The 67,391-nt window shown below is 34.7% G+C and overlaps 5 protein-coding genes across 9 annotated transcripts; 4 read left to right on the top strand and 1 right to left on the bottom strand.

Annotated features, from left to right (window-relative positions):
- The first annotated feature begins 5,272 nt into the window (after positions 1-5,272).
- On the top strand, positions 5,273-11,978 carry LOC126732662 (nuclear pore complex protein NUP58). The gene is made up of 6 exons (XM_050435632.1): positions 5,273-5,822; positions 6,243-6,357; positions 7,913-8,386; positions 9,186-9,723; positions 11,119-11,159; positions 11,449-11,978. The coding sequence occupies exons 1-6, from the start codon at positions 5,476-5,478 to the stop codon at positions 11,485-11,487; spliced, it is 1,554 nt and encodes a 517-aa protein (XP_050291589.1). The 5' UTR covers positions 5,273-5,475; the 3' UTR covers positions 11,488-11,978.
- A 485-nt stretch (positions 11,979-12,463) lies between these two features.
- On the bottom strand, positions 12,464-14,907 carry LOC126732661 (pentatricopeptide repeat-containing protein At3g50420). The gene has a single exon (XM_050435631.1). The coding sequence runs from the start codon at positions 14,891-14,893 to the stop codon at positions 12,773-12,775; it is 2,121 nt and encodes a 706-aa protein (XP_050291588.1). The 5' UTR covers positions 14,894-14,907; the 3' UTR covers positions 12,464-12,772.
- A 1,258-nt stretch (positions 14,908-16,165) lies between these two features.
- On the top strand, positions 16,166-23,375 carry LOC126732663 (uncharacterized). Of its 5 annotated transcripts, none has more exons than XR_007659518.1 (12): positions 16,166-16,423; positions 16,527-16,679; positions 17,169-17,255; positions 17,340-17,948; positions 18,255-18,734; positions 20,464-20,525; positions 20,608-20,713; positions 20,856-20,935; positions 21,269-21,598; positions 22,312-22,396; positions 22,574-22,920; positions 23,027-23,375. XR_007659518.1 is itself a non-coding variant. In XM_050435633.1 (11 exons), the coding sequence occupies exons 1-10, from the start codon at positions 16,250-16,252 to the stop codon at positions 22,355-22,357; spliced, it is 2,127 nt and encodes a 708-aa protein (XP_050291590.1). In that variant the 5' UTR covers positions 16,166-16,249; the 3' UTR covers positions 22,358-22,396; positions 22,574-23,375. The 5 variants fall into 5 exon arrangements, 3 of the variants coding, with proteins under 3 accessions (XP_050291590.1, XP_050291591.1, XP_050291592.1); XR_007659519.1 differs by having other exon boundaries at positions 23,153-23,375; XM_050435633.1 differs by having other exon boundaries at positions 22,574-23,375.
- A 1,033-nt stretch (positions 23,376-24,408) lies between these two features.
- LOC126732664 (methyl jasmonate esterase 1-like) lies at positions 24,409-30,948 on the top strand. Its single transcript, XM_050435636.1, has 3 exons — positions 24,409-24,938; positions 30,137-30,268; positions 30,485-30,948. Exons 1-3 carry the CDS (start codon positions 24,567-24,569, stop codon positions 30,770-30,772), a joined length of 792 nt encoding a protein of 263 aa, XP_050291593.1. The 5' UTR covers positions 24,409-24,566; the 3' UTR covers positions 30,773-30,948.
- A 22,181-nt stretch (positions 30,949-53,129) lies between these two features.
- Positions 53,130-58,329, top strand: LOC126732667 (methyl jasmonate esterase 1-like). Its single transcript, XM_050435639.1, has 3 exons — positions 53,130-53,578; positions 57,321-57,452; positions 57,848-58,329. Exons 1-3 carry the CDS (start codon positions 53,213-53,215, stop codon positions 58,133-58,135), a joined length of 786 nt encoding a protein of 261 aa, XP_050291596.1. The 5' UTR covers positions 53,130-53,212; the 3' UTR covers positions 58,136-58,329.
- Positions 58,330-67,391: the final 9,062 nt, after the last annotated feature.

The raw sequence follows: 67,391 nt of genomic DNA on the forward strand, positions 1-67,391 counted from the left end.
ACAACAATCATTGAAGTTGCTAAAGTTAGTCATGTACTAGGATTCGTGTAAAGGAGTTAGTCACAGAAGGCTACTACAAGATTAAGTCCAATTGGGTATTAGAGCGATGGTTCAATTGTAGATTGGTATTTTGGGATAGGTTAGGGTAGTAGCAAGATTCCTTATACTTGTTACCGCTTGATTATTGATTAGTGGATTCTTGAGAATAGTGACCTTAAATTCATTTGGTGGGGTTTTTGCCCTGTGAGAGGTTTTCCCCATTTGTCAACAAATCATCGTGTTAATTTATTTTCTGTAGCATATTAGTTTATTTGGTGATTTGTTGGTGCCTCCACGATTTGCATATAATTTGATCTAATTAATCAACTTGAGTAATTGAATCAATTAACCAGGTTCAAGCTATCTTAACCCAACAATATAGACTCGAGATTAGTTTGTATAAGTTTGTAACTAGGTGCATAAGATATAAAATTATTATTTGAAAATTTGTTGATATTACAAAAATAGTCCACACTTGTAGTATAAATTTTAATAATACAAAGTTGGTGAACCTATCACGTATATTATATTAAGCCAAAGCATAATTAGAATCCAAATTGAATATAAATTAGTTTTCAATTATAGTTTACTTTTGAGCTCTATGTCCACTTTAATTTTCTTAATTTATTTGCTAAATGATTCATTCATAATACGATCTACGAGAAAGTCAAGATGACCACCTTACTTAGGTAAGACCATCTCATCACTGTTATAAAATGTTTCTGCGCATAAGCACAAGTTACAATCTAGTTCATTATAAATTAATAAACAACAATTGTTTTATCTAATTAACTGAAGTAACTTGAAAATAAGCTTGACCTTGTTTGATAAGAAAATAAACAAAACTTGAGCATGTAATATAGTTCTCGATTGCTAATTATTACTTACTTTTGTCTGAGGCAAAAATGTAGAAATGATTTTCTTCTGGTCAAGAATGATGGGAAAAGAGAGTAAACAATAAACTAGAGATGATTTTGCTTATTTACAAGGGAGGATTTTGATACTTACCAGTTCAATGGAAATAACCATCATATATTGAGAGGGAAAGCATAACATGATTCAATGATGTATTCCACCTCCTGCACACCAATCAGTGGCTGAGCCTCTGCTCCAGTGTGCAAGAGATGGAATATATCATAAACCTATGTGAGTCGAGATTTGGATATAACCACCACCATGCTAGAAATTAAGACAAAGATTTTCTAAAACCTTATTAGAGAGGGACTCTCTTATTTGACCTGGTTTAGATGTTTAACGTCTCAGCTTGTATACATGGGGATGGAAAAGCCAAGAGATACTGCCAATACTTAGAGGTATATAAGATGGGATTTGAGTCATTTGACCTTTGAGAGGGCTAGCTAGGTTCCTTTTAAATAAGTGAGGGAAGGTACTATAATGTTGTTTTCTGAATTGACTTGTTCAATTTTTTTTTTTTTTTTGGGTATATGAAAACAATATCCTAGCATTATGGTTGTAGACTGAGGTCTCGATCATGCCTTTCTTTTAGGAATCGCACATATTGAAGAAGAATATGGAGAATAATCAGACTAATTGTAGTGCTGCCTGACGTGGATTTCACCAACAATATTGGGCAACTGACATCAAAGGACGACTTAGAGGGTTAAATAATAAATATTCAGTGTATCTTGCGCATATTTTTCATTTTGAGAGAGTTTTAACTTATGATATCCAATCTTAATGATATTTTTTATCAATAAACTAAAACACCAATTGGTTTTTGGTGTTGACAGGGATTGAATATTAGATTTTTTATTCAACTGTCAGAAACTTTATCAGTTGAACTAATTAAAACTCATTGTATCTTATGTTTATTAGTGGCCGTTGAAGTTAAGAAAACTTTTTTATAGAATTTTTAAGGGCCAAACAACTCTTTAAAGGGGTATAGTACAATACATTAGGTTTCTTAATTGAATTCAAATATTTGATTATTTTAAATTTAATTATCAATGAAAACATAACATTATTTATTTTTTATTGGTAAATGGAATTAAATGTTTGAATTTAATCAATTAACCTAATGTACTGGACTGAAAATATTGTTGTACCTAAGTTTTATCTTTTTGAAAAACTCAAATTTTGAAACTTTTGTCCTAAAGCTAAATTTATATAAATTTTTTTGATAGGTAGCACATATTTGAATATATGACGTCCGTTTTATAGTTGCTGTTTTTTATTATGAGGTCAAAGCATTAATTAGCTTCTGAAGTATGCGAAATTCGAATCCAAGTCCCTTGTTTGAGGCATCTCTAAAAAAAGTCCCTTGTTTGAGGATAATGAATTTTAAAGATTGATATTACTAAATCTATATTGTTTTTTTCCTCCTAAATAGTGTAAAATATCATGAACCACTATGATTTATTTAAAAAAGATACTCAATCCTTAAAAAAAAAAAAACTAAAGTATTAATTAAACACACTAATAATTAATAATTGAATAATTTAAATTTAAATATGAAATAATTACTTCCAGAATAATAACAACAACAATGACAACTGACTTCTTTTTTAAAAAAAATAGCAAAACATTTTTTTTTTTTTGATAATCTTTTAAATAGTAAAACATGAATCATACCTTCCTCTTTTTTTTTTTTTTTTTTTTTGGACATGTGAGTCATACCTTCCTAATCAACGTTCATGCTTACGCCATCATTCTTTCTTTAATTTCATTTCATAGATATGTATATTATTCAATTGCTTTTTATTCATTTAAAAAGCTATTGTGTGATCTTTCAGGGTATTGTGCTGAAAATATTCTACCTGTCGGCCTCAAATCCTGAGCGATCAAAGTGAACTATAGATAGACACTGCACAAAACGGGAGTTTCGTGTGTGCATGAGAATTACAATAATTTTAATCACAAAATTTTTTACAATTATTGATGTAGGCATGTAGCAAGTTATTTGTTAATAATAAACAATATGGGAAGCTAGTGATAAAGTGACGTCAACAATACGCTTGTATAACCTCATTGTGCTAACATAGTATTTTTTAAAACCTCATGATATCTACAATATTTTGGATTTGAAACCTCTTACCCTTATATTGAGGTTACCTCTAAGGGATTCATTCTTATAATAACTCAATGTGTGTTTGGCGTAGGGATTGTAAATGCTCAGGTGAATAATTTGATACTTGAAAAGATCTGGATACATTATTTGTCAAAAAGAGCGCCAATATAAGAATTAATAAAAATCTATCAACTTAACTGTTACAAAAAAAAATAAATAAATAAATGAAAATTATTGTGTTTATCACCAAGTGGTCAAAGTTTGGCTACAAACTTGATTGGAGGTTAAGACTATAACTTCTTTTAAAAAAATTAATATGGCTATATATTTTGAAAATTTAACTGTTAGATTACATGTTCTTTATGCTCTTAATACACATGTCAAATTTTGTGTCAATTGGATGCTATTTGCTATATGATCAATAAACTTATATTTTATGTATAATTTTAGGTTACAAAAATTTGTAATTTAAACAATTGGTTGATGGCATAGCTATTGATTTTTAATATTTTTAAAATTTTGTAAGCATGAAAGATATAAAAGAAAATGCAATCTAATAGTAGATTTCTCAAAATTCATATCTAATAAAAAGATATTAAGTGATGTTGTAGCCTTTAGCTTACAACCAAGTTTGTAGTAAAATTTTGTCCTTAGCATTGATCTTATGATTAAGTTATATATATATATATATATATATATATATATCTCTTATGATTAAGTAGTAGGTGCTGTCTTGCCATTCCAATTTATGTAGAGTCATCGATGACGTGATTAAAAAAACAAAAAAAAGCTAGATCCAAAATTCTCAAATCATGATATACTAATTTACTTAAATTACGTTTATATGGTGGTAGGTGGCTAGATTTTTTACTAAGGCAATGCAATTCATGCCCGTTAATTAGTTGAAGTTGGAAGAGAAGAAGACGCCAACAATTAAAAATTGACTAATTACGTTAGCAAGGAATGGTATATATTGTCTTATTATTGTAGGAGAGGAGCAAATTTTCTTTTTTAAGAGATAGTTTTAACCTACTATGTTTATTTTTTATGATAATTTTTTATCATCAGATCAATGAGTAATTTTTTTTTTAAAACAGTTTTAACCGATGACATCCACTTCTGATAATAACTCTTTATTATTAGACCTAGACATTAATACGTTTTTGGTGTAAGCAAAAATTGAACTCCAAATCTTTTATACAATCATTAAAAACTTTACTAATTGAACTAACTGGAATCGAACAGAGATAAGGAAATTGAAATTGTTGAAAGGACATATAATAATAGTTGTTGACCCATTTTCTTATTATCATATGTTGTTATTATTTGTATTTTGGGCTTTAAAGTGTGCATGTTAGTAGTGGCAGAGTAGGAGCTAAGGCTCATTATGTAAGAGTGCTAACTCAGGCGCCCAACTCTAACTTTTCGCAAAAGCCCAAACCAGCAGTTGTCCACACTTGTTGTGACACATTTCTTATGTCAAGGCCCTCCTAGTCTAGGGCAGTGTCCGAGGGAAAGAAAAGGATTCCACATTATTTTAAATTTTTTCTTGATTTTCTAAGAAGAGTCCGGTTGGTTAGCAGGTGCATTACGACATTTTTTTTTTAATGGACAATTTTAATTTTTAAGAAAGTTTTAATACTATACTTCATGAAAAAAATAAAAAATTATAAAAAAAGTAGTTGTTTTTTCTTGAGAAAATTATACTTTAAATTACACTTTACACCATAAAATTTTTGAAAGCACATTTTGTACAATAAATTATGACCCTTATTACACTTTGCATTCTAACATCAAGTTTGTTGTTAATTTAGATAGAAAAATATAACATCACGTGAAAAGACTTACTTGTCCCTCTTCTCAATCTCTTAAAAAAAATTAAGAGGTATAATTTACCCTTTTTTATTTTACCATAAAAAATTTCTACAAATATTTTTTAAACCAGTACATATCAAAGAAAAAGAGAGTAAATGGGGCTACAATTGTTATACGGGCCAACGCAATACACAGTTGGATCAACGAATCAGGCCAGCCCAAAGTTCTCAGCCCGGCAACATATAGAGGCTCGAGCTAGCTAAACCCGTGAGGCCCAAAACTTTAAAAAAAAAAAACTGGGGACTAATCAGCAAATAAAAGAGTTCCTAAACCGAAAAATAAAAATAGCTCACAACTCCGAGGCTCTGAATTAAAAATTCCCAAACAAAAAACCAAAGCCCAAAGGCGGGTCTTTCTCTATCACACTTTCACTTCACTCCCCCTCCTTCCCTCTCAGCCTAGGGTTTTAAAGACTGGGGGTTTAGTATTTTTTTTTTTTTTTTTTTCTTTCAATTCCATCCCCCAATTCCCAAATCAAAACCCAGAAAACACTTTCTCATTCAAAACCCAAAAAAAAAAAAAAAAAACACAACATGGCGTTTTCAATGTTTTCTACTCCACAGCAACCACAACAACAACAATCGCTGTTTCAACCTCAAACTCAGTCTTTTCAACAAAGTAGTCCATTCTTTCCTCAACAACAACAACAACAGCAACAACAACAGCTACAACTGTTTCAACCACAACAGCAGCAGCAACAACAACAGCAACTGTTTCAACCACAGCAGCAACAACAACAACAACAGCAGCAGCAGCAGCAGCAACAGCAACAACAGCAGCGGCATTTGTTTCTCTTCACTAACGATAAAACTCCGGCGAATTATAGTACCAAGTGGTCGGATCTCCATCCTGAGTCCCAGAAAATTCTCCTCCAGATCGAGTATGATTTTTTTCTTGTTTCCTAGTTCTAGATTTTTTTTCTTTTTTGCTGTGATTTCTGTTTGGTTGCCGAGAGAATGTGGGAAAATTAACAGAAACAATGCAAAGATTGAGTCTTTTCTTTTTCCCACTTGTTAAAGTCTCTTGGGTTTCTAAATGGAGAAACCTTAAAAATTCAAGTTCTTGATTTTTTTCTAGGTACTACGATAATGTCAATTATTAAAAGGAGCTTAGGGTCTTTTTTTTTTTTTTTTTTTTTTAAATATTTTTTTATACAAATTTCATTAACTAAATGTGGCATTAATTTTGGGTTTTACTTATAGTTCTTATTATATTTTTATAATATATTGTTGTGGATTGAGTTTTGACATGATAATTGTTGTATGAGCTTTTTGAGTTGCTGAAGTATTTTTGTCGATAGGGAGCGGATATTGGGGTATAGAGATGAGAGCCAGAGGCTAGATCAATGTAATCGTCTTTATGATTCTTCGGTTTCCAATGATGGGTTTGAACTTGATGCAAGCCATATTGTTCAGGTTTACTCTTCAGTTTTATCAAATTTCTTTTCTTCTCTCTTCATTGAATTAGGACTGATAGGTTTGAATATTTTCTATATATGTGTATTGTCTAACAATTCTTTGTTATTAGGAGTCCTAGTTTTTCTAGGAAAGGGTTTTGCAATAGCCTATATAAAGATTTTTTACATAGAATCATATAGACACAGAGATGGAATTCAATAAAATTCCTGCAACATATTTTAGGCTTTGGGGTGTGATTGCTTTCTCCTACCTAAGTGTGATTGCTTAGGAAATCTAGGTTATGGGGAAAAAAATGTTCGGGGATTCCAATACAACAATTACCACGTTTAGCGTATGGGTTTGTAGATCTCATTGCCATTAATTTGGTTGAAGAAAGGTTTATGGGTTTGTGTAAAGAATTGCAAGGTGGTTTGATGAGTTATTTGATGACTATGTGATAGAAGAAAGTATGTGGGGTTTTTGGGTTTTGATAGGTAAAAGAAAGGGCTTGATTTGAGGTTGTAAGGAGGAGGAAAATGATAGAATTTTATGGTGTTTAGGGGCTGAATGAACAGCACACGTGAACAACACCAAAAATTAAAAAAAAATAGAAAGAAAAAAAGAGAGAAGAGGAAGGGAGGAAAGCGCACACAAAGGCCCAATATTTATATTAATCAGCTCCATCGATTCTTTGAGTGCATTGAGCAAAGTATTAGGACTTCTAGCTTGACTAATAAACTAAAAACCTAATAAAATATAAGATACTTAGGATCCCTAGAAAATTCTAGATTCAATTAAACAAAATACCCTTAATTTGCAGGAATCATAGAAGTTATAGATTTTCCCGACTACAAAATTGACCATAATTAAAAAAATAAAAAGCCCGACAAAAAACTGTTTTTACACTAGGACACATATCTAGAAATTTTAAACCACACAAAATTGAACTTCACATGTGAACCCATAAAATAAATCTTGAGTGGGCGAATTTGTGAAGTAGTAACAATTAGTAGTCCCATGGCTGCATCAAAGTGGTGGTGGGAGCTATAGGGTGGAAGCCAGGCTCATTCCTTGAGTGATGCAAACATGGAAATGGAAGTATAATGGGTTTTTGATCGCATGAAAACACCATAATGGTCATTGGCACCTTGGAAGGAAAACAGCTGCAATAGGAAATTTATTCCCATTCTGCTCATTGCAGGCAAGCAAATGTGGCCTTAGCAGGAGTGACTTTCAATGCTACCATGTAAGACATTGAAGTTCAACAAGTGGAAGCTTATAACCAAGTCTTCGAGTTTGTTATGAGAGGAGAGTTTTAGGTGCTTTGGTAATATAACACACATACCTCAGTCTTGTTGAATTTCACACAAATAATTTTAATTGAATTTATCTATAGCAAAAGTGACAATGAAATCAGTTGAAAAAAGATTTTAAGAAAAGAAACTCCTTTTTATATTATAGTATTATGAAAATCTTATCGTTAAGACCTTTATTCTTAGTCTACTGCAGTACTTATTGGTTTTCTGCAGTGTTTTACGTGCATGAAAATGGATATCTTTTATGTATTTGTCAGGAACTGGGGGGAATTAGTACTGCCATGGAACGACAGAAAGCTCTGCTGCAGGAGCTGATGTCTGTTGTGAAAGATATGTTACGGAACACGGAGGTTGCTGTTCGTTCTTTCATGATGCTACGCCCAAGGTTCCTTCATCCAAATTCTGGAGGTGCTTCAAATGCCACTGTACCATCACAAGCTCCAGGAGCAACAGGACCATCTGGTTCAAGTAGTCAAATGGCAGCAAACTCTATAGTGCCAGTTTTTGATTTCTACAGCGGGGTTCCAAGAAAACCATCTCCTTTTTTACAGCAGACAGTTTCTAGATTTGAGAAGTATCTTGGTGAGTGCCGCCAGTGGGTTGAAGAGTTAGAGCAGCTTCTTCTCTTAGATTCTGATAGAAACTCTTCCAATTTTCGATCCTCCTTGATACTGTCTCTTCCAAAAGTCATGTCAAATGTGCATGACTTTTTTGTTCATGTGGCTGCTAAGGTAAAATAACAAATTTTTTGTGTTCAACAAGCATTATTGCTGTTAATTTTCTGGTGAAATATTGTCAGTTATAATATGTATTGATAAATTGCTGATTGTCCCAAAAGTTTAAGTTGTTAGTAAATGCTGAATTCAATAATTTAGTCATAATTCTAACATGCCCTTTCACATGTGGGTCTAAACTCCCCCTTAATAAGTGGGGCCGAACATGTGGGATTTTTAACATTTTGAATGGGAGGTTGGAGTGGAGATAGGGATTGAACTCAAGATCCCCTGCTCTGATACTATAGGGAATTTAATCATTTAACCATAATTCTAACATGTATCTTTTTTTGGCTTTGTTTGTATAACATATAGATGATGAACTAACCCTTCGTTTTCCCCCCATATTTGTCTTCTGACAGATTTTGTGAATTTTTTAAAAGAAGAAAACGATTTCTTTTTACAAATCTGCCTTTTGGGATAAAAGCTCTTTTGACTTGAGTTGAGTTGAAAAAAAAGTCCATAATGCTGGAACATTTCCCTTTATTTATCCAGAGTACTTTTAGAAATAGAGGCTGGTTAGGTGCCTTCATTTATGAGTACGCATCAGTGGTTGACTTGAAAGCAACTGGGGTTTCCTAGAACCAAAGCAAATGCCAAAAAGTACATTATGACTCATTTATATAATCTATAAAAAATTCGTTACCTAGCGCAATACTTTATGTAATTGGAGTTGATCACACTCAAAATGGTTTGGTATGCTGTTTCCTGATATTTCTTATGATTAATAGCAGATGCATTAAAATGTGTTCCTTAGGTGGAGAGTATTCATCAGTACATTGAATCCATGAAAGCAGCTTATCTTGCTGACCAGCGCCGTCGAGGGGATGGGAATGATCCGTTCCTTGAGGCTGATCGGCGTGAAACAGCAAGACAAGAAGCTGCTGCTAAAAGGGTACATCCAACTTTGAATTTGCCTGCAAATTCACAACCATCGACACAAGTTGCAGGGTTGCTTACAAACTCAGGAACTCAGGGGACATCATCAACTGCACAACAGACATCTGCAGCCACAACATTTGCTTCTTCTGGGAGTGGGTTGTCACTTTTCGGTACACCTGCTTCTGCCCCTTCTTCTGTGCCATCTTCTCTGTTTGCAACACCAAGCACTTCTGCTCCGGTATCCTCTCTATTTGGAGCATCTGGTGCTACACCACAGTCATCACTTTTTGGATCCTCATCAGCTTCTTTGTTTGGGTCTGCTTCAACTCCCTCATTGTTTGGGACTGCTGTTCCATCCTTTGGTTCAACTCCTCCTCCTGGAGGTTCACTATTTTCAACACCATTTGCTTCAGGTATCCTCCCTTTTTTAGTTCTACAAAAGAATGGTCACACTGTAAATTTAGTTTTGGGCTGAGAGGTTGTGACATTATGTTTTTATTTATTTATTTTTATAATTTTACTTGCTCATTTTTTTTCTTGTTCTCTACAATTTTGTGACTCCAATCATTTTTGTACATGGGCTTGGCCTACTTTATAATATGAGCCCCTTTGTGACATATTGAATGCTCCCATAAATACTTAAGTATAGTTGAGCATTTGAAGCTGTAACTTTTGACCTGGGACTTAGAGAATGATGAAACTTAGGGTTGTTCATCTGTAGTTGTAGTAGGATTTTAGAGAGATTTTCTCAGCACACTGATCTCATCAGTTTCCTAAACTGCCAAACTGTGTAGAGGTTTGGAAAGTGACACTTTGGGTAGTGGTTTCTGTTGGGGGAAAAGGGGGGTTTGGGGGGGGGGGGGGGGACATATTTACACAGTTGGCAGTGGGGATGTATATTTCGGTGGTGGTTGGTATTGATTGGTGGCTGCATGTGGAGGTTTGTCTTGACAGCTCATTACATGGGATCAGGCTTGGGTTGTTGGCAGTGTGGCATGGTATATTGAGGCGGGGTTGAGCAATTTGGCTAGAGTAGGGCTTTATAATTGGTGTCCACAAGGCCAATCTGAGTGGGGCGAAGGTGCAACGGTGTTGGAGAGGGGTGAGAAGAAACCCGGGGGTGGGGATTTTATGAGAAAATGGGGAGGGTCAATCGTTTTAGGTGGTATTTAAAACCTTCTGCTGATCACCACACTAACCTTGTTGGTTTTGAAGATTTTGGTACAGACCACTGTCACTAACTTTGTTGGAGCCTCTGTGGACGGTCAGTTTGGCTCAGCTTGGTTGTTGCTTGGAGCTTCAAAGTTTGAACAGCCCCTGATAGTGGATTATTGTAGCGATAGAAAGTTTAGTTTAAAGAAGAAAAAAAGTCCATATTATTTCTGATTATTCTGTCTTTATTTTATTGAATAGATCAAATTCTGAATCCATTTATTTTCCCAGTACGTAATCAGATTAGAATATTTAGCATAATAATAATATGGAAATTGATTAAATTTTATTATAATATTCTATGAAAAAAATGGGTTTCATTAAATGTAGTTCTGAATAATGCTATAACTTTTTCATCACGGAATCAGCCTTTGATGGTACTTGTTGAACTCAATTTATGTTGGATTACCAGAAAAAAGGAAGATAAATCTTGATGATTTGCAACTAATTTACAGATCATAACTTTAATTTTGTTAGTGATTTGAACTTTTGCATTTACATTTTTTGATTTGTTGATTTTTTTTTTTTTTTTTTTATATAAAAAAACTAGGCTCTTATGTAATATTATTTGCTTAATAAATTTTCCTACTTCCCAGGTGCTGCAACAGGCTCTGGGGCTAGCTTTGGGGCTGCGACGGTGAGCAGATTTTCTCACTTTTGACTTTGTGTACAAGTTTATTCAATCTTGTACTTTCTTGCTTAAAGAACCATAGGAACACTAGTCCTTAATAAAATTGCCATTTTTCTTTTTGGTTGGTATAAATTGATCATTCAACGTGGCAAGAAGAGTAATAAACACAATTATCTTTGCTGCAGAGCTCCTTCCATTCATCATCTGCTATACTTTTATATGATTTCCTTACAAGTTACATGGTATGCATCTGTATATAACTATTTTTTTCCCATATATCTATTGTCTTTTGCAGAAATCATCAAAGACAAAATCTCGAACTAATCGACGGTAGCCACAGTGGCTTTGGGTTATGAAATCTGGAGGAAACCTCTTGTATTTCTGAAGATATTAGCATATTTTTATGTTCAGAAGCCTTTTCTTAGCTCTCCACTTTTCGTAAATGTGGTTTATTATGCTGTGGAGTTTGTGTTTCTACAAAGATTTCTCACTCAGTTGAGGATCGCATATTGAATGCTTCTGTATCATGACATCCCAATGCTGTGCTAATCCCTTGTGTTTCTAATATTGTCAGTGAGATGCTGGGAGATCCATGTTACTGTAACATTGTAGGGTACAATCTTAGATAAAATGTCTGGATGTGGACTCTCATGAAAAAGATGTAGTTCATTTGTTGAGATATTAGAATGTGTCGAATAAACTATTCATCTGTTGTCTTGCTTTGACTTTGCTGGATGAGTCCTGTCAATGCCAATCATGTACTTTAAACAGTTTCAGTTGATAGAACCTCTATTTGACATGTATTCAACACTCACAACTTGTGTATTTCATTTTTTTTTTTTTTTTTTTTGTTATTATATGTTATTTGATTAAATGTTTTGGAGTGATAGAACAGATGGTACACAATTGGTCTGAATCCCAGAATTGAAAGATATATGCTTTAGCCACTGATAGTCTTGCTTGCTTGTATAAATCGTGGTCAGATGGTTTAATAAGTTCAATTCTGGGTGGTGCTCCAGTTGAAATAGGGTTTCTCAGAATAATATGGAAGTATTTATTTCAATGGAAAAATACTGACTGTATTTGCTAAGGCCTGGAATATTTTTCTGAAGAATGCGATATATATAGAGTTTCCTTACTGTGTTTATGAGGTGACAAATCTTACCATTTTGGGAAAATTAACCCGTACAAGAACTTTGAAGAAGGTCCAGACATTTTTGGACTGAAATATTGTAAGTGAAGGAAAATGTATTGCTTCGAGGTTTATGAATATGCCGATTTATTTACCCAAAAAAAGAAAAGAAAAGAGAATATGACAACTCGTTAATATATTGTCAGGTTTCCAAGACTGAAATATTGTTACAAAAAAAGATTTTGAAGTTCCGCTTTCTTCTCGTGCAAAACTTGGCTGGAGGGCACAGATATTGGACACTTATGGCTCAAGAATTTTGTAGAACACAGAACTGTTAGTCGTGTTGCCTGATCAACCATGTCTAAGCCAAGCCTGAATTGAACACCTTGGAGTGAAGGTGAAATTAAAACCCGTCTGAAGGCATGGTCATATGGTTGGTTGGGCTGCAGGTATATTTGCTATTGCTTTGTTTCCCAGTTTGTATATCCTATGTAGAATAAACCCTCGCATCAAATTCATCTGTTTCTGATCTCATCATGTTTGGTCGTAGCCTCTTTAGTTCGTCTTGGGCTTTTTCAACCTTGGGGTGTATTTGGTCGCCGGAGGCAAATACGTGAATATTATTCTCGGCCTCAAACCAGCTTAGTCCAGGATCCTTTTCCAACATCAATCCCCTTATCTTCTGTCTCATTTCTGCAACATCATCCCATCTCCCTGCAGCAGCATAAAGATTTGAAAGCAAGATATGGGTAGCACTGTCTTCAGCATCCAACCTTAGAACTTGCTCTGCTGCACGAACTCCTACTCTCAAATTTCCTCTGATTACACATGAGCTTAGCAAAATTCTCCATAGCTCAAGTTTATCTTCGCTAAAAGGTGATTCGATTATCATTTCCTCTGCCTCATCCAATAATCCAGCTCGACTTAGCAAGCTTACCATGCAAGAGTAGTGTTTAGGCCCAGGTGATAAACCATTTTCCTTCATATAATTCCACAAGAACTTTCCCTTTTCTACTAATCCACTGTAGTTACAAGCAGAGAGTACAGACAAAAATGTTATTTGATTTGGTCTTAGACCGGAATTTATTATCTCTTCGAAGAGCTGCAATGCCTCCATCACCATTCCATGATGACCGTATCCTCCGAGCATTGAGTTCCAGCACTTTAAATCAGGGTTTGAAACTTGGGAAAATATTAATTGAGCTGAGTGAAGGTCACCATTTTTTACATACATATCTATCAAACTCCCAGTGACGGACATTTCAGCATCATATCCCCTTTTTACCACCTGAGAATGAATCATTTCCCCGGGTTTCAATATTACAAGGTCAGCGCATGCACTCAACGCTCCACTGAGAGCAAAACTATCAATCTTATGGCCTTCCCTACACATTCCATTGAAGAATTTAATTGCACTCTCCCCATCAGTCATTCTAGTATGGCCTAAGATCATTTCAGTCCAGAGAACAATATCCTTCTCTGAAATCAAATTAAAGATCTTCTTGGCAGATTCAGCTTCAGCATTTTTGAAATACATGGACACTAGTGTACTTCCTACAAAGACACTCCTCTCAAATCCTGCTTTTGTAACTTGGGCATGGAGAGGTTTCCCATAATTAGAGGCAAGGAATGCACAAGTCGCAGATATGATGGCTGCATAAGTATACTCATCTGGTTTAAGAAGAGACATACCTTGCAACTGGACAAATAGAGCCATGGCTTCCTCTCCTTCCTCATTCTCTGAATACCCAGAAATCATTGAGTTCCATGAAACTAAATCTGGATTTTCAATTCTACAAAAAACACTAAATGCTATCTGGGTATCACCACAACTACAATACATGTCAAGCAGGGCATTTTGCAAAGGCAAATCAGCAAGCGCATCTGAAACAATAACTTGGGCATGGATAAGTTGCCCAGATTGAAAATCTCCCAATCTGCTGCACGCATTTAAAACCATTGAATACGTAAACTCGGTTGGAATAACACCTGTCCTTACCATCCTACCAAAGACATCAAGCCCTTCCTTGAGCTTATCATTCTTGAAATTCCCAAGTATTATAGAATTCCAAGCCATGACATCTTTATCATCTATAGACTCAAAAACTCTTTTTGCAGATTCCAAATCCCCACAATTTGAGTACATCCCAAGTAAAGAGGTTTGAACACAAACATCATTCAAGAACCCAAATTTCACAACTTGGGCATGAAGCAAAGAACCAACCAACCAATCCCCATACAAAGAGGACGCTTGTAGCAAGCTGGTGAAAGTAGAACCATTTGGCCTCAAGTATTCAATTCCCATTTGAGCAAGCAATTCAAAGGCCAAGATTGCATGGTCCGGGACTCGAGAATATGCTGTAATAAGCGCATTGAAGGAAACAAGATTTCTCTGAGGCATTTTGTCGAACACCAAGTGGGAATCGCGGAGGGAGCCAGAGCGTGCATACATTGAGAGGAGATTGTTGTTCAGATAGGGAGTTCGTGCATTGACAGTTGTGGTAGTTAGGAGGAGAGCGTGAAGTTGGCGCGCTTTTCTCAGTGAGGTTATAGTGGTGCATTTTTGTATAAGGCTTGCCAAGCAAGATGTCTCATGCAATGGTGGCATATAAAGGTTAGTACTTACTACTTTGTAACACTTCACTTCTTACTTCTAAGTTCTTCTTACCTTCAAAAACTGCAGAGAATTTGTATTTATTTTGAGTAGGCGCGTGCGTAACTATCATTTACTATATTGTTTATACATTAAAAAAAAAAATCAGTTATATTTATGGAAATTTAGATTTTAAGCCTATATTCTTAAAAATAACAAATTAAATCTCATTAAACCTTAAAAAAAACAAATTAAACTTCATACCATTTAAATGAATCAGAATCATATTTAAAATTTAAGAACCACCGCACACTCTTGGTGCGATAGTCACTCCACAAGTATAAGTGCTTGTGGAATGTGAGGAGTAAGGATCGGGGTTCAAGTTTTTAAGAAAGCTTCACATATATATATATACTTAGATTAGACTAAAGTATAATTTCTATCTTGTATTAAAAAAAAAATTTATCTTAATTTTTTTTTTGAGAAACAAAATTTAACATAAATTGAGTAGAATTTAATTTTTTTATTGATAAGCAAATTAGAATTTAATTTGACATTGTTACTTTTTATACTTTCTATAGAATTTATAATATATATATATATATATATATATATATTATTTTATGATTTAATTTATTATTATTTTTGATAGAGTTTAATTATATGATTTAAATAGAATTTTAAACCATATATTTATATTTCAGTGCTCCTTATCAAATTTTTTTTTTCCTTTTGAAATAGAGAGATGCTATGTCTACAACATTTTTACAACAAATCACAAGTAGTTAATTGTTATTGGTTCAAATTTCAAACTAACGCTAAGATTACTTTTTTGCCCCAACATATCATTTCTCTTTGAAATAAATTGATGCTGGGGAATGAATAATTGAAGTGAAGTTTGGTTTTTTATTTTTAATAATTATTTTGAAATCAAAGACATAAATGAGTAAAATACTATAAAAGAGTTCTCAAAAAAAAAAAAAAAAAAAAAAACCTATAAAAGATGCCATTTCTTGAAAGCTGAAATCTTAAACCAAAGAATTGCAAATAAAATAAACTAATAATAATAAAAAAACTCTCCCATAATAAGATATACACATTATACATACAAACAATAGGTTCTAGTATCTAATGGTTGAATAAAAGATTTTGAATTCAATTTCTATTTATACCAAAAAATCGATTGGTGATTTGGTTCGATAATAAAGAGTTATCTTCAACAATAACGGATGCCACAAGTTAAAATTCTAAAAACAAAAAAAAAAAAAAAAAAACATTACACAAACACACGAGCAGAGCTAGGCGCGGAAAATGCATCGTTTTGAGTCTGAAGTCTGAAGTCTGAGTCTGAACCGAAAGGCAAAATTAAACATGTCATCCGCTTCTTCTTCTTCTTCTTCAAATTGTTCACGTCTCTGCCTTCTGATCGACAACTCTCTCCATCAATTCACGTTTCATCATACATACCACCCTCACTTCACTTCTGTTTCTTCTTTAACCAAAGACAAAGACAAAGAGAAACAGATTCTGATTGCTCTTTCTGAGGTTCGCTTCTCAATCTCAATCTCAAACTGCTTCTCCATTTGGACCCTAAATTAAAAAATGATCTCAATCATAATTCTAATAATCTTTCTTTTTGGTATTTCAGGTCTTGAAACAAATTCAGCTTTGGACTTCAAAACTCAATGCCTACTACTCTCAGTCTCACAATGTTAAGGACTTGGAATCGGCTTCGTGCTCAGGTGGATGTGCATCACATTCTGACGACAATCACTGTTTGGCTAACATTGTAGCTCACTTGGTATTCTTTCTTTATTTCACTTTTATTTGTTCTTTTAAAATATCAACCTTTCTATTGCAATTTATCAAAATCTCTCTAGGGTTTCTGATTTTTTTGTGAGCCATTTTTTTTTTTATTTTTTAATTTTATGATTCTTCTTTTTCTTTGTTTTGCTTAAGTTTCATTTTCATCTCCCAAATTTCAAAAGTTACAATTTTTTCACTATATAATTTAAAGGGGACTAGTTTATGCACAAGGATGAAATTGCAGCTTTTAAAATTTAGGAGGCAAATATTGAATTTTGACTAAATTCAAGGGCACAAAGTAGATTAATGGCTCTTTATTTAATTTTTAAGAGTTGAGCCTGTTTTAGCAATGCTCTTGTTTTCATTATTCTTGAATATATATTTTTTTCACTTTCTGTGTTCTCTAAATTTGAAGTGCGTAGTTGGCGATGCTATCATTTCAGTTTCTGCAACCCTTAGGTTTGATTTTGCTTTTTCATGGCAGATAGTTTTGCTTACTTTGGAGAATCAATATATTCAACATCTGGCAGGCAATGTCCTTAGTTTCATTTCCGAGTTTGTTGCAACATCCGTATGTTACAATATCCTTTTTTGAAAGCTCAATTTATAAACCTTGTAGTCTGCGTTATATTCATGACTATGAATGTTTTTGCAGAAAACCAACTGGGATGGATTCATTCATTTGGTGTGTGTTTGCTTGGAATTGGCTATCAATAACACACTTTCATATCCTTCTGCACCATCAAGTAGTGAAGCTGAAGATTTTAATTCCGATTCATCGAAGTTTGATGATGTCATAAGACCAAGACTGACAAATTCTAACTGGTGCACAGTGGCTGGCATTATCCGAGTTTTACGTAATATATTGAAATATTTGAAGCGAGAAGACGACGATCAACTTCTTGAAGTGTATTTAAATTCTGTAGATTCTTGTCTTTCAAATGTGCATTGGGATTTATTTGAAGAGGTTCATGTTGGTCAGAACAGTGTCACTCAGAAGAATTTTTGTGCGGATGCCTTATTTTTCAGAAACATCAGTGGGTGTCATGAGCCAAGCATCATTTTTCTTGGAAATTTTCTTCAGCTACTTTGTTCATTGGTTGATGAAAGTGATTTTGTGGAAGCTGCAGGTGGTTGCATAGATAAGCACCCAATTCGTTATAAAATCGTTAACCTTGTGCCTAAAGTTTTATACTGGTGCCTTGGCAAGGAAGGAGATTATGTTGATACATGCATCTCTCAGTACTTTAGACACAAGTTATTGGTATGGATTGACGATAATTTTTACTTATAAAAAGTAAAGGTTTGGAGTTAAAGTTTTTGCTTGATGAACTTAATTAGAGATTCTTTGAACTTCATAAACTTCAACAAGGATAACTGAATAGTAACATAAATAGTTGTTGGTATTAAAGATTATAGGAAATATGTTGTGGTGATCACTTATATATATGTAAAAGAATGAAGCCCTGTTCATTGCACTATAAATGTGTGTTTACTTTACAATTCCAGTCAGTGTCTCTCTCTAATAAGTCTGGTCTAAATAGTAAAGCAACTTAAATATTTTCTGCAGGTGCTAATGATCAGGCTTAGTTTTCAAACATGTCTGGAATGTTCCACTCTTGTTTCATGGTTGCAACTTCTTCATACTTACTTTCAAGAGCTTTTGTGGCAACCCATAACCCAAGCTGAGTCTTCTCTGGATGATTGTCTCGAAGGCTCTCCATTTTTTATTTGTGTTTCTGATGGAGAAACACATCTGCATTCATGCCATATACAGAGGCAGACTATTTTTCTTTTCTTAAAAATCTCCTTCACTTTGATAAGTCTGAAAGAAAACACTGAGAAGCAATGTCTGTGTGCAACTCCGGACTCATGCATAACGTATGAGTCAAATTCAGGCCTGGAATGCTGCTTTAGGAAGAAGGGTTTGTTAGAGCTCCATAAGTGGCTTCAAGGGCATTTTCCAACTGAAACATTTTTGGACCATGAAATATATATGGAAAGATGTGTAAATTTTGCCTCATCCTTACTCCAATTATTTATGCACGAGGTTTGTCTTTCCTACCCCTTTAACAATGTTGTGATTTTGTGCAAGTTTATAAGGTTGTATGCTTTTGCTATATTCCTGAATTGTGCATGGGCAAAAATAGGTGCTGTGATCCCCCACAAATTTTGAAAAATGTATTAATACCTTTGTATATAATTTTTTTTTCTTGCTCTGCACAAACCCCCCCCCCCCCCCCCCCCCCCCCCAAAAAAAAAGAAAAAAAAAAGAGTTAGTTATTTTAGATTCCAATATTCAATTAAGTTAAGACTTTCACGCAGCAAAAATTATCTCATAGAATGAGAATAAAGCTATAATTATATGACATAAAAAATATAAATACCTTATTCACATTCATTTTTTTAGTGTAAAATTTAAGTCTATATAGTTCTCAATATTGTATGAAATTTTTTTATTGAGCTTTATACAATCTGATATGAAAGAATGATATCTAATCAAAATTCATAGTGTTAAAAAGTCTAAAAGAGAAATTGAATCAAGACCTTCCTGGTGGTGTTCGTTTATATATGTGTGTCAATTAATTAATTAATTAAATATTGAGATTACAGTCCCCTCCCCCTCCCCAAGCAAAAAATCATGATTTGCACCTGAATATGCATATATCGTGAACTTGCATTTGTACATGCTGAGTTCTTGTACTTATTCAGCTTATATTTGATGTACTGAATACTTGTGTCATCATTTGTGACTTGTTAAAAAAAATCTATACTTCTTGTTGGTCTCATTTTTTTTATCTATTGTAAAATTTGTTTAGGCTAAGTTCTTATGTTATAGCTAAACATATAACTACTCTCAGTCACAGACAGACACACCCACCCACAAAAAGCTGTGCATGTTTTCTTCACTGAACTCCGGCTTGAATAGTTTCCACTTTGCAGCCTGTCACATTCTGCTAGGAAGTACAAGGAAATTCTTGAACTCTGGTAGGAAAATTTTAGAGGTTTCAGTATCCATGCACATTCTGATCTGATAACATCCTGGATTGTGTGAAGAGCTTCTTAGGTTGGCATTTATATGAGATAGGAATTCCTGAACTCAACTTCTTGTTCTTTAGGGACATATCTATGCAAAAAACTGGACAAGTTGTTAGGGATTTGAAGTTTCCCTAATTTGAGCAATACATACTGTAGACATCAGTTGACAATCAAAGTGGGAGGGTTTCCATTTTTGTTTTTACTCGTCTTTCCTCATATTTGTATGGTTAAGCAACCTGGTAGCCAATAAATTGCTGATTTGAACAGAACATATCCCAAAATAATTTATAATGTGGTGACATAGTACATCTTTCTCTCTTCTTTTGGTAGGAAAAGAGGTAATATAGTTAACACTGATCTTAAGTATCAGTTGAGTTAATGCAGTAGCTTTAATAGCATAAGTGCTTGTAGAATAATAATTGCTCTAGACGAGGAAGCTATTTTTCACAGGTTATTTGATTCATGAATGTCAATTTGTCTTAGAGGCATATTGTTTGTATTCAAAATAATTTATTTTCCTTGAACTCCAAAGCAATAAAATTGTATTTGGCTGCACAAGAATAATCATGTTATTGATGTATGGAAATTACCAAGAGAAAAGGCATATTACTCTCAGAATGCCATTTTTCGCTCACTGCAATGTACTATTATTCCAAATTCTGTTCTTTCTTCTTTTCTTATATATTTTCTTCTCATAGAATTTCTATATTCTAATTTCTTGTTCTTCTCTTGAACTGTAGGATGATATTTTATTTAAAATGCTCTTGCAACTGCTTGGCATACCTTTTTGCACAGAGCAACAGTGAGCAATTCATGTTGTGGTTGTTTTAATTGATAATTAAGTTGGTTGGAACTAATCTAACAATCTCTTGGGTTGTACCTAGGTATCACAAAGAGAAAGGGACATTTCAGGATGTAAAAGAAGATATTCCTTTCCATGTTTCAAACGTTTTTAGTCCCATATGCTTGTTCCATCTATTTCTTTCGCAGGCAAGTTTTATGCAACCCGAAAAATGGAACATTTTGGACAATCCCTCCCTCTTATGAATGTTGTCTATTCATTAGTTTGAACTAAAGTCAATTTGAAAGGGAAAAAAAGGAATTATGACGTGCTTCTATTTATAATTTGCAGTTACACTATGATCATGAAGTTCTTCTTGATTACCTTATATCTAAAGATATGGGAATCAGTTGTGCAGAATATCTTTTAAGGTACGTATACTAGTTGCTCCCCACCTCAAAAAAAAGAAGAAGATAAACTTTGGAAAGCTATTAATTTTCAATCACTGATGGGAACTTTTCCTGCTTTGACCTTCAAGCCTGTATGCAGTTCACTAGTGATGGTTACTTAGGCTGTTAGGTTAGGCTAATTCGATGGTTTTACTTCATTAACTTTTGGTCTTCCTTGCTTTTAATGAATTCTTTCTTACATCTATAACTCAAGGCAGAAAACAAGCAGAGTTCTGTTTCTCATGCTTTCTTTATATATGATATTGCTGTAATGGTGACATTTAATTTCTCTGGTTTTTATATGTTTCTTCATAGGTGCTTGCGTATAATATGTGACTCATGGAGCTTATTTGTGGAATTTTCATTTAATGGGAAAGTTATTAATCAATCTTCTTGCAAGAAAAGAAAAGTTTCATTGGATGGCTCAAATTTTGGGGCAGATGTAACACCTATGCTTGTGAAAAACAATGGAAATATCACATCACAGGAGAAGGAATATAAGAGAGACCATAGATATGGAAGTCAGCACAATATAACAAAACCATTTGAAGAAGCAAAAGAGTGCTTGCTTTCATTGAGAAATTCTGTTGAAAGTCTTCACAAGAAGAACCTCTTTCCATATAATCCCAAAGTGCTTTTGAAACGGTGGGTATTCATAACATTGAACACATTGTGCCTCCGGTAAACTTCTCATCACTGTTACATTAAAAAAAAGGAAGTTGTGTTATTAATCTATTCTAAGTGGCTAATCTCAGGTACCTAAAACTGGCTGATGCCCTGTACAATATGGATGATATACTTAATATTTCTCAACATACTCATTTCTTAACAGCAGCTAAGGCTTATTGACGTCAACGTAGTGTTGTTTTTCTTTATGAGTAATTTGGGAAAATGATATAAACTTGTAGTCTGTTTCTTCTTAGTACTAGTTCTATGTCTATAGCTACAATTTACATACACCTGTACATAATAATCTTATGACTTTGTATATGGTACTTGAATATCTGGGAGTTGCATTTCAGTATTCATTTGTTTTGCCCCTCACAGTGCTTCTTAGATGAAATGACTTAATTCACCAATTTTTGATTTTGATATAACATTGGAGCATTCGTTCTATTTATCTTGTCCATAACATTCTACTTAATTTTTATTATCAAGAGTTTGAGAGATGTTTTAGATTCTACATTCAAAAAGATCTCAGGACTGGTTAGTAAGCAGGTAATCTAAAAGATGTTTCTATTCTTTCTCAAAAAGAAAAGATGATGTTTCTATTGATGGTCCTTTATACATGTATTGCTCTAAATCATTTTGTCATTTCAGATTGTAAAAACTTAAAACTTTTGAAAATTCTTTTCAAGATACACCGACACACATATGGAGACTAATGGGGCAGTTACCTGTTGAAATTGAAACCGCTTCACCATGGTATCTGTAGAACAGGGGGTATGTGGGAATACTATTTGCTTTTAAAAAAAAAAGAGTATTTCTTGTACACTTGTCTTGATTGCCTTCTTCTTTCTTTATTTATTTTTTCAATGAATTAAAGGACCAGAATTAATAAAGAACTTGGGGATCCTAGAGAGACTACAGTTATCTAAGCTGCTTGCCCTTGTCTTGCAGTTTGACAAGATTTCAGGAGCTCTGCTTCAAGTAAGAGAAATATTATTGAGGCATTACTTAGGAGCTTGAACCCAACAAACTTCGCAGAGCATCATTTATTTCTTTGGAGTAATGTCAGCTAGATGGCTTAGCTGTTCCAGATGTTTCAGATGAATATGTTTACTAGTGATGGAAAGATATCCAGGCAACTGGGACACAATTGAAAAGAGAACTTTGAAGCTCATCTCAAGTCTCTGTGCGATATTCTTGCAGACATTCTGTTGCGTTGTTTGATTTTACCAATTGAATGAATATTGAGCTGTGGATGAAGAGGAGTAATAGCCACCTGACTGCAACAGCCAGTTGAGGTAGTTTACAGTTAAATCCTGTTATATATAATCTGTTTAGTTTTCTACGGTTTTCCTAAAAGATGAGTAAAAGGGAAAGAATGAATTGTATTGCATCTTTGAGCAGAAAATGTCCGCATATCCAAGTGGATGCTTGCATGAAAAGCAAGGAATGCAGAAGCTAGAGAAAAGAAGAAGTAGAAAGAATGAGAGAATGAAAATGTATCTCTTAACTATTTTGTAATCTGTACAGGTATGATATATATGCAAGATGTAGGCTAACTGCACTGACCAGAGAGCTCAAACTAGTAACAAATTTGTAACTGATGCAAACTCTACATTTAACTAATTTAACTAATCTTCAGTTTTCTTTACACGGTAGGACTTATAATACATTCTAGGTCTAAACAGCATGTCGTCAATATCAAAGGAACCATCTATTTAGAAGACTAAAAAGGACTTGTAGTTGTAGCAGAGAGTGCTTTACTTGAATCGGCCTCTAGCTTATCTTCAACATCTTCAACTTCTGGTTTAACAATGCTAAGACACGACTTATACATTCCTTGAGTATTGTACCCACAAATGTAGATGTCATATGAAACTGTTAAAATTAAAAGTTATTACAAATTTTCCAACAAAATGTTTACAAAGTTGTGTGGATAATTTAGCTCAAAATTCATTATAAGAAAAACAGAGTACAACGCAAACCATCAAAAGACCACTCAAAGAAACTCACACTGCCTCAAAAGACAGGCACAATAACACTAATACAAATATAACGAACCAAGATTCTTTAGAGTTTTTAGGATACTTTACCACATAGAAAAAGAGTTAAGATATTGTCTATAATCAATCACCAACTAAATCCCTAAAATAAAGACTTTTAGAAACAACTGAAAAGAAATCTAATGCCAACATCATTAAACTTAAACTTAAAACAGTTTCTCAAAGAATATTCTAGAGGAAATAACAAAACAGAATGTGTTCTTTTTGACCATCACCCCTATTTCAGCATAAAGAGAAATTATGTTTACTGCTTTAGCCCGTTTGGGATGAACTACAAACAAGCTTAAGCTTATTTGAGTTTTTAACTTCTTTTTGGTACTATTTATGGGTATCATTATATTATTCAGCTAGCTTTTAACATTATTTTTTTATACTTTTAATAAAAAGGTTTTCAATTTCAATTAAATGGCTGTTCTCAAATAGAAATGTGCCAACAAAGAACGGAGAGAGTCAAAATTTTACTGTTATTCATTGATTTTGATATAGGTTGGCTCCTAAAGCTTTAACATCCCATTTTACTTTTTTGACAATTTGCTCCTTAATAACATCACTTCCATGGCTCCATGGAAATGTTTACAGCGTACATGTGAGTTTTAAAACTTCCATGGAAAGTGTGTAAAATGTAATGAATGTGAGTTAGATTTCAGTAAAAGTATTATATACAAAAATTTGTAATATTGCACGATGACCTTTTAAGTCGCTTGGGGAGTGGTGCCAAAATGTCACGATCAAATTTTGCTCTCTTCCAAAAATAAAAAAAAAGAAGGCAAGCTAGCGTGTCCTATTATCGAGACTTCTAGATCTAGTTTTTCTTCTACAAAGTAAAAGATGAAGCAATTGTTAGTAGTCACACACAACTGACAACACAAGGTGGAGAGGAGATGGAGATGGAGAAGGGGGAGAGGCACTTTGTGCTGGTTCATGGAGCTGGTCATGGAGCATGGAGTTGGTACAGAGTGTTAACCTTGCTGAAATCGGCTGGTCATAAAGTAACAGCGTTGGACTTAGCTGCCAGTGGGATTCACCCAAAGCAAGCACATGAGCTCAGATCACTATCAGATTACCTTGAGCCTTTAATGGAATTCATGGCATCTCTTCCAGCAGGGGAAAGAGTGATCCTTGTGGGCCACAGCTTGGGTGGAGCCTTTAACTCTGTTGCCATGGAAAAGTTCCCTGAGAAAGTTTCTGTTGCAGTATATGCCACAGCCCTTATGCCTGGTCCTGACTTCGATTTCTCTGCAGTATATGATGAGGTACTATTCTCTCTCTCTCTCTCTCTCTCTCTCTCTCTCTCTCTCTCTCTCTCTCTAAGTTGATGCTATTAGATATATTGTAAGACAATCTAACTTGACAATCTTAAAATAATAGATGGGTATGGCAATGCCTTGAAAAAAATGGACTCAGAAAAATTCTGAACAGGCTTTGGTTTCTTCTTAAACATAACTCATCAAATCTTTCCTCTACAGTTGAAGCTTTCTCCCCCCAAAAAGTAATAGGACATGTTTGAACATAATCAGATCATTTTATCATTAAAAATGACATTAAAATTTGTATGGCATAGATTTTATTATATAAAAAAAAAAAAGAAAAAGAAAAAAAAAAAGCGCTTATGATAAGTTAAAGTTGAGGTCTCGATATTGAAAAGTAGCCTGTTACATACATGGCAAAAGGTGACCACCTTTTATCACTGCACGAGTCTCCACCCGAGCAAAGCCACTGCTCTGGTGTTGCAAGGTGAGCAATTACATGGATGAGCAGTCTTGAATTTTTTATTTTTATTTTTGCTGAGTAAGACATTATTACCAGAGAAAGGAGAAACAACCAAAGAAAACCAGAGAAATGAGCAGTGTTGATTAATAGACCCGTTTTAGTATTGTATTATTAGTTGAAAGGACCATGCCATTATTGTGACCCTTAGAACTATCCGTGCAGGGTTGCCTAGTAATGGACCAGACCAAGCTTATTGGCTTTAAGATTGAGATTTTAGTCTTATGCAGGCCTCAGCCTTGCACGTGACTCGCTCTTGTCTCAACATTAAAAAAGTTTGTGGTTCTTTTTAATCTCTTATTAAAGAAGAGTCTTATTGACTGAGTGTCTTTAAGGACACAAATTAAAAAATAATAATAAATGCTCAATTATGAGTTATTATAGTGCTCATTTTTTTGAAAAGGAATGCACTCGTCAATATTATATTGGCTTGCATAATGCTCTTTTTTTTATTTATTTTTTTTATTTATTGTTGTTAAATATATTAGCAACGCGATGTGTTATATCATGTTGTGTATGCTAGAGTAGATGCGGAAGAGGAAACATAGAGGAGGAACACTGAGAACACGAGGGTTACGTGGTTCAGCCTTACGGCCTACATCCACGGAGGAATCCCTTAAGGGCTACATCTTTATTGTATGAGAGTGTAGTACAATAACTTCCTATGTTACAATGAACCCTAACATGAGTATATATAGGCGACTAAACCCTAGACTAATAGACTTCTAGTACAAGTAGGAGACTTGACTTGCACACAAAGTAGAATTAGGGTTGGGCCTATTACATTGGGCTAATATGAATAATATATATCTCTAACACCCTCCCTCAAACTCAAGGCGGAAGCTCGATGAAGGCTTGAGGTTGGATAAGCATGAGAAGATCACTTGGAGATGCCATAAATAATGCCTTTGAAGAAACCACAATGAAGAATGTGCCAATTGTCCAATTTCGGAGCTTCAAATGAAGAAACGGAGGCCAAAATCGGAATCTACGCGAAAAACTGAGCAAGATAGACCCTTTTGGGAATTTTTGACTTTTGGTCAAAAGTCAACGCAAAAGTCAAAGTCAAAGTCAACTGGTCCAGGTCAAAGTCAACAGTCAAAGTGCTCATGGGTCAGATCCGGGTGGTCCGGGTCAGGTCGGTCCGGGTCAACGACGTGGTGCTGACGAGACGACGCTGCTGACGTGGCTGATGACGTGTCGCTGACGTGTACTAGGGCTGACGTGGCCGTGCTTGCGTGGCTGCTGACGTGGACAGATGACGTCATCAGGTGACGTCAGATGACGTCAGCAGGAGTTTTCCGGCGCGTGGAATGCACGTGACAGCGTCACCGGCGCGTGGAGGAGAAGCCAGAACCCAGGTGGCGCGTGGAGGCGCGTGTACTAGGGCTGACGTGGCCGTGCTTGCGTGGCTGCTGACGTGGACAGATGACGTCATCAGGTGACGTCAGATGACGTCAGCAGGAGTTTTCCGGCGCGTGGAATGCACGTGACAGCGTCACCGGCGCGTGGAGGAGAAGCCAGAACCCAGGTGGCGCGTGGAGGCGCGTGCAGCGGCCGTTGAAGACGATATTTCTTCTGTAGGTAGATCGGTGGTCGACATGGCCGATTGGACGGCGCGTGTGGCCAATAAGACGATCTGAAGTAATGAATCTGAGACGGCGCGTGGGAATTTTCCGGAGGCTTCTGCGGCGCGTGGCAAGGATTTGGGTGACCGGATTTCTGGGTTTTGGTCGCGAGAGATCTTGGAACACGTCTGTGGTGTTGGTTTCGTCAGGCGAGGCTTGGATTTGCGCAGATCTGAGATTGATGTCACGGGTTTGCTTGAGTTTGTGGATCTTGGACACAGCACTGCGCCACGGTGGCTGCGAGATGCCGTGGAGTCTAGATCCAGCAGAGAAGCATGCGTGACTTCTGATGGTGATGTGCATGTGATATTCTTCTTTGCTTGTGTAGAGATGTTTGTTTGATGCCAAGAACGAAGTTTGGCTCTGATACCATGTTAAATATATTAGCAACGCGATGTGTTATATCATGTTGTGTATGCTAGAGTAGATGCGGAAGAGGAAACATAGAGGAGGAACACTGAGAACACGAGGGTTACGTGGTTCAGCCTTACGGCCTACATCCACGGAGGAATCCCTTAAGGGCTACATCTTTATTGTATGAGAGTGTAGTACAATAACTTCCTATGTTACAATGAACCCTAACATGAGTATATATAGGCGACTAAACCCTAGACTAATAGACTTCTAGTACAAGTAGGAGACTTGACTTGCACACAAAGTAGAATTAGGGTTGGGCCTATTACATTGGGCTAATATGAATAATATATATCTCTAACAATTGTTACTATTATTATTTTTTATGACAATATTATACCGACTTGCATATGTAAATTCATTGTGATTTTATGTGTCTTTTGGAATGTGTGCCCAGATATACACACCCACACTACTACAAATATTGCATATATGTAACAAGAGTTTCAAATATTAGATCGTTTCTTACATCACTCATTAAAAAAATGTACATGATGATTTTAACGTTACACTTGTTTCAACAAAAAATATCTTTTTGGAAACATTCCCCCCCACCACCACCCCCCCCCCCCCCCTCCCCCGTTTTTTTGTTTTTGTTATTTTTTCCCAAGTATTTGGCATGATTGAAAATGGTGTAAAACAATTCACACCCCCAAAGCTTTTGAATACGAGACCTCCTCCCTCCCCTCTTTCAAATTTTCCACCCACCATAACTACCACTCTCCTCTTCATCACGGCCACCACCCCAAACCATTGTCAACCACCCACACCATGACTCAAACATATCGAGACCTAAGGAGATCAGTGGTGCTTGTCTTGGCAACGTTGTTTTGATGGTGTTGAAGCTTTGCATGGTGGTAAGATCAGCTATTGAGATGACTCTCCCTTTCGCTCAATCAAAATTTTTTTCTTTTCTTCAAATCTACAACTAGTTCGCAATGAGATTGGCGATTGGGAAGACTCTCCTTGCTTGATCAAATTTTCTCTCTAAATCTACTGGTAGTTTGTAGTAAGATTGACAAATGGTTCATTAGTGATTTTCCATTCAGACTAAACTCCAAAAATCAAAACATTTTGCATCGAAACCAATGTGCTCTTATTTGCAATATCACTAAATTCTATTGGAGTTTGTATCCTCCCCTTGTTTTGTTTAATGTTTTTGTGTTAGAAAGTAGGATTTGGGTTCAGTGCAATAGCGTAATTGAGTTGTGAGAGGTAAAAACATGGATTTTTTATTTTCTCAACACAAATAAAAACAAACTCCTTTTACTTATAACAAAAAATCTGATCATTAATCAAATTTTTGTCTAGATGTGGCATCACCTCTTTGACGCTTTGCTGAAATGAATTTGCAAGAGGGCTTTTTCTTCTCTCTCTATAAAAATCATCATCATTCTTTTATCATTATTCTTGCTATATGATAATATACAACGACTATGAAAACTTGTCAAAACAAGACTTTTTTTTGTGTGTGGATATTTTTGTATAATGTTTATAGCGAACTAAACGATTTTTGTTTGTTTATTAATGTTTAAGAATATTGTGATATATCAAAGATGATAATTTTGTATTTAATAAATTTATGAATTATGATTATTGTATTAATACTACAATTCGGCCTCCCCTAGTAAACTTTTTTGGCTACACCCTTGGGTAAAAGGTATCAAGGTAAAAAAAGTAAAAAATAGATAAAAATTTAAAAGGTTAAAACAAATTTTGATTCAAGGATTGAGACTCAAAGTGAATTTATCAAGTTTCAACCTTAACCCTTAAAAGTGGAATTGCATGGTGCAATAGCTACTAGATCTCAATCCTTGAATTCATGCCCCACTTCAAGATGCTTTTAAGTCATTGTTGACCGTTGGTTCAATGTGGCTATCAAGTTTCTTTACCTCACATCAAGTCATAGAAGTTATAGGATGGGGCCTGGTGTTCAACACCGGATTGAGATCAAGTTGAGATTGAGAATTGGAAAAAGCAACTTTCTATCTCAACCATTGAATAAAATAAAGTAAAAAATAGTTAAAAAGTGGGTGTGGTAAAACTTTTTGTGAGAGAAGAGAGGGGTAATTGCATGGTGTAATTGCACTGAATCTCAATTCATCAACAATAGTTATATATACTTGGGATGTTAAAGGACCTTTTTTTTTCGTTGATACAAGATAGAGATTCTAATCTAGCCTAATCTAAGTGTAAATGTGTGTGAAGCTCACTCCTAGAGACTTGAATCCCGGCCTTTGCCTCTTACACCTCACAAGTACTTATAGTAACTATCGTGCTAAGGGTGCGTAGTGCTGAACTGGTGATGTTAAAGGACTTGAAACTATTGAGAATAGACTTTGACCGTTTTTTATTATAAACAAAACCGTTGAGCTTGGGTATGTGATGTGACCTTATGGAGGATACACCTATGAGGGATAGTATCATAGGAATGTACCATGAAAAGATTAGCTGAAAAGGTAAATGAAATTATTACATGTTTTGCTGTGAATTCGATAATGTTTAGATCATGGATTTCCAATTTGCCTTTCTCAAATTTAGGACAATCAAAGGGGCTCCAAATCCCTCATTGAGTCAGTGGTCACTGCTCTTTCCCATACTAGTTCCCAAATGTGCATAATGATATCTTTGGTTATATGTAGTTCTTTCAGAGGTTGGAATCGTTCATGGACTCACAATTCACATTTGATCAAGGGCCCAACAACCCACCAACCTCATGGCTATTTGGGTCCAATTTCATGGCAACCAAGTTATACCAACTCTCCCCACCTGAGGTAAGATATAGAGTTATACTTTTCTTTAACCTCATATATATTCAACATTGTCACACTTTGATTAGGAAGAAAACATTAAAAAGAAAAATCAGAAAAGTTAGTCAAGCATGCAATCATCAATTTAACAACTTGTATAAGTTTCAAATTCTTAAACAATTAGCTAATATATATAAATTTTAAATTTACTTGACAACGATTAATGATGAACTGAATTAGGATTTGATGCTTGCCATGTCTTTGGTGAGACCTTTCCGTCTTTATGGTGATGATGCATTGTGGTTAAAAGAAGCAGAACTAACCAAGGAGAAATATGGTTCTGTTCGTAGAGTTTATATTGTGTGTGACCAAGACAATGTTCTAAAGGAGGATTTTCAAAGGTGGATGATCGAGAATAATCCAACAGATGAAGTGAAGGTGATAACTGGTTCTGATCACATGGTCATGTTTTCAAAACCGAAGGAGCTGTGCTCATGTCTCCAAGAGATTGCGAATAAATATTCTTAAATTTCTTATTTATGCCGTTTTTGTGTTGGAATTTGGAATGTATTTTTCACTCTGTATCTCTGATATAATGTATTTTTCTAAAAAGACATAATGTCAGGGAAATTACAAATGCACAATAACAAATAATCCACCCCTACTATCCCTTATGAGTTATTGAATATGATTTACTTGCATCATGTATATGTGTGTGTATAAGATGTGACCTTAGGCCCACTGGGCTTTGGCCCGAACATTCCCAAGGGCTGAAGCTAAGCCCAAGTTTCATAGAAAGTCTAGGACATGACCACAAGCTCGTTGGGCCATGGCCCGAACATTCCCAAGAGTCAAAGTCAAGCCTAAGCCTCACAGAAAGTCCGTATTGTTTTGAAGGCATGAAAAACAGGCCCATGTTCGGTCCACTATAGCTTGCTCGGGAGTACATTCACTCGGAACAGTCTGCGTCCCCGGTAGTTCGGTATTGCCTTGGGGAGTATCGCTGTCGGGCGATCTTTTGGAGGCGGAAATCAGTTCTAATGCCATTATTGTTGTTTCCAATGGGGCATATTCCTGGACAGGAATGATCACGTTGGACCCCACCCACATGAGTGAAACGAGAATGTAATCATAAAACCTTCACTCACTTCAAGCTATAAATAAGAGAATGGAATAGGAAGAAGGGGCTGGCAATTCTGGGGAGAGAGAGAGAGAGCGAACTAGTAAAACCAAGGGTGAGGGTAACACAGAAAGGGTAGTTTGGGCATTCACTGGGGTTAAGGGAGGTTATAGTGTGACTAGAGGTGGAATTGCCTTTAGTAGGAAACTCTTAGCCCACTCTATAAGTAAATTGTGAGCCCATTCTTAAGGCCCGGTCCTTTAGGCCGAGGGTGGGTGTGTACAGTGTGCTTAACGCAATATTGTATTTGTCTAAAAAACGACTAGTAATTCTATGGTCCATATGAAACTATTATTGTGGTTCTATACAGCAAAAGCAAGTGAAAAAAATGCTCAATTTCAAAATTTGCACATATAAATCAGTTAACCATTCATAATAGTTGTTTCAAAATGTGGCATACATTGATAAAACCATCTATTTTGTTTAGTCCTAGCCATGTTTAAACATGTGGCCACCTCCATATGAACATAATCCCAACTATACTTATATGCACTTAACAAAATTATACAATTTCATCAAAATAAAAGCTGAACTACTACCTTGCAACTTAGTAGTGTAATCATCCACAACTATAAATATAGAATTGTCTACAAACATAACATACATAGGCGAAAAGCACCTTTTAGTCCCTACATTTTTAGGCGATTCCCATTTTAGTCCTTACATTTTATTTTTACTGCTTTTAGTCCCTATCTTGAAAACGTTTCTCGTTTTGGTCCCTGCTGTTACATCAGAAATGGAGAAAGCTGACGTGACAAACGGCAGGAATAAATAATATTAAATTAATATCCACGTGGCCTAAATTAATAATAAAAAATGTTTTTTGGCATTAAAAAATGCCACGTCAGCATCTAAATTAAAAAAAAAATTAATTTATTAATTTTAACTAAATAAAAAAATTAAAAACAGAATTAAAAACTAAAAATCATATGAATTTAGATCTAAGTGTGTCTTGAACAAGAACAACAAGAACACAAATTCAGATCCAAGAACACAAAGCCAGAAATTTATAAAAAAAAAAAAAAAAAAACCCAGTAAATTAGAGGCTGTTTGGATTGAGTTTTTTTATAACTCAATTCTCTGTTTTCATAACTCATAACTCAAAAATGGTGGGACCCATAGTAAAAAGGTTGTTTGGCCAAACAATAACTCTGTTTCCATCACTCAATTCTCTGATTTTTGAGTTATGAGTTATGGAAACTGAAAACAACAAAAAGCTGTTTTCAGTTTCCATAACTCATAACTCAATGGCATTTCTGTAAATAAACACACATGAGGGACCCACAGCCGCAACTTTTGACCACCTTTTTTTTTTTTTTTTTTTTTTTTTTTTTTTTGGGTTGGCATTGGCTGTTTTTTTTTTTTTTTTTTTTTTCTTTTCCTGGGTTGGCCATTCAGTTTTTTTTTTTTTGGTTGGCGTTGTTCTTTTTTCTTTTTCTTTTCCTGGGTTGGCTGTTCAGTTTTTTTTTTTTTTTTTTTTTTTTTTTTTTTTTTTTTTTTCTGGGTTGGCGTTGTTGCCAAATGAGTGTGAAAAAAATGAGTGATGAGTGATGAAAATTGAGTGACGAAAATTGAGTGATGAAAAATCCTTACCCAAACAGGCCCTTAGCATTCACCATCTTGGCCTTAGGCAGAACATACCCCTTCTTCTTCTCAGAGGCCTTATCGAACGACCCATAGATCGAATCGAGCTTCTCGATCGGAGTTTCACTCCTAATCACCTCTCTTCTCTTCATGTTCGGCTTGGTCAAGAACAAAAAAAGCACTACCTCCGACACTAATGCCAAAAGCCCAGATCAAAACCTGAAAACCTCAACAACAACGTCGTTCGAGGCCACCAACTCAACCGCCACTCCTCTGCCGAATTCAATAGCCCAAGTTCAACAAGTTGAGGAAAACGACATAGTGTTATAGCTACACAAAAGCAACGAGCTACGAAGGGTACAGAAGAGTGGGAACTTGGTGTTCTGTGGAGGAGAGGCACAAGTGTACAATTTGGAGATGTTGATGAGAGCCTCGGCGGAGTTGTTTGGGACGACGTACAAGGCGGTGCTGGATAACTAGTTGATTTTGACAGTGAAGAGAATGGACGCGAATAAGACTACGATTACGAGCAGCCAAGTTTTCTACCACCATATGGCTGCTGTGGGTAGGCTGCGCTACCTAAATTTGGTTATGATCAGAGCATACTTTCAGGCCAAGGGAGAGAGGCTGGTGATCTATGACTATCAAGCTAATGGGAGTCTCTTCAGTCTCATCTAGTTAGGCATTATTGGGTTTTTTTTTTTTTAATTTTAATTTCTGGGTTTTTTTTTTCTTGGATATGGGTTTGTGTTCTTGTTCAAGACACATTTAGATTTCAATTCATATGATTTTTAGTTTTTAATTCTGTTTTTAATTTTTTTATTTAGTTAAAATTAATAAATAAATTTTTTTAATTTAGATGTTGACGTGGCATTTTTTATTGCCAAAAAACATTTTTTATTATTAATTTAGGCCATGTGGATATTAATTTAGTATTATTTATTCCTGCCGTTTGCCACGTCAGCTTTCTCCATTTCTGATGTAACGGTATGGACCAAAACGGGAAACGTTTTTTAGGATAGGGATTAAAAGCGGTAAAAATAAATGTAGGGACTAAAATGAGAATCGCTTGAAAATGTAGGGACTAAAAGGTGCTTTTCACCAACATACATATTGTGCTTTATTTGATATGGTGTCAAAGTTTAAATATAGTAATTAGAGCTACAAAATGAGAATCTATTCAAGATCACAGTCAGATTATGAGTGATTTTGATTATGATAAGTATGAACGCCCGATTCTCTGGCAAGTACCATTGTTGGCGTTAACTTCAACCGACTTTAAGAACAAACAAGAGACCCTCGTTCTATATAAGAGGTACACTCCGATCCACACCGCCAGTACTAACATAATTCATGAGTTCTTGAATCTTTGAAAGTTTTTGTTCCTCACTCGGCAAAATCTGCATATGTGATGTGACTTGTGACTAGCAGTGCTAGAGCTAGAAAATTGCTGATGTAACTTTAAATAATATTACACTATCCAATAACTTGTTATAAAATTCATATTTGGAAAATTCCACCGTTGAAATTACATGTTTTATATATTCTTAACATATATGCCAATTGGATGTTATTTACCATTTGATCCATAACTTGTTTTTTATGCATTATTTTAAACTACAAAAACTTGAATTTAAACAATTAATTGATGACATGACTATTAATCTTTAATCACTTTCAAATTTTGCAAGCATGGAGAATATACAAAGATAATGTAATTTAACGTTGGACTTGTCAAAATTCACATCCAATTAAAAAATATTGAGTGATGTAACATTTTTTAGAGTTACACCAAGTATAACTTAAACCTAACACACACACACACACACACACATATATATAGATATATATGAGATGAGTTCAAGTTATACTTAGCGTAACTCTATGAAAGTTACACATTTTTTAGGCCATTGATGTACATGAGATCTAATGGTTAAAAATACTCAACTGCCACATTACCAAACTTATTTAAGGGTGTTTTTTTTTTTTTTTTCCTCCTCTCACCTTCTTTATTATAACCACTAATTTTTCTCACCTTATTTACGTATGAGCATTGACTGGACAACTGATTGCTAGCATTTCCTTTTTAGTACTAGAGCAATACACATAGTATGTGCATGCAGTTCAATGTGCATAATTTTTCCATCCTTTTCAAAGTTGTAATTGTATGTAGACCTCATTTACTTCCATTTTCAAGTATTTTTATTTTTATTTTACCTTATTGATCAATGAGGTAAAATAAATTTATCACTGCGAGTTAATCATGATTAACTCGCAACATTTTTAACAAAATAGAGGGGAAATATATTTTGTCAAGACCACCAAATGTAGAAAACTACAAAAAACTCATCCTACACCAGCGTTTTTTTCCCAGCGCTCTTCAAAACCTCCATAATAGGTCAACCTATAGCAGCGCTTTTAAAAATTGCCGGTATAGGTTGACCTATTACAGCATGTCAAAGTCGGCACTTTCAAAACCGCTGCTATAGGTCTCCTATAGCGACGGTTTTTGAAATTGCTAGTGTAGGTGGACCTATTACAGCGTTTCACAAGCGCTGCTATAGGACTAATTTTTTAATTTTTTTTTGTTTTGTTTTGTAAACAGCCTATTCTGGTGGTTTTAAAATCGCCGCAACAGGGTTTTCCATATGTAAAACCTATTACAGTGCTTTTAAAGCGCTGTAATAGGGTTTACTCTTTTTCTTGTATTGATAGCCTATTATAGCGCTTTTAAAAGCGCTGTAATAGGGTTTACTCTTTTTCTTGTATTGATAGCCTATTACAGTGCTTTTAAAAGCGCTATAATAGGGTTTACTCTTTTTTGGTTTTTAAGAGGCTCTTCCTAAAATTTACCAAAATACCCCCTTAAACGTAACAAATGACCGAAATACCTCCAAACTTAGAAAAATGACCAAAATACCCCCGATGCCTAGAAAATGACCAAAATACCCCCGTTGCCAACAAAGGACCAAAATACCCTTGATGCCTAAAATAAGACCAACCCTCCAAACCTAAAAATGACTAAAATGCTCCTATAAATGTAAATTGTGGAAGGAAATACTGCATAAAGAGAGTAGCAAAATATATTGCTCCTTGATTGTGGTGAAATTACTAAGATCTTAAAATCAGGACATCATCAATAATTAGCCTACTTATTCATTAACCCACAACTTAGACTTTTGGCATCTAGATCAGATCTTACAAACTATTGAATGGCAATTATACAATGTTTGGGATAGAAAATCTTCATGAAAAGTTTCAAATGATGGCACCAGTATACACTCCCGCCTACCCCTTGTTTAAAATAAATCCTAGTAACATCAACATATATGTACTGATGTACGTATATATGCAACGCAAGTGATGGAACGGAAGCACTATGATGTTATGTATTGGTATAACTTTAAACAATGTTACACCACTTAATATTTTTTAATTGAATGCGAATTTTAACAATCCACTATTGGATTACATTATCTTCATGCATTTCCATGCTTGCAAAATTTCAAGATGATTAAATATCAATAGTCATGTCATCAATCAATTATTTAAATTTAAGTTTTTGTAGTTTAAAATAATGAATAAAATATGAGTTTATGGAGTTTTATTATATAATATATTGTTAAATCATGCAACTTGAGGAAAAAAAATAAAACAAAAAAATGTGGGGTTGTGTGGGATTTAAGTTTAGAAATTTTTTATATTAGACTTTTCATTTGAATAAAATTTAAATTTGTTTTAAATTATTGTTAAATATTATACCTTAGTCAAAACATGGGTTGTTGTTTTTCTTAGAAAATAAAACGTTGGTTGTTACGTGGGATTTTTTTTTTTTTTTTTTTTTTTTTGAGAAACCAGATCAGAGACCTGGGAAACTTTATTCAACAAAACAAAACTAGTGAACATCATGCAAAACTAACGGAGCAATATCAGATGGCAAATCATTCAGCCAAATCTGATCCCCAACGTTTGACTTAGCTTTCTTAGCGAGAGCATCAGCCACTGAATTACAAATGCGACTAACATGAACAAATTCCACAAACTGAAAAACAGAGGAGTGTAAACGAATATCATCCAAGATGTTTCCGAAACTGGCTAGTTCACCCGCACCGTGAAGAAGAGCATTGATGATGACTGCTGAATCTCCTTCAATCACAACTCGGTTGAGGCCAATTTCCAATGCAAACTGAACAGCCTTCAAACATGCTAAGGCTTCTATATTTGCCACGGACTGGGCCATTGGAATGGGCGAGGACAGAGCACCCACTGCTTCACCAACATGATTACGGGCTATGATCCCAATACCTGCCAAGTTTGAGCGATGAAACAAAGCGGCATCGAAATTTACTTTGAAGAATTGAGGGTCCGGAGGTCGCCATTGTTGCATGGGAGGAGGACGGGGCGATTCAGACACAACATTTTGGGCTTGAAGAAATTCCTGCAAATAACTACCTGCAGAACTGTAAATACTAGCCACTGGAAGAGGCGGGTGACCAAATTGGACTGCATTACGCCTATTCCACAACAACCACACCATGATCATGAAAATCTCTGCTCTAAACTCCTCTTTGTTGCACAGAAAACTAGAAAGTAGTTCAGTGAATGAAGTGGGACGTGGTGGTGCAGTTTGATGAAACCAATCCAACGTAGACCAGGCACCTGAAATGGCTTCACAATACCACACTGCATGAAGAGAGTCTTCAGGAAGAACATTACACAGCGCACAGCTCACACTAGGAACAATCTGATGCCGATGAAGGTTCACCATTGTTGGCAGAGCATTGTTACAAATTCTCCATACAAAGTGCCTAATTTTGTTTGGGACCCGGAGCTGCCAAATGCCCTTCCAAAATTTTTTCTGGGCTTCAGGATTAGAACCACCTGCACTAGAAGATGCATCACAGGAAACCAAAAGTTTATATGCACTACAAGTAGTGAACATACCAGACGGTGTGTGCACCCAAATGATGCGATCAACTGGGCGTCGAGTGCTCAAAGGAATACCCAAAATAATTTCAGCTTCATGAGGTAGAAACAGTTGCTGCACAGCCTCTGTTTTCCAAGCATTGGTGTCTTGGTCTATCAAAGTACTAACTTTCACATCCGGAACCAGTGAAGGAAGGGGTGAGATGACTGAACAATTTGCACGTCCAGGCAGCCACCTATCCTCCTTAATTCGTACAGCCTCTCCTGTCCCAATGCGCCAAACCATCCCTTGACGTATCACATCTCTTGCCCCAATAATACTCTTCCAAGCATAGGATCCTGACTTAGACTCTTTGGCATCTAATATAGAGCACTCCGGGAAAAATCGAGCCTTGAACACTCGATAACAAAGGGATTCAGGATTATTAATCATTCTCCACACCTGTTTAGCCAATAAAGCATCATTAAATTTTGCAATTTCTTTGAACCCCATGCCACCCACTTCTTTAGCTTCACATAGTCGCTCCCATTTTACCCAATGAGTTTTCCGATGCTCTCCTCTATAACCCCACCAAAATTTACGAATCATGCCCTCCAGTTCTCTGACTAGCCCCTTAGGGAGTTTAAAGCAACTCATGGTATAGGTCGGAATCGCCTGTATTACCGCCTTAATCAGCACTTCCCTACCTGCTTGAGACAGGAGTTTTTCTTTCCACCCTTGAAGCTTTTTCCACACCCTTTCTTTAATGTAGATGAAACTCTGTTTTTTAGCTCTACCCACCAATGCCGGCAAACCCAAATATTTTTCAAAATGTCGAATAGCAGGGACACCCAACACCTGTTGAATCCGGGCCTGAACCTCCTGAGGGGTGTTAGAGCTAAAAAATATATTAGTCTTCTCCCGGTTAATTTTCTGGCTAGAACCCCTCTCATAGATAGCTAGGATATCAAGAATCTTTTGGCACTCTTCTTCTTTAGCACTGCAAAATAGCACACTATCATCTGCAAAAAATAAATGTGAGACTTTTGGGCCATTTCTACATATAGCCACTCCTCTAATTTGCCCCTCCATTTCTGCTTTATTCAGCAAACTTTGTAATCCCATGGCACACATAAGGAAAAGGTAAGGCGACAGAGGATCACCTTGACGAAGACCACGACTAGGTTTGATATTACCAACAGGTTGCCCGTTAAGAAGAACAGAGTAGGAAACTGAAGTAATACAAGACATAATAAGCCTTACCAGTCGTTCTCCAAGCCCAAGATGCTTCATTGCTCGTTCCAAAAACTCCCATTCAACCCTGTCATAGGCTTTACTCATATCAAGCTTCAGTGCCATCTGGCCCACCTTCCCATTGGTTTTCCTTTTAAGGTGATGCAGAGTTTCAAAGGCCACAAGTACATTATCTGAGATAAGCCTCCCCGATAAGAAAGCACTTTGAGATTCCGGAATAGCACTAGCTAGGAACTTTTTCAACCGGTTCACCAAAACCTTAGAGATCAACTTATAGACCACATTACACAAACTAATGGGGCGAAAATCAGCAACTCTTTTAGGGTGTTTAACTTTTGGAATTAGGGCAATAAAAGTGGAATTTAGTGACTCAGGGACCACACCAGTATTAAGAGCATTAAGCACCACAGACGTTACATCTCCACCCACAATATGCCAAAAAGACTTATAAAAAATTGGGGACATACCATCAGGTCCAGGAGCAGTAAGAGAAGCCATCTGATCAAGAGCCAACCTAACTTCATTGGCATGGGATTTAAATTTAGAAAATTTTTATAATATATTTTAGTTTGAATAGAATTTAAATGATAAAATTTTACCTAAATTAAACTATTGTTATATATTATCCCTTAATTGAGGAAAAGTATTCTAAAATATATATATATATATATTTATATAATTGTGTGGGTCCCTTTTTTTTTGGATAGTATGCAGGCCCAAGTAGAAACAAGGATTCTAGGCCCTTTATTTGTTGTTTTGGTGGACTGGGCTTGGTTCATTGTAGCTAAATGGGGCTAATTACAAACCAATTTGTGTGCAAGTCACATAAATCTCCTCAAGACAAAAATGCGATTCCTCCTAAGCAATAAAATACCATTACAAGTGTTTTAGTGTCATAAAATGACCCTTTACTCTTATGAAACAAGTAAAATAATTATTCATAATATTCACAGTGAGAAAGAAATTGAAATAGAATATTTAAGGCTTATCTTTTATTGTGTAAACATTTAAAAGAGTTCCTTCACTTGGTACCCCAGACGTACTGTCGTGGTACCCCGAACATACTAGACCTGTAATCTTAGAATGTTGATTCTCTGAACTATACGATCTTTCTCCATGCTTATTATGCAATGGAGTTTTTGTCATTTCCCTTTACCTCTATAGTTCCTACATAAGAACACACTATACAATACACAAATCTTCAAATAATTGTTAGTTTCTTAGATTAAGATATACATTTTAATGCATATACATATATGTAAATGAATTTCATGAGAATGAGTCACCCACAAGGATCCTGGCCCTAATTCTCATAGACTTAGTGCTTTTGCAGAAGACTTGTGGGATTTGGAACTCAAGTCCAAGTGATTTTGCTTGGGCATTGCCTTCCAAGATAGTTAGGTGAGGAGGATTTTTGTAGGAGAGAGTGACATCTGATGTGTGCATGTTTTGGCATATGTTTCTTTGGAGGCTAAATGGTATTTTGAATAATCTCAAGGATATGGGACGAATTCCTACTCCTTGGCTCTCTCTTGTTTTGTCCTTTTTTTCTTCCCCCCCCCCCCTGCTGAGCTCTTAAAGTTCTAAGAATATATCTTTTGAACCTCTGAACTATACTTCTGAATCCCCATTTTTCTTCCCCATTTTTTCTACTATGCCTTAGTGTTCCTTTTATAATGGACATGATCTGGTACCCTGGGCGAGGACGTCCTTGGTTTCTTGGGTAAAACCATGTCCTCTGGAACCTAAAAAGGTGCATTGGGCAGAGGTTTAGCTTATTTAGGCAATTATTACTCAAAATGGGTATTTAGCTTTAGCTATAAATGAAAGATTCCTTCTTGGAAAGTCAAAAGGAGTGGGTGGGCTGCTTAGTGTACTGGATGATAGCTTTAGTTGAAAATGACAATTGAGAGGAAATTGTGGGGAGGTGTCATGCACATGGGAGAATTGAGTTTTCTATTAGTTCATGCATTCCAAGCAAATATATGAACCAAGGGAAACCTTCGGGATCCTCCTTTCACCAGAAATCACTCTCCTACCGACCAAACCATTTCTCCCTTACTATCTACTCGGGATCCCATGAGCCTGGACCATGGGTTACAAAGATAATACCTAGTTTTTGTTGGATTTTTAATGGCTTTTTGCATACATCTTAGTTTTCCCATGTGTTAGCCAAGGTCCTCTTCTCTCAAGGTTTCAAAAGGACACATCAAGGTCCTAGGACCTTAATGCTCTTCTTGCTACATATCCTTTGACCGAGATCCTCTTTTTCTTTCATTATTATTATTATCATATCTTTCTTTTTCCTTCTTTTTGGGACTTTAGGGCTTCATGGTCCTTCTTAACTTCATGAATTGGGCCTTCTTTTGTTAAGGCCTATGGTTTTAAGGCCTATGGTTTTTCCTTACTTTTCATGGAATGGGCTTTCTTGTAAAATTTAGGCTCTCAACAATAATTAAGTTACTCATTAGTGAAAGTAGTCATTTGACGTAACCGTGGTTTCTAAGCCCAAATTATATATATATATATATATATATATATATATATATGAGTTGAGTTTAAGTTACACCTAGTGTAACTTTAAATAATGTTACACCACTTAATATTTTTTAATTGAATGCGAATTTAACAAATCCACTATTGGATTACATTATCTTCATGCATTCTTCATGCTTGCAAAATTTCAAGATGATTAAATATCAATAGCTATTTCATCAACCAGTTATTTAAATTTAAGTTTCTGTAGTTTAAAATAATGAATACAATATGAGTTTATGGAGTTTTATTATATAATATATAGCTAAATCATGCAACTTGAGGAAAAAAAACAAAAAACAAAAAACAAAAAATGTGGGGTTGTGTGGGATTTAAGTTTAGAAATTTTTTATATTAGACTTTTTGTTTGAATAGAATTTAAATTTGTTTTAAATTATTGTTAAATATTATCCCTTAGTCGAAACATGGGTTGTTTTTTTTTTAGAAAGAAAAATGTTGGTTGTTACGTGGGATTTAAGTTTAAAAAATTTTATAATATACTTTTAGTTTGAATACAATTTAAATTAGTTGAAATTTAAATGATAAAGTTTTACCAAAATAAACTATTGTTAAATATTATCCCTTAATTGAGGAAAAATATTCTAACAAAAAATATATATAATTAAGTTACTAATTAGTGAGAGTAGCCACTTGACGCAACTATGGTTTCTAAGCCCAAATTTATATATATATATATATATATATATATATATATATATATAGGTTGTGTTCAAGTTACACCTAGTGTAACTTTAAACAATATTACACCATTTAATATTTTTTAATTGAATGCGAATTTTAACAAATCCACTATTGGATTACATTATCTTCATACATTTTTCATACTTGCAAAATTTCAAGATGATTAAATATCAATAGTCATGTTATCAATCAATTGTTGAAATTCAAGATTCTTTAGTTTAAAATAATAAATAAAATATGAGTTTATGGATTGAATGGTAAAGAACAACTGATTGACATGAAAATTGGTACGAATGTTAAGAACATATAGAACATGTAATTTAATGGAGGGATTTTCAATATATATATATATATATATATAATATTTATTTATTACTTATACATGAAATATTTGTAATTTTGATTTAACATATAATATTTTTTGATGTTAAAAAAAAATTTGTATCAAAAAAGTGTTTACATCTTTGCAAAAAAGAAAGAAAGAAAGTTTTGACATGTTTAAAAATATACAAGTTAATTTAATAAAAATAAAATATAATTAAGTTATGTATGGTATACATTAAATACACTTTAAATTTAATGAGCTATGTATGGAAAATTCTTAGGTATTCCTAGAGTATAGTAAAATAATGCTGCCTTTTTTCACATTCATAGTGAATCCCACCATAAATTTATTGAGTGCACCCTACTATAAATGTGAAAAGAGGGAGCACTATTTTCTGTGCTTGCTAATTCGTTTATTAGAGCACTAGCACAAGGTAATTTAGTATTTATTAGCACACCAAATAAACACACAAAAAATCCTCTGTTGTCGTTATGGTCCAACTCAAAATTCCATTTTACTATTGGTGTGGGACATAGCCATAGGGGGATTGTTACCGTGACAAAACTGAAGTCTGAGGTTTAATTTGAGATACGCCGTCTCCCAAGAGTGGAATCAAGAGCTAAAAGTTGAAGAAATTTTGACAAATGATGAGAGGATTTTTCTTCCCTTTCCATTGTTCTGGCCTTGGCTTGTATTTGATTTTGGTTAGAACAAAATGCATATTAATGAATCATTAATAACCCAAACATGTCATTAGCCTAATAGTAATTGCTTGGGCCAACATGTCTTAGGGAATGGTTTGAGTTCTGCCACTAATAACATGTTGTGGCTCCTTATACCTCACTTGCAGGATGTTCACCTAACTCATCAGTAATTGTAGTGTGTGAGAAATTATATGGTCCTCTGGTGGACCACATCATTTGTCCACCATTCTACTTAGAGACTCTCACTTGTTTAAAATTGTTGAGTCAATAATCAGTTTTTGTTTAAAAAAAAATTCCAACTCAACAATTTTAAACAGGTGTGAGTTTTTTAATGGAATGGTAGACCATGCCACTTGTCCACCATGTGGATCTTATAATTTCTCGTAGTGTGGGCTCTTAGCTTGAAAGTGGTTAGGGTGCTACTATAGTCACCCTCAAGTAGGGAAGCCACACTTGTTGCCTCATCTAACCATTTTTTTTTATTGCAACAAAAAAAAAAAAAAAAAAAAAATCAAGATTGATTACAAGTTAGGCAAGAGTTTAAAACAAAAACATTAGATTGATTACACCCATTTTGGCAAAGAGCATCAGTTGCTCTATTACTATTCCAGACGCTATGCAAAAGCTTGATTTCTTGAAAAGCACTAAAAATAGTCCTGCATTCGGTCACTACAAACTTGGGTTGTTATCAGTTGGGAAAATTATTTTTAAAAATTCATGTTTTTTATTTTTTATTTATAAAAATATAAAATAATTACTAAATATTTCCCCAATTATACTTGTACAAAATATTACAATTTCACTACAAATCTAATGCTCTAATATTCATTATAATAGTTTATTAATTAGTATTTCAAGTACTATTATGAAATATGGCAACATAATTATATAAAAAAAAAATTTATTTTTTTAGCTAGTTTCATCTTTTATTATTTGAGCAAAATTTAGGTACTATTTCTTTGATGTTGTACCCTAGGATCTTTGATTAAAATTAAATCACATGTTTGCATTGATCAATGAACCATATGATTGGATTTATTGTTCTTAAAATAAAGATAACAAAATTCATATTGAATTGTTAAACATAGTCGTTTGGTTGAATTTGATTGAAAATTTAAGGTATAACACCTAAAATATTGAACCCAATTTTTACCATTACAAATATATTAAATATCTATATTTTCAATTTTTATTTATAATGTATAACACCTAAAATATTGAACCTAATTTTTACCATTACAAATATATTAAATATCAATATTTTCAAATTTTTATTTATAATCTTGATTTTCTATCTATTGAGATTGTTGAATTATTTAATATACATAGAGAAAAGGGTTAAGATATTGTCTATAATCAATCACCAACTAAATCCCTAAAATTAAGACTTTTAGAAACAACTGAAAAGAATTATCGCCAACATCATTTTTTTTTTTAAGTCGGAACCAATCAATTTTCATTAATTTAGAAAACTAGAATCCAAATACAACACATCCACCATTGGCAGAGGATCCTCCTCCATCCAAATAATTTCATTATCAATTAATCTAGCAAATCTAGCTAAAGCATGAGCAACACTATTTGCACTGCGCCTAACACAATTAGTTGAAATGGAGCTGAAACCTGCAGCCAAGCACCAAATGTCTTCGTATATTAAACCAAGTCGCGAGAGGTCTGGTTGAGCTTGATAAATCGTCTTCATCACCATAGCATTATCACCTTCCAGAACTATCTCCGTGAAGCCCACATCAATGGCAAACTCAAGCGCTTTACGGCATGCCAAGACTTCCACCTCCTCACTATCTCGCACAGCACCGCCCCTCACAGCTATAGTAGCCATGACTTTGCCCTTATCGTTTTGAATCATAGCCCCATAACCCAATGCAGCTCCATCATCAAAACAAGGACCATCGAAGTTCAGCTTGAATAACGATCCCAGTGGACGCTGCCATGTTTGCTGCGTTGGGACATGAATCGGATTTGGTACACTTAGATGATCTTGTGCATCCGTATACTCCCTCAAATAATCCACTGCATGTTGGGCCAACCTTGAAGGATGTTGGAATGCCCTTCCATGCATGACCGTGTTCCTCTGATGCCATATCTACCAACAGATAACCTAGAACAAGTTCCATTCCTCCGATGAAAGCTTCGCCATAAGACCTGAGACCAGTTGCAAGAAATCATTCTGTTTAGTACAAGATTTTTGAAGTCTACCTAAACTCCCAGCCCAAACATCCTGTGCCGCCCCACAACTCCAAAGCACATGCAGAACCGATTCGGCCTTTTTTTGACAGAAACAACATCTCGCAGTCTCCACCACTCTTCTTCGAATGAGATTGTCCTGTGTGGGCAAAATATTAAGACAAGCTCTCCAAGAAAAAAATTTGATCTTATTTGGAACATCTGTTTTCCATAGTCGTGGCCATGGTGACCCATATGCTCTTTGCTCCAACAACTCCCCTGCATTTATCTCTTCCTTCCTTAATTGCTTTGCCACAAAATACCCAGACCAGACTGTATATCTTCCCTTCTTTGAAAAAGACCATACCTGCATGTCTTGTACAACCCGCCTACTCAAAGGGACTTGAAGTACAGCTTTCACATCAAATTGGTGGAACATGGTCGTAATTCTTTCTTTATCCCACTGATGGTTTTGCCAGTCAACTAAATCAGAGACTTTCCACTCCCAAATCTCTTCTTTCAGCTGGAAAAGAATTTTTTTTGTTGGGTGGTTTGGCAGCCAGCAATCCTTAAGAACATGAGTTGAAGCCCCATTACCTACTCTCCAAAAGCATCCTTTCCTCAAAATTGGTTGAGCCGCTAACAAACTTTTTCATACATAGGAACTATTTTGGCAATCAGTCACTTCAAGAAAATCACACCACGGGAAATATTTAGCTTTAAAATAGTTGTATAACAGAGAGCTTTTATCCTACAACAACCTCCAACCCTGTTTTACTAACATGGCTAAATTAAATGATCTTAAATCTCTGAAACTCATTCCGCCCTCTTTCTTTGGCAGCGTTAAAAAACTCCAATTTTTCCAGTGTATTTTCCTTTCCTCCCCAACTTGTCCCCACCAAAATCTAGCACACATAGCGTCCAACTCATCACATAATTTCCCAAGCAACTGAAAAACCCCATTGTATATGTGGGGATGGATTGAGCCATTGCTTTTATAAGAACCTTCTTGCCAGCCCTAGAAAGCAACTTCTCCTTCCAACCTTGCAGCTTTCTCCAAACCTATTCCTTTAGGAAAGCAAAAGTCTCATATTTTCTTCTTCCTATTAGAGTAGGCAACCCCAAATAAGTATCAAATTTCTCCACTTCCTTAACCTTTAATTTTTCAATTATCCATGTTTTCTACTCCACAGACACATTGCTACTAAAATAACCAGAAGACTTCTCAAGGTTTATGCATAGGCCCGAAGCTTCAGCATAAAGCTATAGGGTATCAGAAACCACCTGCACTTCATCTTTATTAGCTTGACAAAAAATCAAAGAATCATCAGCAAAAAGCAAATTAGTAATAGATGGAGCACTTCTACATAATGCCACTCCATGCAGCCTCCCTTCAATCTCTGCTCTAGCAAGGAGTGAAGTAAAACCTTTAGCACATATCAGAAAAAGATAAGGGGACAGAGGATCTCCTTGGCGAATACCCCTAGATGGAGTTATATTCCCATAAGCTTTACCATTGATTTGGACTGACAAGGAAGGAGTAGAGACATAATTCATAACCTTATCCACCCAAACCTCTGGAAACCCCAGTTTAATCATCATGCATTTAAGGAAGCCCCACTCCACCTTGTCATAAGCCTTATTGACATCCAGTTTAAGGGCTAAAGCCCCCTTCTTTCCCTTCTTTCTAATATGCACGGCATGCACATTCTCATAGGCTACTAGCACATTATCAGTGATAAGGCGTCCAGGTAAAAAAGCACTCTGGGTAAGGGAAATTAACTGTGGCAAGATCAGTTTCAACCTGTTCGCCAATATTTTTGAAATAATTTTATATATCACATTACATAGGCTAATAGGTCTGAAATTTGCCATTTTCTCTGGTTTCTTTACTTTAGGAATCAAAACTATATGAGTATAATTAATATTAGGCACCATATGACCAGTATGTAAAAAATTTAACACAGTATCGGTCACCTCATTACCAACAATATGCCAAATTTTTTTTTTTTTATAGAAAAGGGCATTCATACCATCGGGTCTAGAAGTCTTTGTTGGTCCCACTTGGAACAACGCTGCTTTAACTTCTTCACTGCTGTACGGCCTGGAAAGCACCACCAACATATCCTCAATCATTCTCCAGTTAACTGCATTAAGACATTCCTCCATTCTGTCACAAGTGCTTGCTTTAAAAATATTCATAAAATAATCAGAAGCCACATCCGCAACCTCCTCCACCCAATCCCCATTAGCATTCTTGATTCCCTCAATAAAATTCCTTCGCCTTTGTTGGGAAGCCTTAGAGTGAAAAAATTTAGTATTCCTATCTCCATACTTTAACCATGACACTCGGGACCTTTAACACCAAAAGATCTCTTGCTTAAGCAATAAGTCATCCAATTGTTTACTCAGTAAAAGAAATTCATTTATGCTTTCCTCGGTCATCTCACTGACATTCATTAATTCCAGCTTCTTTTGTAATCTTTTAATCTCCTTTGTTCCGGGTTTAGTTTTAGACGAACCCCACGCATACAAATTAGCCCCACAAATTTGGATTTGGTCCCTTAAACCCAAGCTACCATGCCCTCCTTTTGTCCATGCCTCAAGCACAGCCTCCTCACAATCATCCCATAACAACCAGTACTCCTCAAATTTAAAACCACCAGCCCCCTACCCCTAAGCTGCCTATCATTCATGGTTGTCAAAAGAATAGGAATATGATCAGAAGCATGGCTGAACAAATGGGAAACTGAACTTGCAGGAAACTTTTCAGTCCATCCTCTGTTAGTAGTAGCTCTATCCAACTGTTTTTTTTTTTTTTTTTTTTTTTTTTTTTTTTTTTTTTTTGTATGAGCTGAACCTGGCCACCTGTTTGTCCAAGTGAACTTATGCCTAATAAAACCCAAATCTATCAACTCACAATTCTCCAAAGCAACCTGAAAATCCTCCATCTGGTTATAGTAAGGTGCATTGACACTCTGTTTCTCCGATGCATGAAGTATAGCATTGAAATCACCAATGCAACACCAAGGACTCCGATGCATGAATTATAGCATTGAAATCACCAATGCAACACCAAGGACCCTCAACAAGAGACCTTAAATGAGAAAAAAGTGCCCACGACTTCCGCTTTTCATTAGCCTCCGGCCACCCATAAAACCTTGTAAGATGCCACACAAAACCATCATTTTCCACCACCTTAGCCAAAATATGATTGTCAGTAAAATTAATCACATCCAAAGTCACCTCCTCCTTCCTAAGCAAAGCCAAACCTCCACCCGAATTTGGCATTTTCACTATCAACTTATTTTTAAAAGGTACATCACCACAATGCTTCTCAAAACCACTTCGATCCAACCTTGTTTCCATTAAGAAGCATACATTGGGAGCTTGTTCCCTCACTAATTTGTGAAGGCTTTGAACTGTCCAAATGTTCCCAAGCCCTTGGCAGTTCCAACTTAAAAGCCTCATTGCTCTTGGCAAGGTTGTTGCAACACCCCTGCTGCTTCATTCATTGTAAAGTCCTCTCCAACCTTCACTTTTTTCCCATTATTACTATCCTCCTCTACCTCCCCATCATCTAACACAGCCAACTTTTGTCTCTTCCCCAAAATGGATTTCGCACCCTCTTTTAACATTCCCATCGGCCCAACATCCATCCAGACTAGTCTAGCCCATATAGATGGTTTTTTAATATTACTCAGCCCAACACCCTCATCTGTGCTTTGTACATGCACCTCACATGAAGCTGATGCCAACTTAGTCCCCTCAGGTAGGCATGAATTCTGTGAACCCAAAAATAAGGAAACACGAATCTCTATTTTCCTTGTCCACGTCCCCCGTCCCATGATTCTCACCCCTAATCTCACTATCAGCTCAGTCCTCCCCCACCGATCCGGTAGCACCACCCACCACCTCCATAACCGGTTTGGTACAATTTCTATCTTCCTCATTGCCCCTTGCTCCCATCTTCGATGCACTCTGTGAAGCAGACCGTGGCTCTTCACCTCTATTTCCTTCATGCGCGTCGTCCTTCATAAATCCCCTCCGCAGTGGTGATCTCATCCTACCACCCATTGCTCTCAACCAATCCCCATAGCCACACTTGACCACAGCCCCAGATTTTGTTTTGCTAAAGTACTGAGCACAAAACTGTAGTTCATGCCCAATCAGTCCATAGTAATGGCACAGCATAGGCAATCGTTCATACTTAAGGTCCAATAAAAAATTTCTTCCCATCTAATCTTGCCAAGAAAGCACCATGGTGTATCTCTTTCTCTAACGGAATAGCCACCCTCACCCTCATAAATAAATTTTGATCGTCAATGTTACGCTGTTTCTCAACCTCTAAAACCCTACCTAGCCGGTTCCCCACCTCCTTCGCAACTCGAGTTGTTCTCATCTCAAAGGGCGCCCCCCAGATTTGTACCCATAAAGGTACTGAATCAAACTTAACACTTGTCGCTGTCATCCCCGACTTCCATCTAGTTAACAGTAACGCTTGGTTATCAAAACTCCATATACCTCTAGTGTAGACTCTGTTCAACTCAAACTCAGATCTAAACTTAAACTGAAATAAGTTTGTCCCTACTTCAACTACTTGAACTCCATCTTCTAATCCCCATGCTTTTTTAAGTGTCATCAACGTTGCTATTTTGTTAAAGGATCTGCAAGTCAAAAACTTACCAATAAGACTCAACTCACAGCTCTCTAGATCTTTTTTCGACCCTCATTTGATATAGTAATTGTCTCTTCCTCCTTCATGTTTAATTTCATCTTCTCTAGAGTTTGTGTTACATCATTTGCCATAACTACTGATTCCACGGACAAAGAAAGCAAAAAAAAAAAAAAAAATGCAGCCTTAGGAAACTTGGGAGAGAAGTCTCGTGAGATACAAGAGAGAGAAGCTCCTAAAAAATAGGAGAGAAATATAATGCCAACATCATTAAACTTAAACTTAAAATATTTTCTCAAAGAATATTCTAGGGAAAATAACAAAACTGAATGTGTTCTTTCTACCCTATCTCCACAACATTATATTTACTACTTAATGTGCCGAGAAAGAATATAAAGAGTCAATATTTTGCTGTTATTCATTGATTTTGATATAGATTGGCTTCCAAAGATTTAACATCCCATTTTTACTTTTTTGACAATTTGCTCCTTAATGACATTGCCTCCATGGAGATGTTTAAAACCTCCATGGAAAGTGTGTACAGTGTAATGAATGTGAGTGATAGATTTTGATAACGATATTGATTGGTGAATCATCACTTTATAAAACTTTATAAGTATTATGTACTAAATTTTGTAATATTGTAGGTTGACCTTTTTAAGTAACTTGGCAAGCAGGGACGGAACTATTCTTGGACTGGGAGGCAATGGTCCCCCCTAAATTTTTCAAAAAAAAAAAAATACTAGTATATTTATGTATTAATTTTAGCAATTTGCTTCAATAAAATCGCACTTTGCCCCCTCAACAATATTATTAATAACCAACTCAAAAATTAGTTTAAGTCCAAACAATACCCAAGCAGACATACACCAAAAAATAGAAAAGAGAGAGAGAGAGAGAGAGAGAGGGTTTAAAAGAATAAGGAACCCAACACACAAGACACTAAAAAAAAAAGGAAACCTAAACTAAGTGTGACCAGGGAGTGGGAGGCGTTGGGCCTAGGGGTGGCAATTCGTGTTCGTAGGTCGGGTCGTGTTGTGTCGAGTCATGAGTATTCGGCTATATAGGTTGACTTGAACCCGACCTATTTAGTAAACATGTCAAGAATCCTTAACCCTAACCCGACCTGTTTATTAAACAGGTTGACTCGACATGATACGTTGAACCCGTTTAATTAACAAGTCATGTAAAGGTCAATAAAAATGACCCATTTAATAATCCATTTGATTAATAGGTCATATCTAACCTAAATAACCTATTATCAATTCCCATATATCTAAAATTAAAATACAATTACTACCATAATTATAGTAATAAAAATATAATTACAACAAAAATTAAGCAATAATAACAAAAGTTAATACCTTTATAAGCTAAACGGGTTAAATGGGTTAGACATGTTCACATGTTGAACACGAACACGACCCGTTTATTAAACGGGTTGGCCGTGCCGACCAAAATTTGACCCGAACCCGTTTAGCCTCAACCCTCGACTTGTTTATAAATGGGTTAGTCGTGTCAGGTTCACGAGTCGTATCAAATTTTGCCACCCCTAGCTGAGCCTAGGTAATTGGGCAACGACAGCACAGGCTGCACAGCACAACACAACAATAGCAGTAAATATACTAGCACCACCCCACCACTAGTCCACCGCTCTTAAATTTGGTATTATATCTAATCTATTCTCTTTTTGGGATTGGAATATCTTATCTCTCATATCTGAATCTTTAGTGCCAAAAAATACTAAACTTTTGTCAGTTGATTAGCTTGATTTGATTATCTGAGTTGTGAAGAAAATAAAAGAGAGGCAAAGACGAGAGAATTCTTAGGAAAAATGGGCATTTGCCCTTAATTTACAAACTATACAGCAAAATGTCTCTGTTTTGAAATTATTTAGAAAATATTCCTTGTTTTTTAACTCAATTTTAACAAAATCAAGTTCTATGTAAAACTCGATATCCTCAAAATCGAGTTCTATGTATATTTTTAAGTGGAACTCGATATTGCTAATATCGAGTATCGAGTTTTACTTAAATTTTCAAAAAAATTTAAATGAAAAAAATTGCATAGAACTCGACATTAATTGCTAATGTCGAATTCCACTTGTAACTCGTTTTTGTTAAAACTGAGTTAAAAAATAGGGACATTTTGCTAAATAGTTTCAAAACAAAGACATTTTATTACATAGTTTGTAAATTATGGGCAAATGTTCATTTTCCCCAAGAATTCTCTCAACAATTTACACTCACCAAAAATATAAGAGAGAGAGAGAGAGAGAGAGAGAGAGAGAGAGAGGGCAAATAACATCTAATGCTCGATCTTTTTCTCTTTCTCTCTTTAATAAAGTTAAAGTAATATTTTATTATAAAAAATACTGTAGTAGTGACTAACACAGCAACCATGTCCTATTATGTGTATTTGTTACTTATAATGTTAAATTTTGTTTGTACTATGCTTGTCTTTTAGTGTTTGTCTGTTAGTATCTTTAAAAAATTAAAAATTGAGATTATTTTCAACTTTGAAATTCATTGTTAGTTGAGTGTTTGATTGTAATGATTTGTAGATTATTGAATATTTAATGAGATGATAAGTTCAAATTATATTTTATTTGTAGAGATTATGAAAAAATCAACTACAATATTTAATTTTTTCAAAAGAAAAGGTTCAAATGATTTGGAAGATTTAAAAAAAAATAAATCAAGTTCTCTTTTTAATAATTGTGTATTTATAATTGTTTTTTTGGTTTATACTTCTGTCCCCTAATTCCAAGTCTTTGCTTCATCCTTATTGGTGAGTGGTGCCTTAGTGTCACCAAGCCAGCGTGTCTAATTATTGAGGCTTCTAGTTTTTCTTCTAAAATTATAAAAGACTAAGCAATTGTCAATTGTCACACACAACTGACAACACAAGGTGGAGGAGATGGAGAAGAAGGAGAGGCATTTTGTGCTGGTTCATGGAGCCTGTCATGGAGCATGGAGTTGGTACAAAGTGGCAACCCTACTGAAATCGGCTGGTCATAAAGTAACAGCCTTGGACTTAGCTGCGAGCGGGATTCACCCAAAGCAAGCACATGAGCTCAGATCACTATCAGATTACCTTGAACCTTTGATGGAATTCATGGCAGCTCTTCCAGCAGATGAAAGAGTTATCCTTGTGGGCCACAGCTTTGGTGGAGCCTGTATCTCTGTTGCCATTGAAAAGTTCCCTGAGAAAGTTTCTGTTGCAGTATATGCTACAGCCCATATGTTTGGTCCTGACCTCAATTTCTATGCAGTATATGATGAGGTACGTACTACTCTCTATCTAAGTTACTGCTATTAGATATTGTAAGACAATCTAGCTTGACAATCTTGGATAATAGATGGGTATGGCAATGCCATGAAAATAATGGACTCGAAAAATTCTGTACAGCCTTTCGTTTCTTCTTAACTTAACTAATCAAATCTTTTCTCTACATTTGAAACCTTCACCCCAAAAAAATAATAGGACATGTTTGTACATAATCAGATCATTTTATAAAAATCACATTAAAATTTGTAAGGCATAGATTTTATAAATAAAGCCCTTGATAAGTAAGGTTGAGATTACATGGAAAAAAAATGACCGGTTCTTATCACCGCATGAGTTTCTAGTGCCAGAGCAAAGCCACTGCTCTGGTGTTGCAAGGTGAGGGATTAAGTTGAGTTTCTAGGAAAGTTTTGATTCTACTCTCATGAGTAATATATATAGAAAGTTAAAGTCAGTTTTTTTTTTTTTTTTAATAAAACATTTTCTAAACCGAAGCACTTAGGCCGTTAATTTTTTCGTTAAAACTTTTAGTGCTTTATTATTAGTTGAAAGGCCACTATGACACTTCGACTATCACTTTTCATAAGAGTTGCCTGAAAAGTCCAGTAACACAATTTTTTATTTTTTATTTTTTAATTTCTTATCACAAATGTGACATAATGGTTTGTGATTGGTGAAGAAAAAAAATAGTTGATTCATATATAAGTAATAATTAATCACCTATAATTTGTTACATCAAAATTATGCCAAAAAATTATGAAATAATTTATGATTTTAAAACTACTCAGTTACCTAAGAAAATGCAATGGACACTTGGACAGACATTGGCTTTGAGATTTTATGCAGGCCTCAGCCTCACACGTGACTCGCTCTTATCTCTTCCATTGAACAATCGTCCTTTTTTTTTTTTTTTTTTTTTGAGAATCGAACAATCGTTCCTTTATTGTCTCATTCATCAATGTCACGACATTTTTTTTTTTCCAAATTTAGACAAGTACTTGATTTTGTGCTTTGACATCCCAAGAATTGATGGATTAACATCACTTGAATTGATTACAAAAAGGACGTACACTCGTGAATATACGCAATACAATTAAAAATAATTAATATTTTTTTTGAGAAGAATAATTAATATATATATATATATATATATGATAAGATGCGTTTAAATTACATCTAGGATAACTTTATAAAATTTACATTTTTTTAAACCATTGATTACTATTAAATTTAATGGTAGATAAAAAGTAGTGGTCATGTTATCAACTCCCACCAACCAACTTATTAAATGTTTTGTCCCCTTATAAAAAATTCATAAACTTTCCTTTCTTTACTATAATTCTCACCACATTTTCGTATAATTGATTTTGACCCTTTTTGCCAACATAAACATATATCTCCCCACTATAAAATCCCGCCACTGAGTCTACAGAAAAAAAAAAAAAAAAAAAAAAAAAAATCCCAAACCCAGGAGAGAGCTTAGGATTTGGGATTCACCAAACAATTTAATTGTTAAATAAAAAAAAAAAAAATCCTGCTACTGTCCTTAGTTTTTTAAGAATTTAGATTCTACATGGAGCTCGCCAAGCAATTCAAAGATACAAATCTAGGAGAGAGCTTGGGATTTTGGAAGAGTGCTATGCCAGCATATATGTTTTCGACTATTTTTTGGTGTTTGCCAATTGCTATGGAGATCAGGTGATATGGGTGATATACGATTCTTTTGTGCAGAATGAATTATAGGAAAATGAGGATATTGTGGTGTGAAAAATTAGAGTAAAGATAAACTTCAATGTTCAACCATAATAAGTTTTCTATAAGGGTACAAAACATTTATGGACATAGTTGGAGATAATTAATGTTATTAGATCACTTATTTGTAGAAGGTTGATGACATGGCCATTAGAGTGTTTCTACCGTTAGATTTACTACAAATCAATGATTTATAAAAGTAGTAACTCTTACAAAGTTACATCAGGTGTAATTTGAACCCATCTCATATATGATATACGAGTTCAAATTATACCCAGTGTAAGAGTTACACAATTTTTTAAGTCACAATATATACATAAATTTTTTGGATATACACAAGAGTTTACTCTTTTTTTTTTTTTTTTTTTTTTTTTTGTTTATTGAGTTTTTTATGGCTTATTTAAATTAGACTCTTCGTCTTTTACACAACATTAAATCACCTAGAACAATTTAAAAAAAAAATGATAGGACATGTGGTGCAAAATTAGACAACAATTGGAATCTAATTTAAAATCTAATTAAATTTTCTCTTAATTTTGACTTTAAATATATACTAATGTGTAATCCCGTGAATATGCACAGTACAATTAGAAACAATCACAATTATACTTTTTTTTAAGAAGAGATTCAAATTATACATAGTATTAGCTTATACTTTTTTTAAACTATACATTTCTAAAATATATAATGGTTTCTCATTATATATATAATATTTAGAATTTAATTAGATTTAGATTTTTCGTTTTTTTTACCTAATAATTCACTTGTCACAAAAAAAAAAAAAAATGGACACATGGCAAAAAATTGAACTCCAATTGAAATTCAATTTAGAATTTAATTGGATTTGGACTCTTCGATTTTTACATTCAATAATTCACTTGGCACAAAATTAAAAATTAAATGGAATATGTGGCTCAAAAATTGAGAATCCAATTAAAATCTAATTGAATTTTCCCTGAACTTATATATATATATATATATATATATATATATATATATACTTGAGAGAGAGAAGAATGTATTATTATTATTATTATTATTATTTATAAAGGATTAGAAGTCTTAATATATTAATTTGAAGTATATATATATATATATATATATATTTTTTTTTTTTTGATAGGAAGATTGAAACTTTTATTAAGTAAAGGATAAGTACATAGCATCTTGGAGTACTAGAGATTCAATTATTGGTGGACTTTCCTCCAACTAAGTTACAAAACCATCTCTTCCGTTCATCTCTTCCGCTCCTTCTATCTAAACTTAGGATAAAATGAAAATCTCTTTTATTGCACACTCACAATATGCCACCTCAACATTAAAAAAGTTGTGATTTTTTTTTCTCTTATTAAAGAAGAGTCTTTTTTTTTTTTTAGAGAGAGAGAGAGAGAGTTTCAACCTATAGCTTCAACTCTTGATGATAATTCTTTATCATCAGCCCAAGACATTAATAATTTTTTGGTATAGGCGGGGATTAAACCTCATATCTGTTATTCAACCATTAAAGACTTTACTAGTTGAACTATCTGAAACTCTAGATCTCTTATCAATGAGTGCCCTTAAGAACACACGGTTTTTTTTTTTTTTTTTTAATGCTCAATTATGAGTTATTATAATGCACATTTTTGGAAAAAAAAGAAAAAAGAAAAAAGAAAAAAAATGCACTTGTCAATAATGTATATTTGGCTTGCATAATGCTCTTTTTTTTTTTTTTTTTTTTTTTAATGTTAATAACTTGCATATGTAAATTCATTGTGATATATATATAAATGTGATCACAAATATTGCATATATGCAACAGAGTTTCAAATGTTGGATCATTCCTTACACCACCCATAAAAAAATATACAATAATTTTAAGGCCAATCTGCCTCTCTCAAGTTTAGGACAATCAAAGGGGCTCCAAATCTCTTATTGAGTCAGTGATCATTGCTCATTCCCATACTAGTTCCCAAATGTGCATAATGATATCTTTGGTTATATGTAGATCTTTCGGAAGTCGGATTTGCCCATGGACTCACAATTCACATTCGATCAAGGGCCCAACAACCCACCAACCACAATGCTATTTGGGTCCAATTTGATGGCATCCAAGTTATACCAGCTCTCCCCACCTGAGGTAAGAATTTAGAGTTGAGACTTTCCTTTAACCTCATAGTTATTCAACATTGTCACATGTTAATTAGGAAGAAAACATTATAATAAATTAAAAAAAATCAGAAAAGTTAGTTGGGCATGCAACCATCAATTTAACAGCTTGTACAAGTTTCAATTTCTTAATAAATTAGCTAATATCTTGGATGCAAGGACTTGAACGTGAACATAGGTACGATGCGATGACACGAGCAATTTTTAAAAAATTATAACATGATACAGCAGATAGAACATTGTTATAACATATGTATGACATAGATACAACATGGATATGACACCCCAAATGAAATGTCCATCTATCTTAGGCTAATATATATATATTGGATTTATTTAACAATGATCAATGATGAACTGAACTAGGATTTGGCGCTTGCTATGTCATTGGTGAGACCTTCTCGTCTTTATGGTCATGATGCATTGTGGTTAAAAGAACCAGAACTAACCAAGGAAAAATATGGGTCTGTTCGTAAAGTTTATATTGTGTGTGACCAAGACAATGCTATAAAGGAGGATTTACAAAGGTGGATGACTGAGAAAAATCCAACAGATGAAGTGAAGGTGATAACTGGTTCTGATCACATGGTTATGTTTTCTAAACCAAAGGAGCTGTGCTTATGTCTCGAAGAGATTGTGAAGAAATATTCTTAAATTTCTTATTTATGCCATTTTCGTGTTGGACTTCCTAATATATTTTTCACGATGCATCTGATATAATGTATGGGTAAAATCCATTATACTGTGTATAATAAGCATCATCCATAATATATTTTTCTAAAAAAAAAACATAATGTCAGTAAAATTATTACAAATGCGCAATAACATATAATCAACTCTTGTTATTCCTTTCGAGGTATTGAATGTGATTTACGTGCATCATGTGTATGTGTGCACAATGCAATGTTGTATGTGTCTCAAAAATACTGGTAATTATGTGCCCAAATAAAACTATTTTTGTGGTTCTATACAACAAAAGCAAGTAAAAAAATGCTCAATTTCAATTCATAATATTTGTTGCAAAATGTGGCATTCCTTCCACAATGAACATTGATAAAACCATCTATTTTGTTTAGTCCTAGCCATGTTTAAACATGTGGCCACCTCCATATGCACATAATCCCCAACCAATCAAACATACTTATCTGAACTTAACAAAATTATACAATATCATCAAAATAAAAGCTGAACTACCACCTTGCATAGTAGTGCAACCATCCACAATTATAAATATAGAATTGTCTACAAACATAACATACATATATCTTGTGCTTTATATGATATGGTGTCAAAGCTTAAATACAGCAATGAGAGCTATGAAATGAGAATCATTCAAGATACAAATTTTATAAGGGCATGCATTAATAAACCATTTTAAGAAAGTTTTATAAAAAATTAATTAACTTTTTTTAACAGTTTTTTTTTTTTTTTTTTTTTTTTTTTTATATTATAAAATATTATAGTAAGAGGATGAGTGATTTTGATTATGATAAGTTTGAACAACCAATTCTCTGGCAAGCACCATTGTCAAATGATGTGGCTTTGTGTTGAGTGTTATATACTATATAGCTTAGAGCTGGATGTCATAGTTGGCGTTAACTTCGTCCAACCAACTCTAAGAACAAGAGTCGACCCACACAGCTAGTAGCCTAGTACTACTATACGAGAAGTTATACTCTGCATCAGATATATGCTTCTTCTCTCTCACATTTGGTAGGTCTCACTCCTTAGTGGGACCCACTAGTTGTGAGAGAGAGGAAACATATATCCGATGCAAGTGCAAGGTATATTTTTCCCTACTACACATCATAATTCTTGAGTTCGCACTCCTCAACAATAACTGCATGTGTGATGTGACTTGTGAGCTCCCAAAACCAATTTGACATCTAAACTGCATATTTGTTTGATTTGATTTATTTAGGAACAGTTTATTTAGTTGAAATTGAAATTTTTTTGCTAAAAGTAGGTAGAAAAAAGCTAAAACTAACTGAATAGTATAATGAGACTAATGAATGGTATCAAAAAGTGCAATGAGACCCATGAATAGTAGCAAAAATAAGCTAAAAACTCTAATAAGCTGTGGATTTCATCACTTCCCAAAAACACTCTAAGAGCAGTGTGATTTTTCTTACTAATTCATTTATTAGAGCACTAGTATCAGATGTTTTAGCATTTATTATTAGCACACCAAAACACAAATAATAATGATAATAATAATAATAATAATAATAACTAGCCGCTAACCCATGTTATGCATGGAAAACTAATAAAAATGAGATCTTAAAAAATTTTGTGATAATTTTTCTATTAAATATGTCCACTTTGCTTTAATAATAATTTTTTAAAAAGCAATCTTATTTTTAAGTAGCCAAAAAATAAATTAAACCAAAACAACACATAGTTTGATTAAATTTTCACCAAACTTGATAACTCTAAAATTCACATACCTTGAGGACAAAGAGTTTGTAGAAACAAAAAGAATGAGCAAAATGAGTTTTAGAGTGGTGTGTCATATATATCAAGGTTTTCAGATCTAGACCGTTCATTAAACCGTAAAAATGAGAAGTTCAAGGTTTTTGAGGTCGAATCGGGGTCGAACTGTGATGATGTCTGTAAACACAAATTTTTTCTCAATTGCAGAAAATCAAACAATTGAAAAGAAATATAGATTTGCAAATATAAATTTGTATTGATAAATAATGAGTACAATCTCTATTTCAATTCTTTTACAAAAGAATGCCCTCTGATTCTATCTTCTTTAAACTTGACTCAAATAAGAATCTTCTTGACTTTAATTGGAAGATGGATTGATCGGTCTTTACAATAAATCTCTAACTTCAAGCTTATTAGAGATTTATTGTCCTTCAAGTTCTTCAAGCCCTTCGAATGTTCTTCAAGTTCTTCAAAGTTTCTTGAGACGGAATTTCTCCAGAGCTTGGGCCTCTTGAAACTTGGTGGTCAAAATGAGAGGGGATGTCCTCTATTTATAGTGATTTTAGAGGATAAGCTCTACTTTGAATTGATATGCTTGAAAGTATGTAGTAGACTTTTGATTGGTCCAAATTCTTCTTAGAGATAATTATCTCTATTTATTTATTTTGATAAAGATAATAATCAACCAAGATAAATAATTATCTCTATTTAATTTATTTATTTTGATAAAGATTGTGGGGGAGGATTTTGTTCCACGCCCCGCAAGCTGTTTATCCTCTTTGGGGAACCAAGCCTGCAAGGTTTTGTTCTCAGTACCGAGTGTGGGGTTTGGGATTTTGGGGGTGTTTTGACCCTGTGACACCCAGTTCCACATCGGCAAGAGATGCACCCCACTCATGATTTATAAGCCCTTGGAGCGACCATGAGTGTACCACTACTACACATGTGTAGTAGTGGTAGAGGCGTGCCTTGAGGGTAACAAAACCGTGCAGGTATCATGCGGTGTCGGACATGGCCAAGCCAATCCCACCCTTGCCCCAAAGCAGACAATACTCAAGATGGGCACAGTCCCTCAAAAGCGCCTTTTTTGTGGGGGAGGATTTTGTTCCACACCCCGCAAGCTGTTTATCCTCTTTGGGGGTCAAGCCCGCAAGGTTTTGTTCTCAGTACCGAGTGTGGGGTTTGGGATTTTAGGGGTGCTTTGACCTTGTGACACCCTAGTCCCACATCGGTAAGAGATGCGCCCCATTCATGGTTTATAAGCCATTGGAGCGACCATGAGTGTACCACCAAAAGAAGTTGTCATTCTGCGGACGCCTAAACTTAGTAGAGAAGTAGAAGGAAGATCGAAGAAGGGAAACAAGTGACACTAGAAGATGCAAAATGACATAAGGCCATTGTGATAGAGACATTATTGTCCTATATATATATATATACATACATATATACACACACACGCACACACACACATACACACATTACACCTACCACATTCCTATTTGTAAATGCAAAAGAGCCTTTCTTCCCTTAAAAAAAAAAAAAATTTAACTTAGTTCATTTTAAAACTTATTTGGAAGAAGAAGAAATCTTACTTGGTTCTAACCTTTCTGGTTGCATTGCAGTCTTCGGCCTCTTTACATATATGCAATTATAACCATAATGGCCGGCCATTTTGGCCCCTAATTTTGCTGCTTCCACATGTACTCTGGGACGACCTAGAATACTTACAATTTATATTCTTTACAATACATGTGATTTTTCACCTTGTTTAACACTTTTATTAATTTCTTGTTCCTATTAAACCTGCTTGAATTGGATGAACCCTTTGTAACAGTAATATGTGTGATGGAAATTTTGTGGATTGTAGGTTGGGGAAGCACTTTTTCCTTTGAGTTATACAAGAACAACCATCTGGTATGAACTACTTTCCTTTTCAAAACCTGCCAACTTTTTGTCATTTATTGGGTGTCATTGCATTATTTACTTTTGCGATGACACTCTGAAAAACAAAAAGCAAACAAAATGAGTCCTTTATTTAGGCATTGTTGATGGATTACGTTCATATAAGTCATTTTGAAGCACATGTTTGCTATGAAACCAACATCACACTTGTATCCACACTGGTTACTCGGCACATATTCAAACAACATCATTATAGTTTAAATTGTCAACCAAACTTTTTTGAACTCACTTTTGACCAATGACCCAAGTAATTAAGCATCATGGTATTACGGATTTAATAATTAGTACGGATTTAATAATTATTACAATTACATGAATTGGGTATTTGTTAATATATTTTTAAAACACTTATGCTTAACTACTTTTACAACTTATCACACTGAGTTAGTTTAGGACAAGTGTTATATGTTCCAAGAAAATTTAAGTATACTTGGGTATGCCTGTTCTTAACAAATGACAAATGAATGTAATTATAATAATTATTACCTTTGTAGTAACAAATCTTGGTGTAGGTAAAATTCCGTAAATATTGTATTGCAATGGATAAAAGTTAGATGGACAAGAGGAGGGGTTCAAGGGAATATTTTGAAGGTGTAAACCAATTCGTGGAATTTGCCTCTCTATTCGCACGCGATGGGAAGATCTTATGTCCTTGTGTGAAATGTGTGAATTTGCTTTTACAACTGCTAAATGTGGCATGTGATCATTGTTGGGCTTTGGGGATGCTTAAGAATTACAAAGTTTGGAAATTTCCTGGGGATGGCGACTGCTACGCTGGCTACCGAATGTGGGAGCTCTCATGTGCAAGAAACTTGAAATCTGTATGGTGATTTTCATGGGATGTTGCACAATTTGTGCCCCCCGCATGAAATGGCTCTTGAACCAATGGAAGAAGGTCCAACTGTGCAACATCTGGCTGAAGGTCTGAATGATGAGGCCAAGAAGTTTTACAAGATGATAGATGATACTAAGCATTCGCATAAAGAAAACAACTCACTTGTCTTTTTGAACGTAATAATCTACATTTTTTTTTATTTTGTTTTACATTATATTGCATGTTATGTCCCAAATTCCATTTGCTATGGTTGGTTGTCAATTGCCATTTCATATCACCAACATAAATTTTTACTATTGTAATAAGACTGTTGAATATGATGTAGGCAAAAGAAAGTGGGAAAGCAGTGGAGTGTGCAGTTGTTTTTGCGAAAGTATACTGCACCAAAGATGGGCGTCCTATTAGTACTGAAGTGAGAGATAAGATTGTAAGCCTTATATCGTAACCTATTTCTTTTGTATTTTATGCATGAATTGTTTATAGCAAGTAATATGTTATTTGGTTATTGTGTGAAAACAGGATAAAATGACTGAAATTTTAAACAAAGAGGGCTCACTACAAGGAGAGCGTCGTGAAGGAATCCTATGGTCAAAAAATGATGCGTTTGCTCAAGTGATGGGGGCAGAACATTATGGACGTGTACGTGGGGTCGGTTTTGGACCAACCCCATTAGGAAGAAGTGGGTCCAACCTTCCGTGTTATACATTGACTCCACCGTCGTCCAGTGAAATGGCCCATTGAATGACCGAATTGGAAAATTCGCTGAGGGACGAACTTGCCCAGTTAGAGTAGAGGCATAAGGAGCAAATCGCCGAATTACATGTGCAGCATAAGGAGCAAATCGCCGAATTACATGCGCAACATAAGGAGCAAATCGCCGAAGCACTGGCCAAAGCAAAGCGGCAATCAGATGCACATCATAAGGAGCAAATGGAAGAAATGATGTCGGGCATGAGAGTCATGTTAGACCAAATGAGGCCACTTCTAAATGCTTCACTGCCTTCTCAGGTACTAAAAATTTTGCATTTAATTTAATAAAATTGCGTGTTTATTGCAATGCATTGTTATGTGCTACTAATACGATGTATTTAATATATTCATGATAGCACTGCATCATAATGAGGACTCTTCGTGGATATTTTGTGATTGTATGTTGTATTACTTTTTGGCTGTTCATGAAAGAATATTGTACACATAAATATTATTTTGATATTATAGATAGGTCGATATGTAGACAAGTCAATCATGCCATTCAAAGATTTACAATCTTTTTTGTGAACAAAAAACTTTTTAGTTGAATTTCTTCTAAAACAACCAAGAGGATTAAATAGTGAAGCCATGCATTGTTCTCACTATAAGTTTGAAATAAATAAATTTTACCATTTTGTAATTTTAAGTACTTTTTGATGGTTCCACATTTGTGTACTTTTGTTGGATAGGAATTTTTATATTATCGCTGATGTTGATCATGGCAAGTCTACGCTTGTTGACAAGCTTTTGGAGCGCATTGGGACCATTAAGAGAGGACGTGGTCAGCCTCAATACCTTGAGAAGTTGCAGGTATATCAGCACTTTTAAAAGATTTGTTTTTGTTGTTGTTTAGGAAAAACATAAATTGGGTATTCAATGAAATTTGTATTGTTTTTGAGTGGGCTTGTTTATACTTGTTGAGTTGTCTAGGAAGAGACATGCATTGGAAATGATATGAAATTTATATTGCTTTTGAGTGTATGATGTTTTTCATGGGTTTGTTTCTGAGTGAAGAGTGAAGTATATGCTTGCTAAATTGTTTAGGGAGATACATGAATTGGGTATTCTATGGAATTTGTATTGCTTTTAATGAGTTTGTTTCCGAGTGAAGTTATAGACTCTTCCTACTTGGTTAGAATTATAACAAAAGAAAAGACAAGTTTGTGGTGCTTTTGAGTTTCTATGGAATTTGCATTGCTATTGAGTTTGTGGTGCTTTTGATGAGTTTGTTTCCTAGTGAAGTTCGAGTGTTCTTAGGTGATTAGAATGAAGTTATGGCTTTAGGGTGATATATGATACAAGTACCATAAGTAACTTGATCTGAGCCCAAGGTGAATTCTGTATTGATAAACAAAACATGGGTTTGGAAGGAAGCCTACAAGATTTGACTAGCTTTAGTTATGTTTTAAAGCCAAATTTCTTTGGCAAACTTTACTATCACTAGCTGTGGTTCAAACTTCTTTGGCAAACTTGTTGACAATCTAAAACAAACTAAGAACGAAGGATACACTACCTCCATTAATGTTGTTTTGGTTACTTAGTCTGGGCAAGTCGTAATTGTTCATGTTGTTATGTTGGCTTGTGGAAACTTTTTTTTTTTGTATAATTTGGTTTTGTAAATGAAGTTTACTAATTCATTATAAAAATAAAAAATAAAAAGTTCAGTGATATATATATATATATATATATATATATATATGGAATTTGTATTGCTTTTAATTAGTTTGTTTCCAAGTGAAGTTATAGACTCTTCCTAGTTGGTTAGAATTATTAAAAAAGAAAAGACGAGTATGCTTAGTTGTTTAGGAAGCAACATGAATTGGGTATTCTATGGAATTTGCATTGCTTTTGAGTTTGTAGTGCCTTTAATGAGTTTGTTTCCTAGTGTTCTTAAGATCGAATTTGGTAGTGTTGAAAAGTTGTCTAGCTTCACTAATCTTGTTTTTAAAAGCGTCTCTAGCTGCTGTATATTCTGATCGTAGCATTTAATTTTGGAAAAGTTAAGGTTTTCTTTATATGAAGTAACTTATGTTCTTAGTTCTCTGCTTGGCTTGAAATAGCTGACTGTTGCCTTTATATTTTTGCAGTGCCATTATAGACATAAACTGTGTTTTACTTGTAAATCAAGGGTACAAAACCGATGCTCCACTTGTAAACAAGGCACCCCTAAAAAGCATCCAAGATAGCCATAGGAAGTTAGAGACAGTCATGTGCGTAATGTTTGCAGTTGAGGTATAACCATAATCATGCGTGATGCTTGTTGCATCTTTTTTGTGTCAAATGGACCCTAAACTTTCCTCCATTTTTTTGCTGTATTGAACTACATATTCCTTAAAGATTGATAATTTTCCCGTATTCGTTAGATGGCATAAAAAAAAAAAAAAAAAAAAAAAAAAACTACAGCTGCATTTTTAAAATGTGGCTATAGACAAATTCAAAAAATATTCAAGGGGTTGTAGCTGTGTTTAAAATGCAGCTATAGGTGACAGCTATAGCCACATTTAAAAAATGCGGTTATAGTTGTGGCCTATAGAAATATGTCTTCGAAGATGTCAACAAGGGTCCTATGGCCGCACTTTTTCAAACGCGGCCTAAGACCAAGACCTATGTAAACGTGGCCTAAGGTGAAAGCTATAGCCATGTTGCCTAAGACATATGGTGACGAAATGCCTTTCGTCGCATGATCTCAGTCACAGAATGTCCATTAACTTGTTTAATTTTTTTTTTAATAAAAACAATTATCTTGATTCATGTTGTCTCTCCATGGGAAAAAAAAATATCTCCAAATTCAAAAGGGGTAATAATTTTGTAAAAGATTTTAAGAGGGAAAGGAATAGATATAGAAAGTATTAATGTGTGATTGATGTCAAAAAAAAAATGATGAGATTGGAGGAAAACTTTTTCTTTCCATGACGGTCACATATCAATTTGAACATTAATACTTTTTAAGAAAGAAAGAGAATAAATATAGAAATTATTAAAGTGTCGAGAGAAGTGTCAAGTCAACTATAAGATTAGAATAACAGTGAAGAAAATTATATTTAGTAAAAGAAATAGTTTATGGTTATGGATATGGGGTTGCAAATCTTCAATTATTTTAGAATAACTTTTCTTGATATCTTGGTTCTTGATCCTTATAATAATTGCAATTGCCAGTTTCTCACCAATCATAGGATCAAGAACCAAGATATTATGGAAAGGAGTGCCATGCACATTCAAAACAAAATGAAAAAAGAAAATATATGGAAAACATACAGGAAAGAATCTAACTTATATTAGGCAATAAATGTACAGTAGCTCTGACTTATATTAGGCAGTCAGCATTAAGGCAATGGCTTAGGTTCAGCCATTGAAGTACTTGATTAGAATAGGGACTTACCTTATAAACAGGTCCAAATCTTCCCTCTCCAAGTTTATCATCTGGATTAAAATCTTCAGTAGCTGTTTTTAGTTCATTATCTAGTAATCAATTGCTTGAGTGGTTTCAAGCAGAAAATGCAGTAAGGTTGTACAATTCTAAATTGAGAAAGTCTCATTTTCTAAGTATCAACCATCAATATGTAGTCACTACATTCCTAAGACTGGACTAGATCGTAATCAAGAAGAAATCAAAGAACTTCCACCTAGTTTAGGGTCAATTGTAACCAACTACTTAGCAATCACATTCACCCTAGATTATAAGTAAAGTGCATTTTTTTAGGGTTTTAGAAGGTAACTTGCTCTGTTTTGTGGTGGCTAAAACAGAGAGATTTATGGGAGGGTCCACGTTTTTCTTTGTTGAGTCCAAAACTTTTGAATTTTCTATCGAAGAAGGTGGTACTTTTTATTCATTACGTATTATTGAAAAAGGTCGAGATTCTTCACACTTTGTCACTCTAGGGAAGGAGAGTGCCAAGAGGCTGTTGTTTAACGTGGAAGAGTTGGCGTCTA

Source organism: Quercus robur, chromosome 6 (genome assembly GCF_932294415.1).
Source record: "Quercus robur chromosome 6, dhQueRobu3.1, whole genome shotgun sequence".
NCBI classification, from domain to species: domain Eukaryota; kingdom Viridiplantae; phylum Streptophyta; class Magnoliopsida; order Fagales; family Fagaceae; genus Quercus; species Quercus robur.

Bases quoted from the DNA above. Each gene is read 5' to 3' on its own strand.
- LOC126732662 (XM_050435632.1), top strand. From the start codon at position 5,476: ATGGCGTTTTCAATGTTTTCTACTCCACAGCAACCACAACAACAACAA. The intron at 6,358-7,912 runs GTTTACTCTTCA...TGTATTTGTCAG, and splicing joins ATGCAAGCCATATTGTTCAG to GAACTGGGGGGAATTAGTAC. The intron at 8,387-9,185 runs GTAAAATAACAA...TGTGTTCCTTAG, and splicing joins TTGTTCATGTGGCTGCTAAG to GTGGAGAGTATTCATCAGTA.
- LOC126732661 (XM_050435631.1), bottom strand. From the start codon at position 14,893: ATGCCACCATTGCATGAGACATCTTGCTTGGCAAGCCTTATACAAAAA.
- LOC126732663 (XM_050435633.1), top strand. From the start codon at position 16,250: ATGTCATCCGCTTCTTCTTCTTCTTCTTCAAATTGTTCACGTCTCTGC. The intron at 16,424-16,526 runs GTTCGCTTCTCA...TTGGTATTTCAG, and splicing joins TTCTGATTGCTCTTTCTGAG to GTCTTGAAACAAATTCAGCT. The intron at 17,256-17,339 runs GTATGTTACAAT...ATGTTTTTGCAG, and splicing joins CCGAGTTTGTTGCAACATCC to AAAACCAACTGGGATGGATT.
- LOC126732664 (XM_050435636.1), top strand. From the start codon at position 24,567: ATGGAGATGGAGAAGGGGGAGAGGCACTTTGTGCTGGTTCATGGAGCT. The intron at 24,939-30,136 runs GTACTATTCTCT...GGTTATATGTAG, and splicing joins TCTCTGCAGTATATGATGAG to TTCTTTCAGAGGTTGGAATC. The intron at 30,269-30,484 runs GTAAGATATAGA...GAACTGAATTAG, and splicing joins ACCAACTCTCCCCACCTGAG to GATTTGATGCTTGCCATGTC.
- LOC126732667 (XM_050435639.1), top strand. From the start codon at position 53,213: ATGGAGAAGAAGGAGAGGCATTTTGTGCTGGTTCATGGAGCCTGTCAT. The intron at 53,579-57,320 runs GTACGTACTACT...GGTTATATGTAG, and splicing joins TCTATGCAGTATATGATGAG to ATCTTTCGGAAGTCGGATTT. The intron at 57,453-57,847 runs GTAAGAATTTAG...GAACTGAACTAG, and splicing joins ACCAGCTCTCCCCACCTGAG to GATTTGGCGCTTGCTATGTC.